This window comes from Callorhinus ursinus, unplaced genomic scaffold (assembly GCF_003265705.2).
Source record: "Callorhinus ursinus isolate GAN/ISIS: 27379988/994484 unplaced genomic scaffold, GSC_fseal_2.0 scaffold3, whole genome shotgun sequence".
NCBI lineage: Eukaryota > Metazoa > Chordata > Mammalia > Carnivora > Otariidae > Callorhinus > Callorhinus ursinus.
The window spans coordinates 13,364,670-13,433,064 of NW_027397065.1; the positions used below are offsets into that span (position 1 = coordinate 13,364,670).

General features: G+C 39.2%; 1 protein-coding gene and 1 long non-coding RNA gene across 4 annotated transcripts in view; one reads left to right on the forward strand and one right to left on the reverse strand.

Annotated features, from left to right (window-relative positions):
• LOC112819832 (uncharacterized) overlaps nucleotides 1-8,591 on the forward strand; it is a 25,952-nt gene extending 17,361 nt beyond the window's left edge. Inside the window, exon 4 of the long non-coding RNA XR_003206984.2 lies at nucleotides 8,288-8,591. This is a non-coding gene — a long non-coding RNA (uncharacterized lncRNA). The remainder of the gene's footprint in view (nucleotides 1-8,287) is intronic.
• A 7,309-nt stretch (nucleotides 8,592-15,900) lies between these two features.
• Nucleotides 15,901-57,699, reverse strand: PCSK1 (proprotein convertase subtilisin/kexin type 1). Of its 3 annotated transcripts, none has more exons than XM_025866601.2 (14): nucleotides 57,301-57,699; nucleotides 54,380-54,484; nucleotides 51,001-51,111; nucleotides 48,438-48,584; nucleotides 47,044-47,120; nucleotides 41,678-41,766; nucleotides 38,598-38,770; nucleotides 37,309-37,521; nucleotides 34,711-34,811; nucleotides 26,551-26,784; nucleotides 23,922-24,079; nucleotides 22,115-22,248; nucleotides 20,214-20,375; nucleotides 15,901-18,549 (listed from the first exon to the last, which is right to left on the reverse strand). In XM_025866601.2, exons 1-14 carry the CDS (start codon nucleotides 57,478-57,480, stop codon nucleotides 18,172-18,174), a joined length of 2,262 nt encoding a protein of 753 aa, XP_025722386.1. In that variant the 5' UTR covers nucleotides 57,481-57,699; the 3' UTR covers nucleotides 15,901-18,171. The 3 variants fall into 3 exon arrangements, with proteins under 3 accessions (XP_025722386.1, XP_073744482.1, XP_073744484.1); XM_073888381.1 differs by lacking the exon at nucleotides 57,301-57,699 and adding an exon at nucleotides 55,728-55,764; XM_073888383.1 differs by lacking the exon at nucleotides 37,309-37,521.
• Nucleotides 57,700-68,395: the final 10,696 nt, after the last annotated feature.

The window sequence follows — 68,395 nt, forward strand, 5'->3', positions numbered from 1 at the left end:
ACAAGCAGAAACAAAATCCTTAAACACAACAGGATATATAATTTAGACAGAGGTAAAAGGTACTTTATATGCTAATACTAAGGCATTATACTTGGCTGCCTTTGTCATCACTGATATAAATTCCTCTCACTTTCTGATTTTTTTGTCAAGAAATTGCCCTTGATTAAGTGTCTTTTTTAATTTTAGTTTCAGTGCACACTAAAGAAAGTACCTTCTGCATCATCCTCTTAGAAAATTAGCTCTTGGATGTCTTACAGATGTATATTCAACCCAATGAAATAGAACTTCCCTGATTTCCTGACAATCTATGTCTCTACCCAGCTTTTGGGAAACAAGAATGGAGCCACTAGGTGATGCTTCCTGTCAGCTCACAGTTAGGCTCAGTTCCTCACATCTCTGAAATCCCACTTTCAGCCCATCCTTCTCTTTGTTCTTTCTGATCAGTCTAAGCTGAACTGCAGCAGTTTTTTGCTTACTGGCTTTGGCATTTCATTTTGAATTTATTTAGTGAAATGTCCAGGCTTAGCTAGAAAGGAAATTATTTGCTAATTGGTGCATGAACCCCCATCCCCCCCGCCCCGCCTCGGTTTGAGCTAATCTTCCACTTTCTATGCTTTCTGTCTCCTGAAAAAGCCCTTAACATCTGCTTAAATTCAGGCATGCGTATCTTTCCACTGTAATACTTTGCATTTGGCAGGCAGGATTGTCTTACAAGGAAAACTGAGCACTCTGACAGCTGATTACGTTACATGCCTTTTAAAATTTTGCTCCAAAAAGAGCACTGGATGACAGTGATGATGACCTATGAAAAGCAATTAAGGCTTCGGGATCATTTCTACTTGAGAGCTGGGAATGAGATGGCAGAGAACACCAAGGAACTGTTTATAATGGGTAATAGGCTCTTTAAGTAAGGCGCAGTGTAGGACAGGAAATATCTCGGGTTCTGTAACAAAGAGTTGATTTTCTCTGCCAAAACAGGTAGACAAATGCAATAGAACTCTCTAACTTAATCTTCTCTTTTTGTCCAAAAATATTCCACAGAGAGTATAGCTATTTGTCTTTTTCAGGAACAGCAGATTTTTCTCTTAGTAAGGTAGAGGGCTTTTAGAAAATTGTTTAATACACTGGAAGATTTGTAGCCCTGTGGACATTTCCAAAGGGAATAAGAACAGCTACTCCTTTTGAAGACAGACTTGTGAGTAACTTCACATTTAAGAAAGGAATTGTAATATTTAAAAGCATAACAGGAGTGGGTTTGTCATCTCTGAGGCTGGCGGTACTGGCCATGGCACATGTGATATCATACTGGTGGAATCTGAGTTGTTGGAGTCTTGTCGTTCTTTGACTCAGTGGAGGAAGTACTCGAGAGATTCTTTTCCTATTTTGGTGGTGGGAAGAAGCCTGAATATGAAATTTCAATCTATCAGGATGCCAGAGACCATTGGCCTTGCCTGCTATCTTCTTGAACTGGTTGTTTTTGCTTAAAAGCATGGCTATTTTGCCTATTCTGAGTACGGGTAGTAGGATTTGCTGTTCAATTTAGCAAATGAAGTTGATATAAAACTTCAGTAAAACTTTAGTAAAAACACTAAGATGGGACACCTCATGTAGAGAACCCATCATGCTCTGCTCAAAATTGGATGCTTGCCAGCTATTCAAATATACTTGGTGGGAAAAAAAAAAAAAAAGATGAGTTTCCATGGTACCAAAGCAATGTCTGCTGGAACCATATGTTTTCCAATCCAAATGCAGGGTTTTTTGGATTCAGAATGTTCTCCCCCTATATTTATCTGATTTTTGCTGATATTACAAGTGAGAAAACAGTAGGAAATATTTAGGACCAGATCTATTTCCAGAAAACAAGCCAGGCCTTTAGAAAAGGGTATCTTAGAAAAACTTTTATATGCCTATGGATATGGATATTGAATCTATTCTGGAACTTTTGACATAGAGAAGGTATAATGGGAAGCATCGTGGACTGAAAGAACTTCTGATTTGCCCTTTCCAAGTGAGGAGAAATGGGAATGCTATACCATGAGAACACTGTCCCAAGCCTTCTTTGTGACTTATCATATTATCTACTTCAATCTGAGTAATCCTTGTGTCAGTGAGTACAATAGGCCCCTATGGCTGCTCAACATCTTTTGAAAACACTCTTAGGTCTTGATAGCTTCCACATCTTGAGTCTTGCTTTGTCATGATATGCAAAAGATTGCATCAGAATCCCTTAAGGTACAAAAGCATATGACCTGGATTACCCCATTTGGATGCTACCCAGACAAGATATGGATGAGGAAGGCAGCAGTGTTAGGATATGGTCACACACAGATCCATTTCCTGCTAGAGGGCAGAGGGCTTCCAGGTCTTCTGGGTTTAAGTAGTGGCATGTCTAGCACCTAGTACCAGGTGTGCTCAGTGCCTGTTGTTTTCACTTGGACATTTCCCTACAGTGGATGGGCATGGTTCTTGTGTATTTTATTACTAGCTATTTAGCAGTTTAAGTCTAGCTCTCTGGTGGTCCTTGAGATTCTGATGAAGTTCCTAATATGCATTGATATATCCTCTTTTGCTTAAATTAGTTAGAAATTATCCTGTGATTTGCAACTAAAGACTCCTGACCAGAATAATGGAAACAAAACATGGTAATAGAGAAGTAGTTTAACTTCAGCTACAATAGATGAGCATTGGAAATGGAAGATTTGCAGTGTCCATAGAATAAAAGAATCTGATAGATTTCAGAGGTCTTCAAATTTGGAAGGTTTTTTTTTTTTGTTTTTGATAAAATATGGAATTCTCCCCCCTTCACTTTCTCCACAGTGGTAAAAAGAAAGGCAATGGGGAAAAATTCTTGAGTATCTTTAAGAGCTTGTAAAATAGCAGGAAGAAAATAAAAATTGTTTCCATATCATCATCTGGGATAACTTATTATTGGCTCCTTCCGCCCCCAGTTTTACTGAGATATAATCGACATATAAAATTGTTTAAGTTTGGGGCACCTGGGTGGCTCAGTCGGTTAAGTGGTTGCCTTTGGCTCAGGTCATAATCCCAGGGTCCTGGGATCAAGCCCCGCATCGGGCTCCCTGCTCGGCGGGGAGCCTGCTTCTCCCTCTCCCTGTGCCTGCCTCTCTGCCTACTTGCTCTCTCTCTCTATCTCTCTGCCAAATAAATAAATAAAATCTTAAAAAAATTGTTTAAGTTTAAGGTGTACAATGTGATGGTTTGATAGATGTACATATTGAAAAATGATTACCATGATAGGGTTATTTAACACATCCATCACCTCACATAGTTATATTTGTCTGTGTGCATGTGCACATGCTCATGTGTTGAGAACTTCTAATATCTACTCTTAGCGGTTTTTAAGTATAGAAATACAGTATTATTTACTGTAGTCATCATGTTGTACATTAGATCCCCAGAACTTATTGTCTTATAACTGGAAGTTTGTATCCCTAGACCACCTTAATGTCCCCCCTCACTGGCCCCCTGCCTCTGACTTCACTTAGCACAATGCCTCAAAGTTCATCCAAATCCTCTCAAATGGCAGAATTTCCTTGTTATTCCTTGTCTTGACATGTTTCTCATTTTCACTGAAAATTTCATGAAAATGACCTTTGCCATCCATATTGCTACCAACATTCTCTACAGGATTATTTATGTATCTAGAAAGATGATAGCTTTTCTTTCAGGTATTCTCTTTCTGATATCTCACCAGAATCACCCTCAATGGCCATATTTCAAACATGCACCTCAAAACTCTTCCAGCTTCTACCCAGTACCCAGTTCCACATCTACTTCTCCATTTTTAGGTCTTTGTTACAGTAGCACCCCCACTTATAGCAATTCCTGTCTTAGTTGGGGTTGCTACAGCAAAGAACCATTGGGTGGCTCATGACAATGAAAATTTATTTCTGACAATTCTTGAGAATGAAAGTCTGAGATGAGGGTGTCAATATGGTTGGGTTCAGTGAGAGCCCTCTTCTGGATTGCAGAATTCTCCTTGTATCTTCACATAGTGGAAAAGGGGTTAGGGAGCTATCTGGGGTCTCTTTTAGAAGGGCACTAATCCCATTCATGATGGCTCCACTCTCATGACCTAATCACCTCTGAAAGCCCATGCCTTCTAATGCTATCACACTGGGGCTTAGGATTTCAGCATGTGAATTTTGGTGACACAGAAACATTCAATCCATTGTACCATCATTGAAATAGAATATTCAGATGATAACCATAACTCCAAATGTTATGGCTTGTTTATATTGTTGATGTGCCATCACTTAGATATCATGATAATTGAAGAATGATCAAGAATCACAGTTTAGTAGAGGGATGCCAGAAATCTTGTTGACATAAAATATTTGGCTACTTGGACTTCCTAGGTATCCTAATCTGAAAGTGAAGTTAAATAATGGATTAAGTCCATATATTTGTGTAAAATGCAAACTGTGTTTGAATGAGTCCACACCATTAGAAATCTAAGAATAATTAAGAGGGCAGGTGATTTTAATGATAAAGATTTTTCTGCATTCTGTGTTTTTAAGGAGGGAACATTTATAAATATTCCATGATTTTATATTTGTCAAGTGGATCTATTAAAATGTCAAGATCAAAAAAAAAATGACAGAATTTCCTTCTTTTTTAGCTGAATAATCCTGGCTGAATATATGTATATCATCTTTTCTTTATCCATTCATCTGTCAGTGGATATTTATGTTGTTTCCCTGTCTTCATTTTTATAAATAATGCTGCAGGGAACATGAGGGTACATCCTCAAGACAGTGATTTCATTTTGTTCAAATATATACCCAGAAGTGGAATTGATGGATTATATGATAGTTCTATTTTTAATTTTTTAATGGAAACTCCATACTATTTTCCATAGTAGCTACACCAATTTACATTCTCACTAATAGTGTACAAGGATTCTTTTCTCCACATTTTCACCAACACTTGTCATTTCTTGTCTTTTTGGTAATACCCATTCTAACAGGTGTGAGGTGATATATCATAGTAGTTTTGATTTGCATTTCACAGATGATTAATGATATTGAGCACCTTATCATATACCTGTTGGCAATTTATATGTCTTCTTTGGAAAAATGTCTATTCAGTTTCTTTCTCCATTTTTCATTCAGATATTTGGTTCTTCGCTATTGAGTTGTATGAGTTTCTTATATATATTAGATATTAAACCCTTAGCAGGTATGTGATTTGCAAATATCTTCTACCATTCTTTAGGTTGTCTTTCCATTTTGTTGATCATTTATTTTGCTGTGCAAAAGCTTTTTAGTTTAATGTAGTCCCACTTGTTGATTTATACTCTTACTGCTTGTGCTTTTGGTGTCCTATCCTAAAAATCATTGTCAAGACCAATGTCAGAAAGCTTCTTACTTAGGTTTTTTTTTTCCCCAGGAGTTTTATGGTTTCAGAGCTTAGATTTAAGTCTTTAATTCATTTCAAACTAATTTTTGTGAGTGGTATGAGTGCACTTTTGTCCTTTTGCATGTGAATACCCAGTTTTCCCAAAAACATTTATTGAAGAGACTGTGTTGTCCCCATTGAGTATTCTTGGCCTCCAACAGTATAAGTTGACTCTATATTTGTGGGTTTATTCCTGAGCTCTGAATTCTATTCTACTGGTCTGTGTACCTGTTTTATGCTAGTACTATACTGTTTGGATTACTATGGCTTTGTAGTATAGTTTCAAACCAGGAAGTGTGATGCGTTTAGCTTTGTTTCTGCCAATATTTCAACAAAATACTGGCAAACCAAACTCAGTAGTACATTAAAAAGATCACACACCATGATCAAGTGAGATTTATCCCTGGGATGCAAGGATGGTTAAATATATGTAAATCAATAAATATGGTATATCTCATTAATAGGCTGAAAGATCAAAAGAACAAAATTATATGATCTCAATAGATGCAGAAAAAGCTTTTACCAAAATTCAACATCCTTTCATGAAAAAAAAATTCAACAAATTGAGTATAGAGGGACTGTACCTCAACATAAGAAAGACCGACTGTAAAAAGCCCACAGCTAACAGCATACTCAATGGTGAAAGGTTGAAAGCTTTCCCTTTAGGATCAGAAACAAGGCAAGGGTGCCCACTCTCACTACTTCTTTTCAGCATAGTGGTGGAAATTCTAGGAGTCCTCTCAAAGTTTAGTCTGTAGATACATGGCAGTCCCAAAACTCTTGACAAACTTTAAGGGTGTCTGCAAAGCCACAACTGTTTTCATAATAATCCTTATATTAGTTGCCTTTTTCACTTTGTTAACATTTGCACTGATGGTCAACACAATAGATTCAAGGCAGTGGCACCAAACTGTACTAATAGTCATTGTATGCTTCACCATCAAACATTCATAGTTTAAAAACAAAACAAAAAGAAAAACAATGGCACTCAAGAATACTCCGGTGAAGCACTAAAATACTGACCCTTGAATATGTACCTTTTTAATAATTCAGTTGACAAAATGGTAAATCTATATAAAGCACTTTGCTATATACCAAATTATCACGTTGTCATGAAGACAAGATTTGTGCAATTGTTTGAGATGCAAGTTGAACTGCTGGGTTTTTTGTTTTGATTTGTTTTATTCTCATAGCATACTATTTTTACTAGAAAAAAATGACCAACAGGCAAAATGTGGTTACTCTGACTTGGATATGTGGCAGAAATTTTCTTGCACATGGTTAAAGGGAGCCTGTCCTTTCAAAAAAAACAGTTGGCAGAATTTGTTGCTAACGATAAAATTTAAACTTTCAGAGGAAATTAAAATTTTAGAAAACTTGTATCTACCATAATGTACATGCTTGACAAATTCTTTATACTTGAAGACTTGTCTGAGATTGGTGATGATATTAACTAGTGTGCTTTTAAAAAAAAGTATCATAGTGTGATGAAATGTGTCAACATGTGGAATATCTGCATTACTCATTGATTCAATGTTTCCCAAATAACACTGCATGGTTTATTGAATTATGCATGGGTAAAAATGCTATTCAATGTTCAAGATAGACCATTAGATTTTAGTATAAGAGAATATAAAAGGTTTATTGATATGATTTCAGAGTCTTCATCATATCTACTCTTTAAGAAACTACTTGTTGAGTCTTGCTGTGGTATCAAGAAGGAATATCTACAACTATACTTCTTCCTTTTTCAGTTATGTCTTTGCAAGGTTACATTTTCTTCACATACTTCAATCAAAACATTTTGTAGCAGATTGAATGCTGAAGTAGATAACAAAGTCTAATTTTCTTTTATTAAACCAGACATGAAAGAGATTTGCAAAAATATAAAATAATGCCATTCTTATAACTTTTTGTTTTGGAAATAGTTATTTTTCATAAAAATGTTATTTACATTAATTTGTAATGTGTTTATTATTGTAACTTAAAAATTAATAAATAGATTTTCTCACTTTCTAATTTTACCAATAGATATAATGCATATCAACAAAAACTCTTTGGAATGCTTAATAATGAATGTACAGGGGACTTGATTTCAAAAAAACCTTAAGAACCACTACCCTAATAAATTATTCCTGGGGAATTTTACATGTGAATACCATGAGGCTATACCAAGCAAGTTAATATATTCAGCTGTGGATTAGGATGACCTCCTGATTTCAATGTTAAATTGGGTGTAATGACCAATAACAATTAAATAAATAATTGATTAAGAGAAGTCAAAAAGAAAACCAAAGCTTTAAAAGTCTGTTTAATATTTCATTCATGTGCACAGATGACTCCTGGATTTGGTTACTGACTTGTGACAGTGAATGGGTCTTGGCCTCCTAGGGAGGCTGTTTGCTTTGCCATTCACACACTTTTTTGATTTCAGATACTCATCGTCTGTCAGATTTCCTTGTGATTAATGCATCTGACATATGACTTGTGTCTTTGTCTATCTTTTATTATGTGATTTCATCAGGATTCTTTGAAATCAGTATGGAGAGTGATCAGCAGACTATAATTTGGTTTTAAGTGCATTTCCTTATCAAAATACATGGAATTATGTGGCATTCTTATGTCATCAGTTGAAGAACTGAATCCTATCATGTAAAGTTAGATAAAACACAGTCTAACATAGTTACATCTATTATTACCTAATGTAGAACATAAAAACAAAAGAGATAAAAAGTTGTACAAGATCTTGATAAGCATCTGGATGAAAATAGAGAAAGAAAAGAAAGATATCTTCCTGCTGATTTTATGATGTCAGTGTTTGTTTCTGTGAGCTTTAAATTTCTCTTCTCATTTTCTTTCTCCCTAGGACTCTGGATTCTCAGCTAGAGTTTAACATAACTGAAGGGTGCTATCAATATAGTGAAGTTACCTGTGCTTAAATGCGTCTTCACCATTTACTTGATCTTGATCAAGTGACTTTAGCTGTTTGTGCTCTATTTCCCTTTCTATAAAATGAGGATAATAAGTGGATCTATTTCACTGAATGAAGATTAAGCGAAACAATGCATGAACCATGCTCAGTATTCTGCCTGCCACTTATTGAGTCCTCCGTGAATATCAGCTATGATTCTTCTCTACTTTTACTCACTGGCAATTTCATTTCAACTGTACATTAAATGGATGGGAAAATAAAGAACTCAATTAGATAATTCAACAATTGCGTGTTAAACTATTATGTACCAGGCATTTGTGCTAGTAGTGCTCAGGATATAAAGATGGATAAAAACATGTCCATGAGGGTGGAGGCTATGTCCATGTAGCACATTACTCTATTTCTAGTCTTTCTCAGAGTGCCTGACATATGGTAGATATTTAACAAGTATGTGCCAATAAGCAAACAACCAACCTTATGAAGTAAGTGTAATTACTCTCACCATTTTACGGATGAATAAGCTGAGACTTGGAAAGGGAGAATCATCCAGTGTCACCAGGCAGTAAGTCACAGAATCAGAACTGAAACCACCTCTGTGCAATTCACCTTGGAGCCAGTACCTATGCTCCATCTCTAGGAAGTGAATGCTAACACTAGCTTCCATGCTGCTTGAGAAGTATGGATTTGGTTCCTTAGTTCCTAATTTTCAAAGCATACCATTGCCCTGCAGATAAACCAAATGCTCATAAAACAGTCCCTAAGTATTTGAGTATCCACCTTCTTAAGACACCTTGAGGATAGAGAAGTTAACATGAGAGATGTTAGTGGAATTTACATTCCAACCAAAGAGACAGATGCTGAACAATGAGATATGCGATCACCCTTGTGATGAATCCTCTATAGAAGCATATGTCAGAGGTTCTGACTTAATCTGGCACATTGGGCAGGAAGGCTTCCCCAATGAAGGGATTTTTAAATTGAGCTCCGAAGGGCAAGTAGAAAAAAAATTAACTAGAAAGGAAGTGGAGAAAGAGCATTTCTTGCAGAGTAACATGTCTCCAAGACTCCTTTGGGGCATTGCAATAAAAGAAAAAAGGCCAGTGTGCTATACCCAAGGAGTGTGTTAGACAGTAAGATGACATGAAGCTATAGAGAGAGGTTACGGCTACAACTTCCAGGACTTCCAAACCAGGTCAATGTTGGTCTTTTCCTAAGTGCAGTGGGTTTTAGAGATGAATGATGTGATAAGATACACAATTTAGAAACATCACAATATGAAAGGAGACCAGTGAGAACTTTGTTGAAAGAAGATGGTAGGGTGGACCAGGATAGTGGCTTTAGAGATGGAGACAAGTGGGTAAAGATAGAGTCTATGGACTTGGTGACTTAGATCTGAAAGATGAGCAGGAGACAGATCCAGGTTTTATGAGACCCGAAGCTTGTGGAATTAGGGAGCTCCTCTAGAAATAGATTTACTATATAAGGGGAGGTTTCTAGCTAGCTGGCAAGATCCAGGACAATGTATGCAGATGCACTGAGGTCTAGATGAAGAAGGAGAGGCTTCCTCATCCACATTCCTTTTTACAAATGGGCAATACTTTGTCCAGAATCCTTCCCAGCATTCACTCTCCAAGTGTAGGAGATCAAGTAGAAAAATAGATAACTGCTTTCTAATTTGGAGACTCTCTGATTATGGGGGGAGAAAACAGTTTAGGTAAGTTCATTATCTGCAAGTCAAGAAGGCCATCCATACCTATGCACTGCTAACAGGATATAATTATTGTCCAACAAGATACTTTTGAAATACTAATTTATGCTCAGACACAGAGATAAACTAAGTTGTCCTCAACAAAATTGGGACAGTGACCCCTCTATATGTTATGGACACAAGTGACTGGTAGTTTCCCCCTTCTCTCCTCCCACATTTCAACAGTCTTCCTTCAAGAAGATGAGTTCCAGCTGTCCCTCAGTTACCAGTTGATGGGCTCTGACTCATTTCTTGCCAACAGTTGGCACCTGTTTTCTGTCAGCTGACTGGCACTGCAGCATTTTGCACTGAGGGGAGGAGAAGGCATGAGCTGTGAGCTCTCAGAAATGATCAGGCATGTGGGGATCATAAGCCTTACTTCTGATAGAACCCAGAATCCAACTGGGAAATTATTAACTGGAGAAAGCCAGAGATCATGTCTACCCAAGTGAGCTAACAGTGGTCCTGGAAGAAGATCCAGGAAAAAGTGATTCTGTCTGGAGAAATGCATCCACATCTTGGAGAGTTACAATGGACTCTAGTATATTAAAAGGATTTCTGAAAAATAGTGAAGAAATATGAAAATCTTCGTTTTTAATTCAGGACTTTACAAACGTACATGACCAGGAAATCCTTTTTCTACACACACACACACACACACACACACACACACTCACACATACATGCACACAGACCCCACTGATCAATATGCTACAGAACACAGTTTGGGGAAACAAAGGGCAAATTAGCATCAACGTAGGAAGGCCAAGGAATGGGAAGGGAAATAAAAGGCCCTAACATAGTAGAAAACTCTGGGAGTTTGTGCCTAGACTGTAATATCCTAATTCTCAATATGGTTTGGCAGCTCTGGGTCTGCACTACACATAAATTCATATGAGGTTGATTTTTGATGCAAACGATGCCTGAGCTGTTGGGCTGACCTGCTGCTCCCCTAAGAGAAGAACTTTGGTTTATTTCAAGATAGATAGGTCAAGGAGTGATGACTGACAAGGACAACTCCTGTATCACTTTTAAATTTATTGGGGTTTCTAAAATTGGAAGTAAAGAAGCAATATAAAATCTAGTTGTTTCTGGAAGCATGAGATTGCCTATTAAGGCATCAGTTCAAACAGTTTAGATATAAAGTTAAAAACAGATTAACACAGTGAAAAGATGGGGTCAGAGAGACTAGTTTGAAAATCTTGGCTTATCCATGTGACTTTGGGCAGGTGACTTAACCTCTCAATCTCAGTTTCTATATCTGTAAGAGCACTTCACTTGCAGAATAATGCAAACATTAGAAATAGTAGGTCTTTTTTTAAATTTTTTATTGTTATGTTAATCACCATACATTACATCATTAGTTTTTGATATAGTGTTCCATGATTCATTGTTTGTGGAAAAATAGTAGATCTTATTCTCATGAATTAACTCATCCTTGTGAAAATATACAATATATATGTTTAATATATTATAGTAATGATGTAATAAAAGTTATTTCTATTATTTCAAATAGCAGAAAAGAGTTGATAGTGTAAGATGTACAGTGCTCATTTGATTTATCATAATATAAATATCTTTTAAAATGTTACATCACCTTTGTCTTGCTAACATAAGGTATACAACCTGGATTCTGGAATAACTGCCCAGTTAAAATCTCGTCTCTACCACTGAGTATCTGTGTGACCTTGAACAAACCACATTACTTCTCATTGCCTCAACTTTCTTTTATACAATTCAGGGACAATAACACTATTTACCTCCTATTTGTTTTATAATCTTTAAGAGAATTCGGTTAGAAAATGTACTGTGCTGTGAATATAGTTAAGAACTCATTACTTTTCATTGTTTTTAATATCAGTACTTCTCAATGCTGGATAAAATGTTTATATTTGAAAACTGATACTCCAACTCATTACACAAGAAAAAGATTGAAAATAAGACAAAATTAAACAAATGACTTCCTTTTCTTGATACCTCCTTGCTCTTTACTTTTCAGCTCTGGCTTTTCCTGGCCTAGGGTAACTGCTCTTTTAGTGCCAACTGTCACTCTGAGCACTCTCTTGTCATTGCAGTCACTCTACATTGCTACTATTAAATGGATTCCAGTGTGACCTTAGGAGAAGTTTCGCATTGGAATGACAGTTGCCCAAGCAACACCATCTTGACCAGTGATGGTATTCCTGCCTTTTTCACTGATGCCAATATTTTCTTTTGTATTGAATTTGTAGATAAGAGCTACAAATTCGAATCTGTTTGGCTCAAAGTCCATTTTCTTTTCACGACACTACAATAATAAGAGCAGCAGTCTCACTAATAATAAAAACTAACATTTATTGAACTTTTACTAGGTCCAGGAGCTGCACTAAATTATTTATCTGCACTGTCTTATTCAATCCTAATAGCAAACCTCTAAGTGGTAGACTTCTTTGCTATAGATGAGGAAATAAGGCCCAGTGAGATGAAGTAACCTGTTCAACGGCACACAACTGGGAGATGAGAGAGCCAGGATTCAGATTCACTTGTGGCTGGCTCTAGAGCCCACACCTCTAGCCACTTTGTGTTGGTGTTACATTTTCAGACTTTTGGGGGGGCCTTTAATGATTAGAACAATATCATTTACATCAATCAATTGATAAGCTTAAGGCTGATGGCCTTTTGGTTTCTGTAAGTAAATAGAACATCATTAGCCAAGTGGCAGCAGATTCAGGACCATTCATTCATGTTTAGTAGATGCTAGTGAGGAATGATCAGAGCCACAGAGTGAATGTTCAGATAAACAAGGTGGGCTTGATCCACCTGTTAGAACTCTGTTGGAAAAGATAAGATCTCACCAGTGGGTTTTCTTCATTCTGGTTCTCTCTGGTAAGATAACTTGAAATAGTCCAACATTTCTCTTTCACTTCAAGTCCCTTAAAAATTTTGGTTCAAAATTTGTACTATCCAAAAAGTGCTACATCTTCCAAAACAAACTGGCACACTACTGTGGAACACCCAAGTGACACCTGCTATAAACTGAAAATTGTGCATGAAGTAGGGAGAGTGCTAGACCCTCTCCAAGAATGAGTTTTGGGCTGGACCCTGGTGGTGTCTGGATAAGAAGTGATGATGTGGGGCATCTGAGTGGCTCAGTTGCTTAAATGTCTGCCTTCAGCTCAGGTCATGATCCCAGCATCCTGGGATCGAGCCCTACGTCGGGCTCCCAGCTCAGGGTGGAGTCTGCTTCTCCCTCTCCCTCTGTCCCCCGGCTCGTGCTCTCTCTGTCTCATAAATAAATAAAATCTTTTTAAAAAAAGAAAACAGGGAAGTGATTTCTGCTTCCCTCAGACATGCCATGAGTAATAACTATAGTCAATTCCTTGTCATACATTGATGATAGAGTAACGCTTTCATAATATCTATATATAGCAATATTCAGGCAATGCAGACTATACAAATACACAGACTGCAAGCCAAAACCCAGGTGAGGAAAAATAACTTCATTTTTTTTATAAGAGATCTTTGTTTCTATTAAGTATTGCCTTTCTAATAAGTAGTGTAAACTTGATCTGAGCCAATCAAGGTTTTTTTCCTTGCCCTAAGGTTGCATCTAAATTCTGTGAGAGAATAATGGAAGCATCAAGACATTGGATGGTGTAGGAATGGGGGAGTAAGGAGAGCACAGGTGTTGGTTCTGAATTACCTTCTACCAATGCCATTATCAGTTGAAACATCAGTTCTAGTCTTTGGGAGGTCCTGGGCTGATAAGTGTCACTTCATGCAAGTCTCAGGTATGTGTGAGTCACTTCTCTCTACTATTATCTCCCAAATAAATTACCCGTACAAAAGTCATTCATTATCTTAGCTCTGATTTCAGGATGAACTAAGCTAAGGCATACCTTTTAAAAATGAAAATTTCAAAGTTTGGGCAAGGTCTTTGTTTAGTTATGGGATCAGCATTCAGAGGTGTATGATTTAATGTTAGCTCTTTTTTGTGTGTGTGCTCTAGACTCAGGAAGGCACAATTTGAAAGAGAGGGATGGTATTGGTAATAGAATGAACAAATGGAACTTTTATTGGATTAGTCCATTTTGTTGGCTCAGTAAGGCTGCATGACAAACTACCTCAAGACTCAAGTATTTATTTTCATTCTCCTAAGTTGCCATAGTGACAAGTTCAACTTATTTAGGCAGCCCTCATCTGGACCGCTCTGTTGCGTGCGGTGAATTGGCTGGATTTGGTTGATAATGTGGGTCTGCTCCATATACTTTTGTTCTGGAAACAGGCTGTCGGGGCAGTAATTCCCTGGGGCATATACTCCTCTCATAGCACTAGAACACTGGAAAGCAACAGCCAAGCCAAACTGTGCAAGCACATCGAAGGTCTTTGCTTGCATCACGTCCATTGGCCAAAACAAATCACAGGGTCAAGCTCAACCTAGATGGCCCAGGAAACTACACTCTGTCTGCGGGGGCTGTGTGGGGTCGAGTAAATCATTATCATCATCATATGTATTAGTACTATAGCCTTGAAAAATTAGGAGGCAGTTAGGGAAACCTTACTCTTCTTCCTTATGGATTTGAAATTGTATTTAAGAATTAACATTTATCTTAGTATATATTTGGATTTGTACTTGCAGCCTGCACATGGCTAATGTAAAAGTTACCTCATGGGCATTCAGAAGAAAATAGCTATCTTCAGCCCTCGTAGTGGGGAGACTTTGAAGATGGCTGGATTTCAAGGACTAAAGCCAGATAGAACCATTCTTCTGGAATTCTTGAAAAATCATTTAGTTTGAGTATTTATGATTTGGGAGAAAGGAATGGAGTCTGGGGAAAAACCAACCCCCCTGGGAGGAAGAGGTCAGATTCTGAAGTAGCAGGGTGGACATTCTAGTGATGGAGATTTGAAGCAAGAGAGGAATGTGGGCCTGAGGATGGGAGATCAAAGTTGGAAGTTGGAAATTTCTAATGAAGTGACCTCCAGGGAGAGTTGAATGTTGAGGTACTGTATCTGGCCTTTAAATAAGTCATTTTTGAGGAATTGTTGCAAGTCCTTTCTCTCACACATAGTCAGTCCCTTTAGTTTTCGTTTTTCTTTTTTTCCTCAACACTTCAGTGAAGGCTCAGTCATACAAGTTTGAATGTTCTGAAAAAAGTAAAAGACTGAGCTATGAAGGAAAATGAAACATGCTTATTAAAGTAAATTCTTAAATTGCCTTTGAGAAAGCCCATTTTTCTCAAAAGGAATTAACATCTTAATATAAACTTTCAACTTTTCTTTTTTTACAGTTCATTTGGGAAACACAGTAAGAGGAGATCTTTGTTGGAAACATGAACTTTTTTCCTTTTTGACTTAGTGAGAAACCATTTATTCTTCTGATGTATAAGCATATTTTTACATATTCTGGTTAATACATCAAGTGTATAATGTGGGAGTTCCCTTAAAGATGCTAAGACCACACATGTTAAACTCAGCTACACATTGTATTAGGCTATTAGACAAATTTCACTTTTAATATCACAACACATATACATATTATACTTTTTTTTTCACTGACAGAGGAACATGCCTTTCAAAAATATTTTATTGGATGAAACTTTCTTATTCTCAGGAAATTTTTGGTTCTTTAATATAATTTATTATGCCTTTTAAAATTCTGATAAAAGCATCGGTACATTATAAATACCTGTAAAGAAAATAGAGTTTAAAATTCTGAGGGAAATATTATATGTTTCCTCTTTTACATTTTCACAAAAATCCACACAGGCACTAAGAAAGACTGACAAAAATATTTTATGCCTGAACAATATACTCCAGGTTGGAAACATTCAAACATGACTTTATTTAAATATTAAAGCTTCTCTAGAGTGAACCTTTGGCTACAGTCCAATGAGTTGGTTGGGGTTTCAACCAGGAATAGATAGTTAGAAGGTTAAAAAAGAAAGCTTCATACAGTGAGCATGAGAGTAGGAAAGGGGAAACGATGAGTTTTTGTTTATTACCATTCATTGGCCTCTCTGGGCCTTAGCTTTGTTTTTTAGTTGACAACTTATCTAATAAATCTCTGATCCTTTTTGGCTTTAATAGTTTTTTGATGTGCTGCAGTTTTCAAAATTCTGTCCAACACTCTGTATCAAACAACATGTGGAACTTCTAAGGATAGAGTGACACTACAGTTGTTTTAGGAGAACATCCTCGAAGCATCCTGGGGATTGCTCTGCAAATACTTCACTTGTGCACAAATACAAATTGTAGGCTAGGAGGTGAAACTTGGTCTTACCCACCACACTTCAAGCCATAGCAAGTTGACAGACTCTAGTGTTCTCTTTCTGGTCTAGTTCATGTGTGGTTTTCTTCCCAACTTTAGGGAAGAATTACAAACAGCAAACGCAATGGGAGAATGCCGACATTGTAGATGACTGGAACCTTTGTGAGCGCCTAGAAATTGGGAAGCTAGGGGTTAGCAGTTAATGAATTCAGTATAAATGGCATCAAGGGGAGGCGAGATGAAACAAATATATCAAGCTAGATTTCAGAGGTACTTTCCGGGGTCTCAAATACCATATTTCCCCACCTATAAATTAACTGGATCATGGCAAGTTCTCATAGTTATTGGTTATACATATCCTACCTGAAAGAAGTAGATGTTTGTTTGTTTGTTTGTTTGTTTCCTGAATGCATTTACACTTCGTGTTGTTTCGTGCAGCAGTGGCAAAAAATGAAATTCTTGTTGGGTGCTGACCGGTAAGGTAGCCACTGTGAGCAACATGGAGCAGGACACCTTGGGGACCTTGCACTCAAATCTAGCTGGGCAGATTTCAATGCTATTCAACATTAGCCAGCTGTTGCCAGGAGGGAAAATGGGTCTGAGAATCAAGTTTGATGTGAAATTTCATATTTTCAGTAATCACTCATATTTTTAAATCATTTGACATGCCGAACAAAATCTGCCTGAGGGACAAATGGGGCCTGTGGACTGCCAGTTTGTGTCCTCTTGAGTTGAATCCTGGAAGCAATTGGGTAAATATTTGAATGCTATCAGTTGTAACATTGGGAAAGAGCTGTTAGTGGTAAGGAATGAACACTTAGTTTTAAAGATCCAGAAAAACCTATTCGAATGAATACAATTTAAAACAACAAAATCTTCCCTTGGCTCTCTCCATCATAAATATTTTCCTGTTTACATTGGTTCTCTGTGTCATGAGTGGTTTCCTGTTAGTATCGTTGAGAAAATATGACTAGGAATTTGCCAAGTCCCAAGTATAAGTTTTATTCTAAGAAAGTAATATGAATTAGTTCTCTCAGTATTCAGCTTGTGGCTGAGAAAGGAAATAGGTAACAAAAAACCTCCATAAGGGGAAAGGGAGGAAGACCAAAGCACACACAAGTCCCTGTCACCTTCAGAGTCACAGTAGGCCTCTACACAGCACACCAAGCCAAGAAAAATGGTCTAAAACTGCTCGTACCATGTAACACAGATTTGGAGGACTGTTTCTGGATCTCAATGACTCAGCTTCTCCCCAAAATGACCAAATGGCCACTCCCTGAATGAGCAGTACTAGGGGGTAGAAAAGCCAAGGGTATGGGTCTAACTGAAACTCTTTCATTAGAAACTTTCCAACGCTGTTGGGCTTCACAACTCAAAGAACCACGTGGCAAAGACAGGAGACAAGTTATAGGAGCAGTTTTCTTTGCTCTCAATCTTTGCAGATTACTTCTTCAAATGAATCTCTGACCCAGGGGATGCCTTTTCTTTTGAGAAATGAAATGGGAGGGTTCAAGGAAGCATTCTAGTGTGGCGTGAGGACCACAAGCGAAATGAACTGTGGCTCCAGAAAGAACAAAACATTTCACTTGTGCATGCAGGGAAGATGTGTTTTGAAGGAGTCATGATCAATTCAGGAAGTGGAATTTTCGACCTGAGCTCATCCCTTTCACATGTCTAGTTTGGGGAGCAAAAGCAAAAGTACCACAAAAGGATATTATAAGCATAAGAACCAACGGCCAAAACAACCACTTCAGACACAGGCAAAAATCTAAGGGGAAGGAGGAAGCATGAATATTTCCAACTCAGGACCACACACTGATGTCAATTTTCTTCCCTCAGAATGTCCACCAATGCCTGCAGCAGCCGGTCATCTCTGTGCTTGTAAGGTTTCGTGTTATAGAAAACATCAACATAGTCGTTATATAGACTGTCCTCAGAGTCTTTAAGCTGGGAAGGCTTGTTCAGCTTTTCCAGGGCTTCATAGAAATTTTCATAAGGGATATGGAGCTTTGCACTTGGAGACTTCTTTGGTGATTGCTTTGGGGATGAGTTTTTGCTGAAAGCACTTTGTAGGAGTCTCAGCATGGCCTCGGATGGGGCTGCCTTCACCAGCTCATCCCTTCTGCTCCCTGAACTGCTGCCACTGGGGCTTTTTGATGTGAGGGGGCTCTTTTTCAGGTTCTCTTGTGTGGGCTGCTCCTAAAACACAGAATGCCACCGGCAAAAGAAAGAAGATTCCTCTTTAGAGCCAAGCAAGCCAGATGCATTCCATGCCCACTGCCTACTCCTTGGGAGACTGTTGGAGAAGCAGAGAGAGCGTGAGGCCTAAGAAACATCCTAACTCGGGGTTCGGTCCTCATTTTTATACTTACTGATGTACCCCTGACACCTGTTTTATCTCCCTGAACTTCGCCTATAAAATGGGGACAAGAATACTTTCATGTCTGGTGGTTTTGAAGACTGAATGAGATGATGTATGTATTGCTCTCCTTCACTTGTCCACCTGCTATAGTAGAATTCATTTTAGGGAATTTAATAAATTTGAATTCTATAATTTAAGTTGATAAATTTTGGATGAAAGAAAAAAAATTAAAAATAATACAGCTTCATCTTATGAAAAGTAAATAGCTGACCTTTCCCACTCCCTTTCCTCCCTGCCCATGTTTTGGGAGGAAGCTGATATTAAAATATTTAATAAGTCACACAGAAGGCACTAACCATGCTTCATGTGCAAGAAGTTTCCTGGAGGCCCCTTCTTCTGTCAGGAGCTACCCTTTCAACCTCTGAGTTTTAAAAAGAGGTCTTGGGAGAGACGAGGGTGATGAACCGGGTAGGGCAGAACTGGAGATAGTGGAGAAGCAGCTCTTTGTCAACCATCGTGGAAGTATTCAACATTTTCACAACTACCAGGTCTTATTAATAGCCCTTAAGGAATCTTGGAGGGAGAAATACTCATCAAGTCAACTTGCCTCTGGGATAGTGAAGAGAGGCCCTTGGGTGGGGCCCCCGGTGGGGGGGAAGCTACTTTGCAGAATATAAATGGATCCAGAATCTGAGCTGAGGACTTCACACAGCTAGTTTAGAAGTTTCTTAAATAAATTTTATGTCTTTGTGTCTTCCAAAATACCCGTCACTGAGTCAGATGTCAGGAAAGCTCATTCTGGGAATTCTGATAACCTACCTCCTACATCTGAGGCACTGTGTTAGATGCTGGGGGATTAAGAGATAAAGAAAATGGGGTGCCTGCCCACTGTCTGATAAGGGAGAAGCCCATAATCTCAGTGGGCTGAGACACAGGAATGGGAATGACTGACTAGATATCCTATGAAATTTTCTCAGAGAAATTGTGATTCAGTAGCTTCCCTCAGAGCTGCCAAGAAAGGTCCGTTAAGGAATTAGTAAACAGAAGCTTACAGGACTTGGTCACTTGAGCCTTGGTTTTCTTTCTGGAAAATGAACATACTAATGCCTGTCTTCTCTAGGTTACAGGGATCATTGATTAAATGAGACAATGTAAAAAAAAACACTTAAAAACTAAGTATAATACAGATGTTGGGCATGTGTGATCGTGCATAAAGAGAGCTGGCTTTACAATTTGTTATGTCATAAATGGAGAAAAGTCATGTTAGAGAATTTCATAATTTTGAATTTAGTAATTTAAGTTTCTAAATGCTGGACAAAAGAATGAACTTAAAAATATTAGACTTTTACGGAAAATAGTTTAGCACTCCCTTCCCTTTCCTCCCCACTCATGCTTGACTCGCTCCCTGCTTGAAAGTTAGATCTAGCTCCCCTCACTACATTTTGACTATGGTTCAAAGAAAGAGTGTGCCAAGAACACTCAAGAACAGAGCCACACGGACCTGCCCTGGATCCACCATTTTCTCCACCCCTCTTCTGTCATTCTGAACGGTGTTGTAGGATGTGTACACACGAGGCTGTTTCATGTGTTCTGGCTGAGAAGAGGTCCCATGCAAAATCAGCTTCCAGTTGACAATTCTTCCTTCATTTTGCATTCTTCCAGACTAATGAATAAGCATACACATAATTTTAGGGTGTGTTCTAAGAAACATCAAACTCTGTAGGAATAACTATAAAATCTAATTTAAAAATTCAGCACATTGCATGGGTAGAGCACTATGTACAAAGAAGCAAGTCACTGGATTCACTGTTGCCATGAAAATGGCAGTTTACAGGTTTAAGGATTTAAAGCCTGATTATTTGCTTCATTTGATTAAAAAAGCAAAACTCTTTATATGAATGTTCTATTCTGTTCTTGGAAAGTTGACTGTACCTTCTATAAATAGAATGATATTTAATAATTATCAACTTGTAGAAACATTCCAATGGGGGAAAAAAGCCTCTACAGAGTCCTGTGAATAGCCTTCAATATTAACCAGCCCTTGAAAGCTGTATATTTATGGGCAGAGTAATAATTTTCAGACACTCAACAATTATGCTAAAAATAATATGCTGAAATGTAAAATATCTAAAAAAAAAAAAATCCAGAAATGTAGAGTCAGATTTTACAGACTTGATATAAAGTAGTCTCATCTTGATAAACAGATTTTCTTAGTTTTCTTAAAAATTGAGTTGGGGTGCCTGGGAGGCACAGTCAGTTAAGCATCTGACTCTTGGTTTTGGCTTAGGTCATGATCTCAGGATGGTGAGATGGAGCCCCGCAATGGGCTCCGTGCTCAGTGAGGAGTCTGCTTGAGATTCTGTCTTCCTCTCCCTCTGTACCCCCCTACTCCTGCTCGCTCATTCTGTCTAAAATAAATAAATAAACCTTAAAAACGTTGAGTTAAAGAACAGAGGTCAAGTTCAAGAATAGGACCACTTCCTAAGAACATTTTCTTGCTCTCCTTAGGGAAGCAGGAATTTTACAGATTCTGGTTCTAAATCACAATTTTAGCAGTCTTTAGGAGAAAGCTATTCTCAAATTAAAAAGGGAACAATGACTATAGAACTTGTATTAATTTAATGGAAATCTTCAGGAATTTAAAATAAATTCTTTTTAAATAGTTATATAGACTTTGAAATCTGGTGCTGATACTTGTAACATTTCTATCTTGGGAAGACCCAGAGTCCTATTCATTTATGTGCTTAGCCTGTAGAAAATGCTGGAGAAATGATCAAAAGTAGATAATTCAGATGTTTTTGGTTTTTTGTTCAGACAATCCTTACTCTATTTTTGTCACTGTGAGTTACAATTTTAGAAAGATACCAAAGAGTATTAGTAAACAGAGTGAAAGAGAAATGAGAAATGCTTTTCAGTTTGTTTCATAACAAACAAAACAAGACAAATAAGTCATATTAAATAACACATCTTGTCTAACAAGTAAACAGCCACCGCAATAAATATTCGTAAGAGTTTCTTCATGTGACCCCAGCAGAATGTAGTAGCAAAGCTGCTGTAACATTTAACTATCTTTGTGAGTACAGGTGATTCTGGTGGCTGAGCAGGTCCTGTGGCTGGCTGCATTCTGACATTGGAACACTTGGATTTGTTACACTGTAACATTATTAACCAATGTATCTTCTTTTCTTTCTTATAGTATGGCTTATTTATTTATTTAATCAATCAATTCAACCAATCTATAAAGCCAAGTGGGCAGAGATTGAAACACTATACCTTTTCCTTACTTTACTAGGGGGTGACCAGAGTTCCTTAGGGCCTTGATTAATGATGATACCAACCTTAAAGTACTTCAAACTGTTTAAAAGTGAGCCTGTGGTTGTCCATCTTTTCATTTATACTTACCATGTCTGTAATTCGCAAAGTCCAGGTGCCTATGGGATTCTCTCCCCACGTGTGAACAGACATGAAGTCCCAATTCTTAAAGCCATTAGGAGATGTATCCCGTTCTCTTTCAGCCAACAGTACAGTGCTGGTCCCTATTTTCATGCAACAAACATCAGTTAATGAATGTCCTAACGACTCTGAGAATAGGATATACTCTAGCATCTGCTAATTGAAAATGAAAAATGGGAGAGATTAGCCCTCCTAATTTTCCCTTTTTGTATAAGACCAAGATAGAGACATTCATTAAAAAAATGTTTTTATCCATAACAATTAGCATATTGCCTGGCATATAGTTAATTCTCAATAAATATTTTGGCAAAATATTGAATGAATTTATTGATTAAGTTTTATCTGAATAAGAAGAGCTCATAGAAATACATTTATAAACTATAGAGTCAAAGACCTTTAGTGGAACTAGCATTTTTAAATTTAAGAGGAAGTCTTGAAAATTTAACTGGTGCCTGAGCCTATAATTCAGTGTAGACCTAAAAAAATAAAGCTATATCAATTTAGTAATCTCTTGTCATATAGAAACTAGTAGTAGTTGTTAACTCTCAATTTTCAAATTCAAGCTCTCTCTATATCTAAGTGAAATGGTCAAGTTAACGCTAGGGCCACCAATGAGAAGACATTCCACCCATACTTCAGGCCAACTCCAATATATCTAGAAAGCATAACTCCAAAATTAAGAGTCAAGTCCAAACCTCTAGGAAGTTTATATCCTCGAAGGAGATGATAAAGAGAGCTCATCCTTCCTCATACATAGCCTATAGCAATAAAATTTAGTCAGGTGAACCCTACTAAAACATGAAAGAGGATTAGGAAGCATTTCCTGGTTGGATTATAGTTTATGGTTCATAAGCTCTTCCCCATCCATGATCTAATCTGAGTTAGTACTTTCTCAGGAAAGGGCAATTGCCTGTATATAGTATCATATGGCCTTTATGATGTCATCATGGAATATTTGTTAGTTTTCTCAGTCCTCTTTCATGGATCAGAATTCCTAATTTTTCAGTTGATTCCTAGGAGGTATCTGATATATCTGTCAGTGTTATTAATTAACTATCAGAGTAACTTTCACTAATGTGTTACCTAAGAGAAATGAATGATAGATCAGTGGTCTGGGAAAATGAAAACATTTTGAAAATGTGTAACTCCAGAAAGGTTTATTAATTGATATTATTTGAATAGACCTCATTCTCTGCTTATCAAAGGACCAGTGGGAATGAGGGGGCAGAGTTCTGATGCCAAGAAAAATGAAAAATAAGCATATTTTTTTAAGTCCTGAAAAACATCTACTGGGAAACTCAGTAGTATAAATAAAAAGAAAATCATTGATTTAAAAATCATTCAATAGAAGTCAAGCAGAGAAAGTCAATTATCATATGGTTTCACTTATTTGTGGAACATAAGGAATAGCGTGGAGGACATTAGGAGAAGGAAGGGAGAAATGAAGGGGGAGAATCGGAGGGAGAGATGAACCATGAGAGACTATGGACTCCGAGAAACAAATTAAGGGTTTTAGAGGGGAGGGCGGTGGGGGGATGGGTTAGCCCGGTGATGGGTATTAAGGAGGGCATGTATTGCATGGAGCACTGGGTGGTATATGAAAACAATGGATCATGGAACACTACATCAAAAACTAATGATGTACTGTATGGTGACTAACATAATAAAATAAAATAAAATAAAATAAAAATCATTCAATATACTCTTAAAAATTTAAACAAATGATTTAAACTTGAGAAGTTTTTAAAAAGCTTACCAGCAGCAGAAGTGAGTGTAACATGAAGGTCTCCTCTTCGGGAATATTCAATCGTTGCTTCAAACTGCACATGTTCCAGGGACTTGAGGGCATTGTCTTGTCCTTCACAAGCTCTTGTTGGAATTTCAATGATAACTTCTCCATTACCTTTCAGGGCTCTAAATACATTTTTAAAAATCACTGAATAAAGTACATCTTTTCTTCTTTGCATTTTAGGCAAATATGTACACATTAGTCTTGACTAGATACTCAACTAAGCTTGTTGTCTCTCCCTGTTAATGAGTAGAATCCAATTCAGAAGTAGCTATAAATAAATTTTAAAGTATAAAAAAATGTAAGGTTCTCACAGAAATACAAAAAAAAATTCTACAATTTTTATGGATCACAGAAGACTACTAATAGCCAAAACAACCCTGAAAAAGAAGAACAAAGCTGAAGGCATTACACTTCCTCATTTGAAAATATATTTCAAAACTACAGTAATCAAAACAGTATGGTACTGGCATAAAGACAGACATACAAACCAATGTAACAGAAGCTCTATAAACTTAGAATTATACTCATGCATATATGGTCAACTAATCTTCAAGGATGCCAAGAATACTCAATGGGGAAAGAAGAGTCTCTTCAGCAAAGGGTGTTGGGAAAACTGGATATCCACATGCAAAATAATGAAATCAGATGCATATCTAATGCCATACACAAAAATCAACTCAAAATGGAGTAAAGACTTAAACATAAGACCTGAAATTGTAAGTCTAGAAGAAAACATAGGGGAGAAGCTTCATGACATTGGTCTTGGCAGTGATTTCATGGTTAAGACGCCAAAAGCACAGGCAATGAAAACAAGTGGGAACACGTCAAGGTAAAAATCTTCTGCATAGCAAAGGAAACCATTAACCAAATGAAAAGGCAACCTACAAAACAGGAGAAAATATTGGAAATGATGTATCTGATAAAGGGTTAATTTATAAAGTATATAAGGAACTCCTCAGCTCAATAGCAAAAAAAATAAAATAAAATAAAAAAATAACCTGACTAAAAAATGAGCCAAGTACTTAAAGAGACATTTCTCTAAAAAAGACATACCAATGGCCGATAGGTATATGAAAAAATTTTCAACTTCACTAATCATCAGGAAAATGCAAATCCAAACACCTGTCAGGATGGCTGTCACCAAAAAAAGCAAAAGACAACAAGTGTTGGAGAAGATGTGGAGAAATTGGAACCCTTGAACAATTGGTGGGAATGCAAAGTAGTATAGCCACTATTGAAAACAGTATAGAGGCTTCTCAAAAAATTAAAAGAGAACTACCATATGATTCAGCAATACCACCTCTGGATATTTATCCAAAATAATTAAAAACAGGATCTTGAAGAGATCTCATGTTCATTGCAGCACTATTCACAATGCCAAGATGTGGAAGTAACCTAAATGTCTATCAACAGATGAAAGGATAAAGAAAATGTGGTATATACACACAATGGAATATTAGCTTTAAAAAAAGGATATTCTTCAATGTACAATAATATGGATAAACCTTGAAGACATTATGCTAGGTGAAATAAACAGGCCACAGAGAGAGAAATACTGCATAATTCCACTTACGTGAGGTATCTAATATAGTCAAATTCATAGATTCAAAAAGTGGAATTGTGGTTGCATGGGAGTAGGGGAAGGGGAAAATGGAGAGTTACTAATCAATGGGCATGAAGTTTCAGTTAAGATGAATACGTTCTAGAGATCAGCTATACAACAACTGTACTTAGAATCAACAATAATGTGTTGTACACTTAAAAATTAAAGAGGGTAGATCTCATGTTAAGTGTTCTTACCACAATAAGATAAAATAGAAAAGAAAATGGTAAGGAGCACAGATACAAGAATACAATGCTTTTTGCTGTGGAATTGAATTCAGCCAGGTTTGCCTTGGGCCCATCAAAAAGTAGTCCATTATTACTCCAATTGACCCTCTTAAGAAATGATACTATCTCCATAATGAATGTTCCCCAGGGCTCCCACCCTCAGATATTTTGTGTGAGTGGGTCTTTAGTAAAATCATGGTTGCCTTGATAGAATCAACAAAACAATTATTCCAGATTCTGCTTCTTTGGCCAGATCTGGTAGGCTGGATATAGTCTCTGTAAAAGCAGTATGATAGAGGATCCTTCACAAAAGAGAAATCATGAATCACACAGTACTGTGGCATGAAGTGAGGCTCTTATGGAAATAGGTTTTGGATAATACTGGTTGACAAGTACTACCTTTAATCAATTCTAAGATGCATTTTTTGAAAAAATTACCATAACATCTTTGAATTTGGGATTAATCTTACAACTGATCATTGGTTAATAGTTTGACAGTGATTTTTCTTAGTAATATATAAAACAATGATACATCTTGAACTGAATATAGATAGGCCAGGAAATGGAAAATGGAAATATGCCAACATGATTTGCAGATTTCCCATCTCTCATTGATTCCCATGGACCCACAGGGAACTATGGCAAATGCTATTTCCATCTACTTCAGAAGAGTAGGTGAGAAAAAAATTAGGCAGAGTGACAAACGTTATAATCAAATATTGCCATGGGCACACATTTCTTTAAAATTCCTGAAGACACTTACCTTGGCTCAAAGTCATTGTCCTTTACCACACACTCTTTCTTCTCAGGCACACTGGTCCAGGTCCTGGGATCAGCCAAATCCACCAGAGCTTTGGCATTTAGCAACCCAAATCCAAATCGACTATTCACCATCAAGCCTGCTCCATTCTTTTTCCACCCAGGGTTATTGGCCAGTGGGTCATACTCAGAGGTCCAGACAACCAAGTGTTGCATGTCTCGCCAGGTGAGATTTGGACTGGAGGAGAAGTGACCCAGAATATTTTTCAGGGACAAAATTATGTTTACTTGTGCAAGTAAGTGTTAAAAACAAGCATCTTCTATTTGTAGATAATGAAGTGCCTTTTGCAAGTATACTTACATAATTCTGGTATGTATTTCTTTTGGAATGTCTTTTCATTCAGAATTTAAAATACAGTACTGAAAACTTCTCCCATCTAAGTTAAGCTCCTACTATGAGTAAAATTTGGTCTTCAATAGAGTAGAAATGTGAGATTTGGTCCCTGATTTTAATTACTTAAATTTAAGTGGAACAAAAATTTTAAATGACAACACTTCCTTTATGTCTTCAGTCTTCTGCTGTCTATTAACAGCCTTGGCACTTTCAACATTATGTACCCTGATGAGGCCTTGAATTTTTCTTAGGGAGAGTCAGATTTTAAGGACACAGTCTGGTTACCTATCCTTAAATACTTTTGCCTCTTTTCCTTATATATCAAAATTAAGAGTATCCTTATCTTGATGAGCACTGAGTAGTACATAGAACTGTCGAATCACTATATTTCACACCTGAAACTCATATAACATGGTATGTTAACTATACTGGAATTAAAATTTAAGACAAACAAATTGTCAAGAAACTCTTAGCTGCTTGAGATCACTCTTGCAAGGTACTATGCTGAATACTTTAAGGATATCAAAGGAGGTGGTTCCTGTCTTTAGGAAGATTACAATCCAGCAAAGGAACTTAAGTCTTTGTATAACTCTAATGTATCTACTGAATGCAGGATTCATGGAGTCATGTATTACAGGAATTAGAGGAGGAAGAGCTCTGGGGATGGAAGATCTGGGAAAGCTTTGCTGGAAGGAAGTGTTCTGTCTGAATTTTGAAGATAGGGTAGAATGTCAGGGAGTGGAGAGATGGAAAAGGGATGGGGCACGAGAACAAAACCTACAAGGCGGAAAGTGCAGGCTGTGTCCAGAGTACAGTGAGTAGTCTGGTTGGTGGGAGCAGGGAAGAGTTGATAGAGTACTGAGCCCGATAGTGAAGACCTTGCATGCCAGGAAAAGGAGCTTATACTTTATTCCCTGGGCAATGGGGAATCAAGGATTTTTGAGCAAGGACATGGTATAATCAGAAGTTTTGGTAAGATTAATTTATCTGCATTGTAAGATACATCAGACATATTTGGGAATGTTGGGTCCATTAAAATGAAGATGCAGCCTTCCCAGATCACTCTATTTAAAATTTCAGTTCTCCTCACAAACTACTGAGCTCCCTTATCCTGGTTCTTTTCTTCTTTTATGGTACTTATCACCTTCTAACACACTGTGCAACTCATCTGTTTTGTATTTTATTAATGTCTGTCTCCCTTGCTAGAAACAGCTGTAAGAAGGGCTGGGATTCTTATCTATCTGATTCTCTAATGTGTACCATTCAGAAGAATGCCAGGCCTAGGGTATATGCTGAATGAAACATTGGTTGGTTGAATGATTGAGAGTGCCTAAGTGTTAGGTGGCCCCAATAATTTTAAAAACTTATTGCTATTAGTCATTAGATTCTTCCAAGATCACAAGTTTTTCCTTAGCTTTGAGACCTGTGTTGTTTCTATCAAGCCAATCAAGTGTTATTTAACATATAAATACCCAAGTGTGTAGTCTTTAGGTTTTCCATCTTAGCACTAAGTTGTGTAACAACCATCAGGGGAATTTGGCTCAATTTGCTATCTTTCCCCAGAGCCCAAAATGTACTGGTTAATCAATCCCCTGGTGACAAGAAAGAGGCAGCATACCTCCTTAAACATTGAGGAGTCTGGTTCTTGGTTAAAATCCCACATGTGATTTTCAGATCTCTTTAGAGGCATGACAAAGGCTCTACCTGGCAGGCTTTATGGGAAAACTGCCCTCCCCACACCAGCCTGGATGCACAGCCCATGCATTGTGGTCTCTGGAAGGAGTTGTCATCAAGGACTTAGGCCCCTTACCCAGTCAAGCTCTTCCCATGTTTATATGCCCACCCTTTGTGCCTTCATTCCTAGGTCTCCTTATCTGAGGTGGGGGGTAGAGGTCTTCTCTACGTGTCTCCCTCTGCCCAAGGCCTCCTTATGGGGGAGGGAGGAGGAAACCTTGAAGACACTTTTACCCACTCTGACTCAGTACCCAGTGCCTTCTTTCCAGCCTTCACTCTTGCCCCACCCCCACCCTAGAGTCAATAAGACTAGCAGGGCCTTAGGTTGGGGTTCCCTCAACAGCGACATGACCCCCATGTCTACTGCTACTTCACCTCCTCCTCAACTGGTGCACTCTTCCAGGGGGGAAAATGGAACAGGGGAGTCAGCATTTTCTCTGATTTTTGACTCTTGCTTAAAACATTGTAGTAAACAATTAAAGGCTTAACTCTTTGATTTCTGATTTATTGCTTTAATAGGCTATTCTGATACCTGGCAGCTTAGTTCTCTCTCTCTTTCCTCTCAGCTCCTGATAAACATAACAATTAACTCTGGGGAATGACTGATGGAGTGCATAGAGACTATAGGTCAGTGATTCTTATAGGTCCCAGACCACTTGCATCACAATTACCTGTTACACTTGTAAAGAGTGAAAATTCCTAAATCCCACCCTAAATGTATTATATCAAAATATCTATGGGTGGGACATGATTTTTATATTTATATGTCAAAAAACTGTCCAGCCAATTCTATGTCAAAGCTAAAATAATAGAAGTAGGAAGAAAGCATACAGGCATATAACCAATTCAGACAATTAGAAGTTATTTCAAATCATGAGGTCAGAATAGGGAGTAACAGAAAGCACATCAAAGCATTTCCTGCCAAAGACCTATGTGATCTTCAGCAAGTCACTTCATTTCCCTGGGCCTGAGGTGACTCCTCTGTAAGACTAGAGGGTTGAGCATGATCATCTTCAGAATTCTTTACAATTCAGACCTCCTATCTGTCCAATATCATAAATACTTCATTTAGATTGTGTTTCCATGTTGGCCAACCCACATTAAGGAATAATTAACTAGCTTAGCAGATGTGGCTATTTTCTCAATGCAGAAACAAATTCTGTTCTATGAAGCATCTTATTAAAATTCTTGCTTCCTTCCAGTTTTTTTAAAGGAAGTTTTAGGTAAAAGCCTCTTATCAATGTGGTCAATGGGAAACACATCAATTTCCCATTTGGACCATCAGTGAGAGCAGGTGTGTATATGGAAGTTGGGAAGAGGAAGTGTACTAGCGAGGTATTAAGGAAGGCAGGGTTATAATAATCAAACACAAAGCATAGACTTTCTATAGCAGAACATTTACTGTATATTTAGTTGCAGGTTTTATTATTTTTATTTTCTTTTACCTATTCTTTGCAAAATATTCAAGGGAGCTTCGCTGTCATGCAATTAGGAAAATTAAGCTTGTTTTCCTAACAGAGTTATTCTTCATTTGTGTGATTGCATTTCAGAAATGAAAAGGAGCTGCTAACAATAGTGCATCTCATTCCTGACAGCCTTCCTTTGTTAATTAGTTCTCAACAGCATCCACAATAATTAAATTTTTTAAAACTGCATTAGGTTGCTAATCAAGGATATGTTTATAGAAAATAAGGGTTATGGAATTAAACATTGAAATTAAGCATTGCTTCTCATTAGTGTAGATAAAGTAATCTGGAGACAAAATTCTAATGTGAAAAATCTTGCTACGTGGTTCAGCCTCTAAACACATGTAAGTACGCCTAGATATTAAAGATTTTCTAACCTGGGGACTTTCCAACATTGCACAATTCTGAGTCAAGGATTTCTTTCATGTGCTTTATCCAAAGGTTTTATGTAGCATTGAAATCCTATTTCCCTTCCTCTAGCCTTTCATGAAAACAGAAGATTGGCTCATCTGTATGTTTAATACCTCCATGGGTATAAAGGGACTCAGTGTTTTACTTCAGAATTTTTGTTCTCTATTAAAAATTATTCTGATTCCTTTGCTCTCTCTTCAGAAGACTGGGGTTATTGCCTGCTATCTTTCTTAGGTACACTGACTGCTTAACAATAATGGTGTCAGAGGCATTAGTCCAAGGAATTCCTGTCTCTCATTGTATATATCTATAAATATATATATAATACACCTATTCAGTACCTTATCGAGCATCTTTACAACCACAGCTGCATGAGATTATAGGAAAACTTCTTTACAGCAGTTTCTCGAAATTTGTGAAGGTACATTAAAACTGGCTGGGATACTTGTTAAAAATGGGCATTCCTAGGCCACACACGATACTTAGGAATCTGAGTGGCTGGCATTAGGATTTAGGAGTCTGTCTACTAATTAAACTCCTTAGGTGATTGATTATGCTGGTGTTCAAGAAACACTCCTCCAGGAAGGGAAAGTACTCCTCTACACATATTTGAGCCAGGAGCCATTCTTTCTCCTTCCTTCTCCTCTTCCCACATTCCCCGGCATTCCAGCTATGTCTTCTTTAATGGAGCATAATAAGTAATCTGCTTGTGACAAGGAACCATTTATGAGAAACTCAGGAGCACGTGAGTTATGGCGGTCCTTGATCAGCATCAGTCTTCTTAACGCCCCTTTCTTTGAGGGGATGGCAGACTGCCATTGAGCATCTCCCCTCCCTTGCAGGGCTGTGGGAGGTGGTGTGGGACAGTAGTTCATGGCTCGGGTTTGAGGTGGCCTGAACTTGCACCTCTTTGCGGGCTCTTGGTTACATTCCTCAACCTCTTTAAGCCTCAGTTTCTTCTTTTATAGAATGCAACTAATAATTTCTTTTTCACAAGGCTGTTGTAAGGGTTTGAATTAGTATTGCACACAAAGAGGTTAGTGCAGTGTCCAGCCCGTAGGAAGAACCTGACAAATCCTAATGTTATTATTCTTGATAAATTTAGCCCACCGTTGTTCTTCAGTATCCATAGTTGTTCCTTGAGCAGCACTTGGTTAAATTTTTTCTCCCAATCTTGTTTATCTAGGGGCACTTCTAGAAATACTGGCATTCAGAATTTCTGAAATAATCATCTCTGTATAGATAATTGAATAGGGTTCAGAAAACCATCTATTTGAGAACGGACACTTCAAGAATTTCCCTGTACTTTGGCATGAAGTATATGAAATGTAAGCTAGATTATTTCTATCTTACTAATGATTGAATACAAAAGAAAGGAATTAAATTCTTATTATATGCACCAGGGAGATCATGGATTCTTAATCTCTCTTAAATCATGAACAGTGTGAGAATCTGATGGACCCTACAAACCATTCCTTCAGAAAAATGTCATATACACACAAACAATTCTGCATCTAGTTTCAAAGTTCATGAACTGCTGGAAACTCATCCATGTTATTTCAGAGCAATCCATGAAGCTCCTGCTTTAAAACAAACCTATTAAAAATTAACTGAAGTTAATGAGGCTAGATGATTCTTAGATCGTGTTCTCCTTGCACAGAAAAAAGTTTGAATTTTAGAAATCAGAGGTTACAATTTTAAATTTTTCGGTTCTTACATGAAATTAATATTATATCTGTTCAGTGAGATGGGTGTTTCTATTATACTGGTCACTAGACAAGGATGGCTTAGGCCTGGCCAGTTACATTTACATGCATCTGATAGGTGTTGGGTAGAGAAGACTTGAAATTTTAAGGATTTTTTTTTAATAGCTCCTTGGAATTAACAGCTTATATCCTCCAATCATAAATATCCTAAGACTATTTTACCACCTGTGTGAAACTGCTTGCCTTCATTGAAACTTCTTTTCTTCTACTCTGGACTTTTCACCACCAAACTCAACAATTCATGTTGGATGATCTTTATTTGCTGATACCTTCAATTTCAAATCAGAGAATCTTATAAAGGAAAGAGGTTTGAAAAAAATGGTATGATCCAACTCCTCCATTTTCTAGATGGTCAATTAAGCCCTCAATTGGAGATTAACTTGCCTAAGGTCACATAGCTAGTGATATGCCTAGAACTTGAAGCCATGGGTTCCTTGCACTTTTGAGTGCTTAGATTATTTTTCCTTGAATCCAAATTCAAGGATCTGCTGACGCCATTTTCCCTTGTGTTCATAGACTCTGCCCCCTGTCCATTCCCTTCCTGTTACAAATAAACTCACATTCTGAATTTAGCTCTTCTGCTGGGCCCCAGAACTTCCAGTGTCCCTGTTTCCGACTGAGCCCCTGTATTTGCTCTTCCCTTACCAGACATCTTCCCAGCCCCTCCAAGTAGGTGAATTCTTGGTACAAACCTTGCTAGGCCTGTCTTTCTTAGCCACTGTGGCCATCTCATAGCTGAGGTACCAGGACAAAACTACAACTCCACAAGTGGCCCCAGGGCTCTTGAATCTACATTGGACTCTCCAGAACAAAGACTTAGCAACTTCGGGGTTTTTCCAGCTATGGCAGCGGCTAAGGTATTCTACTTTTCAGCTATTATGAACCTTGTCTACTGAATATGACGTGAGGAGAATGCTTTGTTCTCTCTCTAGAGAATATAAATATTCTTCTAGGATAACCTTCTTATTAGGAAGGATAATAGTAACTTACAAATTTAACCAATTCCTCTATCATGCAACCAGAGCATCTGACTTGATGTTTAAAGTGTTCTCACCACCAGAAAGCAGAAACAAGGACAAATAAAAAGCTGTGGGTACACAGTGTACAGCAGTTAGATATTTTTTCCTCTGTATTAAGAGGTGGACTACTGGGTAACCAATATGAGGAACGAAATACTGTTAAATATACTGTTAAATCCCTTTTTAACATCACACACTAAAATTCCAGGGGAATTTAAACTTAAATATGGTAAAGGAACCATAATAAAAGGCATATAAATAAATGTTTATCGAATTTGGGGTTGTAAATATTTTTCTGAGCATGAAAGCAAAGGAAAATGGCTTAAAGAAAAGGACGGACAAATATATCTGTATACATACTAACTTCATTGCAATAAAAATTACTTATAAATAAAATTAAAACGTAAATGTCAAACTAACCAAGCATTAATAGCTTCTTGAAACTAAGGCCATAAAACAAAATCACGGTCATAAACGAGCAATCACAGATGACAAATGGCCAAAGAATATAAGATACTGAGCTTCATTGCTAGTGAAATGAAAGCATATAAAGTTGAAATACCATTTTCCCCTACCAAAATAGCAAACATTTAAAAGATGATAAAAGTAACGTTGGTAAGGGAACTGGCGCTTTTACACATACAGAGTTGGTGGGAAAATAAAATGATACAATCTTTCTGAACAGTAACTTGTCAATGTGTACCAAAATCATTAAAACATGCCACACCCTTTGACCCAGAAATTCTAATCAGGGGTGTTTGTCCTGAGGAAATTACCAATATTTATGGATGAAAGAGGGTATCTAAACATAACTCAATGACTTTAATGTAATTTGCATTTATATAATGGGATACTACAAAAAGATAAAAATTCTGTTTTTACTTCTCATGTCCTCTGAGATGTTAGATCAGCTCTAGGACTGGGCTTATATAATCTGAAAAAAAAAAAAAAAAGGAAGTTCTATGAGCTTGTTGTTCCCAACACTACCCACAGGAAGTTATCTGCACAAAGTCTTTCCTGGTGGGAAGAAACAGAAGTGAAAAGACCTTGCAGCTGAGTGTGAGGGAAATTGGGAGGAAAGCATGAATTTGTAAAGGTCAAGGAACATTGATTTAGCCATGAGAATGTGCTCTTAAAAGATTATAGGGTAGATTTAAAAAAATTACAATTATGTGTATGCGGAGGTCCCAATTTTGTAAGATGTGTGTGTGTTAAATCTACAATGAGAGGTTAACAGGAAGAGAGCTTATTTTTATGATTATTTTTTATAGTTTCCTAAGTTTTCTATTGTAACCATAATTCAGAAAACAAGATGTGTTGTTAATAAGAAGAAGGAGAGGCAGCAAAGGTGATTACAAGTTTCCTGGACCTTACTTTGCTTCCAGCGCTAGAGCGAAGATGCCAGCAGCCAGGGGTGCCGAGGCCGAGGTGCCCGTGTGGGTCTCTGTGCAGTCGTTGTGCAGGTCAGCACTTGTCTGGGTAGCATCCGGAGGGAAAGAAATGTGGGAGAACATGTGAGGAGGGTGCCCCTGGCCCTGGGGGTTAACCCTACCTAGGGCCGCATATGCTATGATCAGGAAACTCAGCTGATTCGCTTCCCTACTTCCTCCTCTAAACCACAGGCGGATGTTTGCCATCTGCTGATATTTTAGTTCATGCTCCTCTATATGCAACTTGTCTATAATTCTGGCATCAGGCTGCCTTTTCTGGGGATGCAGTACTCCCACTATGAATATTTTCTCTTCCGAGTTTCCCAAACGAAACGCTGTCTGTGAAGAAGGGACAGTTTCAAAATCACTGTGAATCATGCTGGCCCATTAATCATCAGGTCCATTGTGTGTGGTCTGGCATATTTAGAAATTCTGCCTCATGCAAAATTCCCTTTTGCCTTCAGAATTGACATTTGACTGTCTCTTCGGCACAAGGATGCAAAACCATCTGATTTGGGCCACTTGAGCTACTTGCCCAAAATGTGCACAAAGTGTGTAGTTTGCGCTCACTGTTGACATAATTTGATGGCCCTGAGTTAGCATATTTGCACTTTGGTGAAAATGGTGTTTTTCAACCAAAGAGTGTGCTAGACTCTGATCTGTTTTCAAATTGTAAAACTGCTACTCAGTAGATGTGTCCCATGGGCATGTCACTTGGTTTCCCCATCTGTAGAATGAGGTTGACATTTCCTGACTCCTATTCTGAGGTCGAAATGAGATCCTGTCTGTGAAAGCATTCTTACACAATATTACTGCATGTAAGGAATTACCCGGGCTAATGTTAGCTTAATGAAGAGGTTGCCAAGACTGAAGGGAAGAAACCAAAAAGACTTCCGATCAGGCTGCCTTAAGGACCACAGTGGTGCTGGTTGAGCAAGTCACCAGGCCAAAGGATTACTAACAAGACACCCACCTGGGCTCCCACATTATCATTTTCAGCTAGAGATTTCAATGTGTGGGAGGGAGGTGTAAAAAAATAATTTGTTCTATTATCACCTCCTTTGGCTTCCCACTTGGAGTCGCTGAATTTCGCAAGTTATGGTGGCACTGCTCCTTAGAGGGCTGAGGAAGCAAGGCTGCCCTTTTTCCCTACTGACGCACGTAAGCCCCCAGAGCTGACTGAGCTGAGGATGGGGTTTGCGTAAGACAAAGGCTATGTTATTGCCAGTGTCTCAAATAGAATCCACCAGCTGTCGCTCCTCTGGCTGATGTACCTAAGAAGAGATCTTTACGAAGATGGAAACTTCCTCGGGCTTCAGAGTGCAGTAGCTCAGCTGAGGGCCAGTCTGTGCAATGCTGACCGAAATGCCTACCAGGCCATTTTTAGCCTGCAAAGCAGGCTAAAGCAAAGCAACTTTAGACACCCCCAGGGGCTCTGAAAACAAGGGGGACACATGTCTGATACACCTCTTTCAAAGGCTAGCAACTACTCCTGTCGTAAACAATTCCTGGAGAGAACATCACCATCTATTATTTGAGTAATTGAATATAAGGGCATGAGAAGGGGGCCAGTGCTTTTAAGTTGAGCCTAGGGTTTTACTGTCTAAACTAGAGTGAGTTGCAGAAATGGGCAGAGTTCCAGAATAGTGATCCTGTATGAAAAAAGAGTACTGACAATTTTCTTTGAGATGCCATTCAGAGGAATTTTATACACATTCCGATGTCTAATTATTATGGGGTTCACCCACACTCTCATTGAATCATGACCTATTATTCCACTGAGATTACAATCTACAGGCTTTAGCCGGTTGTTCTTTCTATATCAGGAGTTAAGTTTGGGGCCATACATTTTAGAATTAGAAGTCCCTCTCCTTGTTCTCAGAGCTGCCGGATGGCCCTTCATCACTGTGCCCTTGAAGGGAAATCCAATAATTGCCCTTGGCAGTCTGACTCATAGAAGTGAAGGCACAGCCAAGTGTGGGCTAGAGATGCTCTCTGAGCATATAACCTTCCCGAGCTGTTTATTCAGATGCTGAGAAGTTCATCTTGGGGGAAATTTAGACTGTTATTTTCCTGCAGGTCATCCATTCTTAGGAGATGTGGCTAGTGTGTGCTCTGTATTTTTATCATCCGCTAAAGGGCAAGTCAGACAATGTCCCTGCTATTAAAGGATCACCAAGTACAAGGGTGGGAAAGCCGCTGCAACCCTGAAATCTCCTTTAAGGCTCTTTTCAGGGAGGCGTCACACAAGCAGAAAAATCATTTGGATTCTTGGCTGTATGTAATGACAACTTAGTGGCTTCTCAGGGCTGAGTTTAAAAATGACAGAGAGGCAACATCGTCTTGGCAGAGGCGTCATTATCCTTGAGAGAGAAAACTTCCCACTAGATGCCAGCCTTTCGGGTGAGTACAGTGCGAGTCTCTCCAACTGAGTCCTCAAACTTAAGCAAATCAATTTGACCAGAGGTACCGCCCAAAGGGTCTTGTTGAACGCAAGCCGCGCTCTCCTACCTAAGCAGAGGAGCCAGACAAAACAACGTACGATTCGCTGGTCGGTGTAATCGCCGCTGCTGTACGAGGTGGCCAGGGTGGAGGAGCACTTCTCAGCGTACCAGGGGGACAGGCCTTGCTGTGAGGCGCTGCTGATGGAGATGGTGTAGATGCTGTCCGTGTAGCCGTCACAGTCACAGTTATCGCCCTGACGCCCCCCGTTCCCAGAAGCCCACACGAAGATGGAGCCCTTTCCTTGTCTCCCCTAAAGGAAAAGCCAGACTAGATCACATCTGTCATTGGTTGGGATCACTGGAACACCCCGGTGAAACCCCCCACAAATACATGCATGAGGTTCTCAGAGAGAGTTATTTGGAGTCTGTTTCAACTCTAGATCCTCCAGCCTCCCTATGGGAAGCCTCAGGAGACTGCATATGAGAAGTCCCTGGGCTGTGACTCTGCCAGTCTTCCCTCCCCTCGGCCCTCCCTGGCATGGGTCTGAGTGAGTGCTTTTCATTCTTTTCCTTACTGTGCAGGTCCATACTCTGGCCTTTAGCACTCACTCATATTTTTGCACTCTTCCCTTGGCTTATGTCGCCGTGTTTGAATCTTTGAACTTCCTCTCTTTCTTCCTGCTTGCATCTTCTGGCTGACTGATTGACAAAATCAGGCATTATTCAGATCTGTTTTGCAGCTGCATTAAAAGGGCCTCTTCAATTGAATGCAACTCGTCAAGGCTACTCTTTCTATGACTTCTCAATCTGTGCTCTCCAAAGTTTCTACTTTTGTTTGATCCTGTGCAGAACGAGGCCTTAGAATCCTGCTAAGAATGCAGTAAACAGAGCAACACCAGCAAGGCACAAGTCCGCACCGGGCACGTACAAAATGAGTAGTAGCACATAGGTATACTTAAGGATGCGTTTCCAGAGAGTTGAAAGAAGTCTGGGTAGTAGTGTCCCTAGTGTAAACATCCAAAAGCAGCAGGAAAATGAGAAAGGACATATCCAGAGTATTTCTTAATTTTATTTATTTATTTTCTGATTTACTTACTTGTGTTTTTTAATTTTTAAAAATTTTATTTCCAGAGTATTTTTTTAAAGTAAATATTCTAAGAGCATAAAGAATCTCTGTTGAATGTCAGACCCAAATGGGGAAAACTCTCTTAACCCTTAACTTCTGTCCCTCCGAAGAATGATTTGGCTCTCTAAACGCATTTCAAAGTGTAGGCAACGACAAGAAATTCAAAGCCATTTCTTTCCATATAAGCTGAGTGCTCTTCCCTTTCCTTCATATCCAAATGGTCAGGTTTCATTTCAGGCGGGTCTGTGTTAAGCATCTTACCTGCTTGACACCATATTCAAAAGCCTTCTGGGCCAGTCGGCCAGGCCCCTCCACAGTTTTCCCGTCATCATTAGGGCCCCAGCTGGCACTGTAAATATCCACATGTCCGGGATTGAATCCAATTGAACTGGCTTCAATAGCATCAGTCACAATGCCATCCAGCATTCTTATGCCTGAGCAGTAAATCACACAAGAAGCAAGTAAGTGGATGTCAGTGTGTACATGCAGAATGGTATTATGCTCTTAATATTCATTTTATTTTTATTTTTTTAATAGTCATTTTATAGAAGACTCGAAAGAGTTAAAAACAGGGTAACCACTGGAGGTCTCAAGTGCCTGTGATCAGGCTGCTATGAGCACAGAAGGAAGATACAAGTCACTGCCTCCATAAGCTTTGGTACCTGCCCTCTAGAGATAACTATATGCACTAAGCAGGGACCATGATCTTTACTGATTACAAAATGTCTCCCCTCCCCTCGCTACCCCAATAACCTGAAAATGACAGGACAGCTTTTGGAAAGAGGTATTCAAACAGCCCTCCCTTGACCTGTCTGTTCATGACTGTACCACAAACGACTGTCGCCCAGCCTGTGCCCTACGAAGGATTCTGTATGGGACACTGTGTAGCTTGAAAAGATCTACCCACAATAGGAAACTAACAAATAGGGAAAGAATGCTTGTTTCTGAGCACTGATTAAAAGTAACCCAGAGGCCATTCTTTTATGTGTTTGCTGAGAAACATTTTCAAGGAACATGCTTCCTTTTCTTCCAAATAATCTCAAGGATGAAATCATTGCCATGGATTTTGCTCCTGAGGGGGAATCATTTTTCATTAGGAGAAGGCAGACGTGGTAGCTCTTTGTCCTTTCTAACAGGCTGTCACCTGTCATCAGACTCATGTGTTCAAGAGCCAGGAAGGCAAAAGCAATTTAGACAGATACAGGCAACTACCGGGTTATTCCTGGCTTCAGGCTGATCATGTAGTAGAGTGTACAGCCTTACATTTGCTTGCTATTATTTACTATGGAGCATAGGTAAAAGAACATGCAATTAACATAATTAGCAGAAGTCATATTGATTAAAACAAAACTGGTTAAAAATTTATTTTGGAAGAAAGAAAAAATCCCAGCTCTACTTCCTAGCTGTGTGATCTTGGGCAAGCCACTTAACCTCTTGTGCCTCAGTTTCTTCAATTTTTAAAATGGGGATAATAGCGGCTGATGTGCCTTGAGGATATACTATATGCAGCTACCATGCTGAGGCCTTAAACATATGGATTCCTCTATCTTTAGGACAACCATTTGAGATGGGTGCCATGATTTTTCCCTTTTTACAGGTGGACTATAAGTCCAGAGAGGGACAATGACTTGCTCAGGGTCACACAACTTGAAACTGGGGAGGTGGGACTTGAATCCCAGAAATTTGGCACCCATATCCAACCTGTTAACTTACAGAGTACACCACCTATAATGTGTTGTAGAGTCAGTGGTGCCTAATAAGTGAAAAGTATTATTTAAAAATGCATTTGGGGCTAGACCGTCAAAGGGTGGAATAATGAAAAAAATCTCAGTAGACTTGGAATCAGAAGTCTTGTGTTTTAGTTTTGCACTGTCACAAACTAGCTATTACCTTGAGAATCTTCCTTCTGATTGCTCCTCTATAAAGTGAAGGGATCAGAAGATTGTCTCACAAACTATAGCTAGATAGTTCATCATGACTTAAAAAGGGAAGTTTTTCTCTAGGTGATTACCTGATTTGTGCTCTGCCTTCATTTTTTAAAAGTTAACACAGCACTTAAAAAAAGGGGGGGGACACACAGAATTTTGACAATGCTGGTATCAGAGGGATCAGGAGTGTCACAAAATGTAACAGTGTGCTGAATTAGGGAGAGATTGATTATATGTGCCACAATGCGTGTTCATTTGATTTCTTAAAAGGAAGTCATCATCAAATTCAAGGTATACTTATGCAGAGTTTAAAGGAGCTTTACTGTCATTGGCATGTTCTACAGATGATCTTTTCTATTGTAGCTTGGAAAACAAACTAAGCTCAGAGTTGTTAGCATAACTGTGAAAGCCCAAGGTAGGGACAGTGAAAAGCGGAGAGACAATGATTATATTCTCTGTGAGCCCCTGCTGGTCCACCGTCCACCCATCCTCACAGGAACGTGGACTGCATCATTGGGTTCTCTTGCCTTCCCACTGGCATCAGTCAGCAGGAAGATGGCAGCAGGAGGCTGGGGGATGAGGGGAGAGCAAGATACTCATTCCCTGGGCTCCTCCTTGCCTAGAAGAAGCCCTGTTGCTGCATTCAGGGCCACAGCTCCTGTCCAGTGGTTCTCTCCTATGGCCCCAACTTTCTCCAGTTGCCACTGACCTCTCCTTCCCCTTGGTCCTTTAGGCCCAAAGGTGATTAACATCTGTCTTCACTTGTTGTTCCTTATTGGTTTCCCTTTACTCTTTTTTTTTTAAGTTTTTATTTTAATTCCAGTTAGTTAACATACAGTGTCATATTAGTTTCAGGTGTACCCTATAGTGATAATTTCCCTTAAGTCTTGTAAATAGTTCCTCTATTAAATTGCCCCAATGGAACTTAGTATGTTTCCCCACAAAGACACAGACTCTGAATCTGTGCTGTCAAAGATAACCTTTGGCTTCTTCATGTAACCAGTATGTATTCTCTTATTTTCTTAAGACAGTTATTTGCTATGAAATGAAGAATGACAGAATTGAGAGGCAGGGAAATTCTTTGCCTAAATTTACCTCCTCCTTCTGTTCCCTTAGCAAGCACTCGATAACAAACCCTTGTAAATTAGCACACAGAGAAAATTAGCTTTGGTTCAAAAGCTTTTCAACATTTCCATTTTTCTCCCCACAAAGATGTGTAGGCTATATTCAGCTATCATTTTTTAGGAATCCAGACCTATTGATTTGTTTGCAAATCACACTTAAATCCTGAAGCATATTTTACATGGAATTCATTTCTTCCTCTGGTTGTTGAAAGCCCCCTTTCCCCCCTTATTTACACCAGGTGATGCAAGACTCAAAGTTCACAACTCTAGGAGCAACCCTCTGCTTTACCTCCAACTTTGGAATTGTATGCAACTCCGACCCCACACTTGTGATTATTTGCTTGCATGGCAATTTCTCCTGCACATCTGGTCCCATGTCTGAAGATTAAAAATAGGAATTATAAAACATAAATGAGGGCAAGCTGTCATTTGCACATGAATCCTTGGTATGTGGCCACGCCAACTTTTTGTCAGCCTTGTTGCCAGTTCCCTGCCCATCAGTATTAGATGAAGTGTAGGTGTCAGATGATACAGGTACCGGAGCCAAAGTATGTGATTCACCTTCCAGCTTCTGCCACTGACTAGTGGTGTGACGTTGGGTAAGTTATCTGTCCTCAACGGTTTTGTGGCAACATATGAGATATTGCATGTAGGGCACTTAGAGTGGCGGCTGGTATCATGATAGAACTCGGGAAGTGTTAGCTGTGGATACTGTCATGAGCAGCTCTGACACTTTCTGAAGCCGTTTCAAAGAAATGACGTCTGCTCCATATATGTTTTGGTGAAGTTGCTCCTCACTCCCTGTCTGGTGACTTCCTTGGATTAGGTTATCCTAGACCAATCCTAGTAGGATAAGTAGAACAGAATTCTCTCAAGCCCTCTTGCCCTCCTCTAACCATCCTCCACCAAACTAAAGCAACTGAGGGTTTGCTGGTACCAAGGAGAGTTTGAGATTTTAGCTGGTTAATTGGGAAACCAGGGTCGTCCTGCAACTCTGACTGGGGCCAGAAGCCTGAACAAGACTGGTTTTGCCATCAGGCAAAGAGGGTAATTTATGATTTCAGAGTATCTGGAGGGAAAAGTCCATCTCAAACAGAGCAGAGTCCACCATTCAAGCATCAATTCTGAAAATCTGAGGATAATAATCTTTTCCCACCCTCACCCCCCCCAACCTTAGGAGGGTCAATAAGTCAAGAGAACTTTAATGTGAATTTATTTCATGATTTCATTCCATTGTGGAAGCCCCTGAGAGCCGTGGAGAGGCTGTTGGTGTTTTGGAGGAGCTGACATAGGAAAGAGGGGAAGAGTTAGTTCTGAGCAACACTGTCAGCCACCTAGTTTTAGACATCACTACACTAGACATCTATTAATTTAGCCCAGCAGGGAATATACAAATGCTAAATTGACTATCCAAAATGATTCCTTTTCACTTCTCTCTCTCTCTTTTTTTTTTCCTGAAGTACCAAAGATGATTTCTTGGTCACCTTTTACTAAAGGATGTTTCTGTTTTTTCATGTTAATACTGGAGAGGAATCCTAAGTCAGAACAATATAATTATCTTTAATTCAAAGTCTTTCCTAATGCAGCAGACATCTGCTGCTTCTTTTTTTCCTCCTAGCATTTTCTCCTCTAGGGAGGTAGCTTTTCCTCATTCCTTGTGAGTCTATCATGAGCCTCTTCTTCCCAGACAGCTTTCAAGGATTGTTGCATATTCTGGGGAAGAGAATTCTATTCTTTTTCTGGAATCTACAGCTTTAAGTTCCATGGGCCATGTGGATCTTGCTGCCAGGCAAGACTTTTTTTTTTTTTTTTTTTTTTTTTTTTTTTGAGAATGAAGCTAATTGGAGGCAAGTAGTTAAGAGATGGAGACGGTGATTGGGGTCCTAATCCTAAGAGTATATTATTTGAGCTCCTGGATCTTGGAATGCCTGAAGCTAGACCATCCCTTGGGTAATTTTTTTTTTAATCCCCATTTTACTTCATCTTTGAATTAGGATTCTCTCACTTGCAACCGAAGCTGCCCTGACCAACACACCCATTCTCTGAGAATTGTGTGCACATCGAACACGTAGAGAGAACCTTATGCTTCCTTGATGGATTAACTCTCTTTGCTTTTGTAGAAGGAGAAACTGAGTTGTCCCGCTCTGGAAACTGTGTTCCCAGAAGTCACCACCACCTGTATTTCCATGTACACAGGACAGGAGATAGGGCCAGGATAGCAGAATCTCCAGCTTGAGCCAATAGAATCAAACTGTTGGCAGACTTTCCCAGCACAGCACCTCTGTCCTAAGAATGATGCAATGTGACACTGCCTATGATTTCTCTCTCTTTACATATTGAAAATTATTTTCTTGAAAGGTACAGTAGGATCATGGTACAAAAAAGATTGATATTTTTTCCCTCCTCTTAACCGTCACTTCCCACCTCCACACCTTGAGAAAAACGGAAGGCTTTATCAAAGTGGTACTATGTCATTCTTTGTAGACCTGCAGCTTTTTTTCTTTCCTTAAATTAATCTCTGAGATAAAAGAACCCTTTATTATCTTAGAACAATGGTAGTAACTGGCATTTAAACAAATTGATTTTTTAAAAATTTTTCCACAAGATAGTTTAAAGACTACTATTATCCTAGTTAAAATACCCCTGCCACACATGTTATTTAATAGAAAGATAATCTGTAATCGGTATTGAAATTCTGAATATAGATTCATGCCAGCTTAATAGTAAGAGTTACCTGCTCTTTTGAGATTTTATTATTTAGTGATTCCTCTTTTGATTTGCAGAGGACAATTCAAATGCAGCTCCTATTAATCTCATTTACATGGTAATAACAAACAACACAGAAGCAACATAGATAGTTTGGGGAGATAATGCCCTTGGAATTGGGAGATAATAGTCTCTAACTGCTATAAAGTCCAAGACAAAATGGAGCCATTCATTTTCTAAACCTAAGGGATTTATTTCTGACAACATGCTAGAAGGGCAACACTATTTTTTATTATACCTTTTGATAAATGATAGAGATGCTACCTTTTTGGTTGACAGTCAAGAGGACCCTGAGAGGTAGTTACTTATTGTGTAATTTTCAAACAGCAGATTCTGTATTGGCTCAGAAAATTGACTTGTCTCTGTCTCTGCTCCTCTCAGATGGTATTATTCTTGTCATGTTGATTTTTACCGTAAGTCGACCTATCTTAGTTGCTAAATGTGAAGCCTTGATGATGATGATGCTCATCATCATAGCAAATACATTGCAGACACTATACAAGCCAATTACATATATAAACTCATTTAATCCCCATAATAACCCAACGAAGTAGCTACTGTTATTATTCTTTTTTAATAGATGATAAAACTGAGGCACAAAAGCAGTTAAATAATTTGTGCAAGGTCACCCAGCTGTTAAGTGGCAGAGCTAATATTTAATCTAAATCTAGCTGCAAAGCTTATACTCTTAGCTGTTTGGCTGTGTCACGTTAACTCTACACTATGTGGGAGGTCCATGGCAGGCTATGCTCTGGAAACTCAGAGTTTTCAGGCACAAAATAAGTACCATTATATAGGCTACTTCTTTGAAGGCTTTGGAGCTCTGTGAATTGGGGAAAATGTGGCTACTGAATTGGCTATCCAGTCTTATGAATGCTGGATAGAAGACTCCTCCTTTTGGGGGGAACAAAAAGGGAAATCTGAGTCCCCTCTTCTCATGAGTAGAGAACCTCTAGAGAATATCATTTTACCAAGTATTTGGCTATCAAGCAGCCACTACACAATTTATCATCCACATTGCATCCTGGGGCCCCACCTAGAGGACACTGCCTAGGAAGAAGGCTAGCACCTCCAGCTAACAGTCTCCTCAGCTGCACTCATATGGCTGAGAGCAGATTTCTCTTTTGGTCTTGACCAAGGAGGTGGAATAAGAGTTGTCATTTTTACTTTATTCTAACTTCTTAGAATAAAGTGCACCTTTTGTCCAAGAACTTATTGCCCATTTCCTTAGGAAGTTCCGTTTAGGAGGGTAGAGAGCAAGTGCATTATCATCCATTTTAAGAGACAAAATGAAAAATAGAGGCAGAGAGAGTTAAGTGATTTCTTCAAGGTCACCTTCTATACTGATAACTGGCAAAGCCATGACTACCAGCCAGGATAACATTACAAGGTCATGCTCCAAAAGAGCACATAGTCCTCCTGGCCCTGCACTGCCTTGACTTAGAAATATGACTGAAGATTTGTCTGGGGCTCCTGTCATAAGTTCCTGAGATATCTAACTTTCCTCCAAGTGTACCCCCTGGTGGTTCTCGTTGTACTGTTACTGGAATATTCTAACTTCTAGGCATTGTTTGTAGTTAACCCCTTTAAGAAATAAGCCCTAGAAGTAAATGGTACTGAAAGAGGCAGTATCTTGGAACCATCCCCAAGCCTCCCCTTCTCCCCAAGGAGGAAATATACACCCAGAGGTTGAGGCTAAGTGCATGAGCCTCAGCTCTCTTCCTGGTGTTTGTTGGCCTTCTGGAGAGGGGACCTGTCCAAAGAAACAACTTTAGGTCAGCATTACTGCACCAGCCACATAGGAATTCTGAGTGAGAATAAGAGAGAAAGGAAGAGGGAAAGAGGGAAAAAGAGGGCAAGAGAGGGAGAATTCAATTGACCCAAGTTGGGTAATAGTCCAAGAGAGAAAAAGCCACACAGAGAGAAAATTAACCCCTTTATGTAGAATCTTTCCATTCCAATCGTAGCAACAAGGCCTCATTTTGCCTTTGCTTTGATCTATTTTGGCGCAAGTCTCTTCTGGGTGGAGCAAATGAAGAAGAAAGTACGGAAGTCTTCTTGAGGTTATGAGAGATGTTGCAAAAGAAGACTTCTGACATGGGTATGGACACTTGAGGCCATGTGGCTAGAGGGTGAAGTTTCTTTGCAGCTAGGAAAAAAGGTTAAGAAGTCTCTTGGCTCTGGCTCTTTATTTGGCCTCTTGCTTTGTCAGTTCTGGCTCTTGGCCTCCCTCATCACATTGTGGTTGCTAGGGAGAATTATTTTAGGAGTCAGAAGATACTCTTTTTCTCTTCCCTTTAGCTTTACAATACCCAGCAGAAACTCTGGGAGAGACTACGGACTCATCCAATGCCCCCAGAAAATGTGATGGATTTGAGGGCCAGGCCTCAGAGTACATCTCTGTTGCCTGGTAACTGGCCATACTTTGCTGAGGGAACTGGTGAGCATGGTTGTGGCCGCCAAAAGAAGTCATGGGGATTTGTTATCTTTGTCCTCTCTTTTTATTTCCACAACAAACATCAAATATGTTGCTAATAGGAAAGGATTCATAGACAAATTGGGGTTGGAGAAGATGGTCTGGAGGATTTTACTCTTTATAACCCAAATATTCTTTCTAAAGCTATAACTATTCAGTACCATTTGAAGTACCAATGAAGCATTTCATAACATAGAAAGAAAGCTTAATTAAAATATGACCCCATAAGCCAAAAGAAATACAGAAATAGAAGCACTGGTTTCTGCTTTAAAAGCAACAAAATATTGTGGTGTGGATGGTGTGCATGAAAACTTTTCTGAGAGCTGAAATGTGGATCATATTTATAGTGTAATTTTCTCAAATAAGATAAAAGCATTTTAAAGTACATATCCCCCCCATCCACATTTACTCACTTGTTCTCATTTGTGGGATCATAACGGGGAAATGGATCATGGTCATTATCGTTAAAATCATAACTAGCCTCTGGATCCTAAAGAGACAATAGAAATAACCCTGTAGCATCATTAAAAAAAAAAAGTAGCACTTCCCAAGCCTTCTGCCCCTACCCCCTCCAACCTGGCTGATAGCTCAGAAGTCTGCATTTCAGAGTTCCTGGCCCAGTGGCTGATCATTTATTATACCCATAAACCAGGCATAAATGATGTACCTAGGAAAGTGAGCAAGCATCCAATTCTCAGTAAATGTTACCAAACCTATATCTCTTGGAAGCTCATAGGATATTGGAACCAGAAGGAATCAGAGTTTACTTAGTTCGACCACCTCATTTTTTAAATGAGAAAACTGAGACCCAGAGAGGCTGAATGACTTAACTAAGCTCTAGAGCTAGTTAGCTACACTTGGACACTCATCTCTCACGGTTATGGGTGCAAATAAGTGACTGTGGGGTGGGGCTCAAGTCCACAGTGATCTCCTTCAGCCTTCCCCAGTTACACAAAATAAACATGTAATTTAATTAAAGAGAGTGTGCTTGAAATTGGAAGACAAGCTTCTAGGTCCCACCTCCTTTTCCAAACAGATTGTTATACTTACACATCTCCCACATAGGAGTTTTGTTACCAGTATGGTCTCTTCTCTACATTTTCCATATCTTTCAATAACTCCTACTTTCTACTAATCTTTTTATCTCTCCTTTTTCTTCCCTTATCTTTTGCTCTTTAGCTGGAGAATTTTGAAGGAATGGAAAAGATGACAGAAAGACAAGGGACGATCATAAAGATGAAACACTGATCTTAAGGCCTAAGATATCACGTAGTACTTAATAGACAATTAAGTAGTTTTCATCTACTTCTTTTCCATTCATAATAAACATTTCTTTTCTCAGCTTGCCATTTTTTACACTATGTGTGTACATTTGAATTTGCATGGAAGGACTCTCATTCAAATAATTTCACAATGTCAGAGATATTCACTTATAAAGGATGTGAAGAAGAAGACTGTGAAAATGAGCTCAGGCATTATTCTTGATTTGATTGCTTTAATGCCGCCAAATACTGAGTGATGTAGAGTCTGAATGGCTTTTAATAATTTAGCTGGTATAGGTGCCTCCCCCCTTCCTCAACACACATGCTTTTGTAAAATCCTTGGCTCCACTGAATTCTTTCAGTGCCCACTGATACAAAAAAAGTTCTTATGTGCTGGCAGGAGGGTAAGAGAAAGAGCAAAACCGTGGCCCATAATTCCTGGGGCCAACATCAGAGCAGTCTTCCACTTGAGAAAAGGAAAGCCTTAACAATGTGTCTTTGTAGACATCTCCCTAAGTTGTAGTCATGGGAGGGCCCAGACTCACATAATTTTCATAGATGTCTGTGTGATTCCACTCCAAGCCATCGTCCAGTACTGTGATAACAACTCCTTTGCCTGTGATGCCTTTTTGCCAAACAGGTATCACATGGAGATCCAGCTTGGGCAGGACTGCAGTCATTCTAGTATCTTGCTGGTAAAGAAAAACAAAGAATTGGTAAACTCATGATTTACTAGCTGCAAAATGAGAACTGAATCTCAAGTCTGGAGACCCATCTCCCCCCGCCCATCTCCCACCCCCCCAGGGTCACTCTACTTTTTAGAAGGAGGTGAAATAAACAACAAAGTTGATGGTAGAGCCAAGTGAATCATCGGAGTGCTATTCTTTTCCCAGTTGTTCTGATAGAAAATCACCTGAAACAATGAATCGCTCTGTGCCCCTTCTCACTGAGCTTCACGGCTTCTAAGAAGAAGTTTATCCCCAAGTTTCATTCATTTATAATGACACACTCAAGCTTTTTATCTACCAGAGTTTTATTTGGTGTTGCATATTCCCATCTCTCCCAAATCCTGAGCTGCCCTTGCCACACTGAACCTACTTTATATTGTCTGGTTCATAGTCATTCATGAATGTTTTAATAACTTTTCAAAAAGCAGAACCTGGAATGTCTAGGAGGCTGCCATCTCACCAAGACTTGCAATTTAATTGCCTATTTCCAAGTATGAGTGATGTATTTTTTTTTTCAAGTATCAGTGATTTAGAGAGGAAGTATCTATGAGAGGAGATTTGGAGTTTTGCTTTTCAGATAGATTTTCTGATAGTTACAGTGTGTGGGACTATAAGTGAGAAGAGCTGGACAGCAAGGGAATAGAGAGATGAGCACATTTCCAAGCATTTGAGGGAGATGCTTTAGAAAAGTACCAGGTTTCTGGTGAAAGGGACAGTAAGAAATTTATAAATAATAACAGCCAAAAGTATCAGTGAATGAATTTCCCCTGGCTGATTCTTCTCAGAAAGAAGTAGGAGAAAACTTTTTTTTTTTTTAAGGATGTCTTCATCCACTTTAGAGAGAGCAAGCCCATGCAAGTGAGGGGAGGTGCAGAGGGAGAGAATCTCCAAGCAGACTCTCCGCTGGGCACAGAGTCCTACATAGGGCTGATCTCACAACCTGTAAGATCTTGACCTGAGCTGAATCCAAAAGTTGGACACTCAACCAACAGAGCCACCAAAGTGCCCCAGTAGGGGAAACCTCTTAAAAGAACTTACAAGGCCAACATGAAGCTAAATCACAGGAGGTTGGAACTACACATAGATTTTTGGCCAAAGCTAGAGAAGATCTCTATGTCAGTTGCAAGAACAATCACACAGTGTGGTGGTTAAGAGTATGACCTCTGGAGCCATGAATTATGGCCCTACCACTGGTAACCAGATGACTTTGGCAAGTTACTAAACTTGCCCATGTCTTTGTCTCTTCATCTGCTAAATGGGTATAATCATTGTATCTACAATATGATGTGAAAACTAAATGAGTTCATTCATGTCAAACACTTAGAATAGTATTTGACATACAGTCAATGCACAAATGTTAATGAGTCTCTTCTACTGCAATGAACAAGTATTGCCTAGGTTAAGAGAATGTCAGGAGGAATCGATCCCTTTTCCCATCCTTTATGCAACAAAGACGTCTAAGCCTTAGCTTATGGTTGTCATGAAAACTTATCTTTTATAGTATTCTCAACAAGAAAACACTTCTATCAACATGTATTACTGCCATAGAGCCTTAATATTAGAATGGAAGGGAGAACACTCTGCAGGCAAGAAGGGGCACTTAAAATTTCTCTACTCAGGGGGCTCTGGGTGGCTCAGTCAGTTAAGCATCTGCCTTCAGCTCAAGTTCAAGTCATGATCTCAGGGTCCTGGGATCGAGCCCCGTCTCAGGCTCCCTGCTCAGCAAGGAGTCTGCTTCTCCCTCTCCCTCTGACCCTCCTCCCCTCTTGTGCTCTCTCTCTCTCTCTCTCTCTCTCTCAAATAAATAAATAAATAAATAATCTTTTAAAAAAATTTCTCTACTCAACACCCACATACCAATGAGGATTTGGTATCCCTAAAAGTAAAACAGTTTGCAAGTCTAGACATCTGCTTGTAGATGTCTTTTGTCTCTCCTTGTGTTTCTTCCTTTAGTTTGGTTTAGAAATTCTCACTTTTAGCGTGTAAGAATTGCCACTCAGGGCTGTATATACTGCATCACGTTCACTGTGCCTTTTGGAGATTTAAAGGTTCTCAAGAATAACTGACCAAATGTGATTTTTGCCATGATTACTGTTTTGGAACTCTTAACTTGCAAGACATGATTCTTCTGCATTTGCTCCAGATAAGCTTAAGAGAAGAAAGTAACAATCCTTCTTCTCATAGAGGCTAAACATCTGTGTTTCAGACACTTTCACCTAGTAAAACAGGAGATCCAGATCATGGAAGATACCATCAGCCCTAATCTCCAGGTAACATAGCCCTCTACTGAATTATCTATCATTTAAGAAACAAAATCTATTTTGCAGATGTAACAAAGTAAATAGCCCACGTCCTATACAGTCCTTCTGTAAATACTTACCAAGTACCACTGCTGATTCCACATTGGATCATTGAAGAGATTTAGTGCTGAGTCTCTTAAAACTGAACGTTTACTTCTCTCTTTTTCATACTGTTGTTCAGCCCATATTACCTACAAGGAGTTTTATAGCAAGAAAATCAGCAGTCAGATAGTCACCTCTGTGTAACCATCTTCCCTCTAACTAGCTCCAGTACCCTCCCCATCAGAGTTGAGGCAGTTCAAAAATGTTTTCATTTGATTGCAGATCAAACTGGCAGCTCAGTGAGAAGAATGCATTGCCCACTGGGGAAATGAACATTTCCTCTATTACAGTAAACTGTACCTTTAGGGGGAAGGGAAGGGATCAGTGAAGTGATGATTCCCTCAAATTATTTACACTATGATTCCAGTGGAGGTAAAAGTTCAGCCTACTTTAATCAGCAAGTGGACCATAATACTGATTTTTTATTGCGGTCTGAGGGTTTTGTAGCAGAAAATTTGTCCATTTTCATGTAATGAGTCGACAAGCGAAGAGATTCCAGAGACTGCTGTTGTGGTGCTCTTACAGCTTAATTTCTCTTTCTTTACACACAAAAGGTAGAAACTGCAAATGTTCTGCCAGACAAGAAAGGTGCTGTGTCTTTGCAAATCTGAAACTCTGGCTCCCCTGTGCTTCAAGCTCCTGCTTAAGAGTATTTAATATGAGAAACAGATCCAGGGTGATGAATGAGTATTACTGACCATGCACACTTACCATTAATTTAGTCTCATGTATTATGCAAAGAGATCTGACAATACAAAAATTACCTTTCCCACATTTGTGGCATAATCCTATTATACTTGAGACCCTGAGAGGGTGAGGGACTGCCTTGTGGTTATATTCATTATGTAATAATACCATGCTCTTATTTCACTGAGCAACATGACTGTTTCTTACCTAAAACATATTCTCTCTGTTGTACACATGATGACAGTCCAGTGTCTGGTGGGATGTTGTTAATGTGAGAATACTCATGAGTCAGATCCAAAAATAAAAACTAAAAAATAATTTGTTGCTAAAGGATAAATCCATCCACTAAGACTGTCCTGAATTTTCAATTAGAAAATCTATGGCAAACCTATTATAAATATTGGGAGGGACTTGAAAGCTAGACATTAGTTGCTATAATTTATTTTTAAAGAGCCTGTAGGTTCAAGCTTAATTGTTTTGGCTTAAAATACCTCAATGCTTGTAATATACAACCTGTCATCTGAGTTGGTCTTTGGAAGCTGGCTGCTAGGGAACAAGTACTAATCTTTGATAGAGAGAGTCACTTACAGTTGGAGATTTTATTAACAGACTTGTAAAGATAGCCTATTGCAGCATTTCAGAAGGCTATTTTGAAAGAATATTATCCCCCATCAAAAAAAAAGAGCAATAAAATGAAAATCAAAAGAAATTTTTTAAAAAGGGAACATAAGAAGAGGCAGTCTGCCATCTGATCAGATAAACATTCAATTGTTGGAAACTGTTATGATTAATGTCATTAACTCCAAATCCCATATTAAGCTCTATAAGACCAGACCAAATGAATAGAGGAAATTAGTGGTATCTTTCTTTTGTGTATGTAATAGGTATCATGTACTTAAATGTAAATAATCCTTTTGATTTGGGAAGAGCATTAAAGATCATCTAGTCCAACTTTCCACTGCTAGCTTCTATGGGTTCTAGGATTTTTTCTAAAATAAATGAATCTGGGGATAACTTTTCATAAGATTATATGGATTCTTTTTTTTATGAAGTTATGTTGGAGATTAAATTCTTAGCCTTTCTTCATTATCACTTGAGATTTTTGCTCCAAAATCATCTATTAAAGAAATATCTGAAAATAGAACTGGGTCATTAGTTCACTTTAGTGAGATACTTGTAGTAATAATAACAGGTATTTCTCCACTCTGTCCAATTTTCTTCTGTGAAGATGAGAAGGGAGGTCAGTTTGACTTCCTTGTGCATTAGTGTCAGGCATGCATTTAGGCAGACAAGGAAATCTCTTGCTTTGCTCAAGGACTAAGCTTAGCCAGAGTCTTGGAAGTTGTCCTACTTTTCACAGCCCATACAATGAGTCATCTGCTTTGGGATGGCAAAAGGAAGATTTCACTGGACAAGAAACTTTTCAAGTAATCTTGAGCCTCTGATTTGGTCTCACACATCTAGCCACTAACCTGAGTAAAAGCTAGCTATGGGTGCCTAGGAGCCGTGGTTCGCTGTCCATGGTCCTGATATAGCGTTCTTTGCCTAGGTGTGGTGCCTGATAACCCAGGCCCAGTCATTCTCTACCCTGATAATTTGCCTTTTTATTCTTCCTTTTAAAATTCTATCAGTTTAAGAACAAAACAAATAGCAAATTATTTCACAGGGTTTATAAATTCCATGTACTTTCAATAGTTTTATCACCTTTCTGTCACTTATATTTTCTTTCTAGCAAGTTGAAAGGGTGTATCCTATCTCTCACAAAGCTTCCATAATTCTCTGGAGTGTCCTAGGCAACAGAAATCATGATAACAGAAAACAGGCCAGCCAGGATAAATTTCTACCAGTATGGCACATTCTTGAGAAAAGGCAACATTGTGTATGCAAATTTCAATACTCCCAATATAGTCACCATTTCTATTGATATGTTTGCTGATCTTGAAAACAGACTCCAAAAATCAATAGGTACACTAGATATACATTCAAATTGTCCTCACACTATTTACCTATATTCATTCTAGACATTTCCTGCTCTTGCCTAATCATTGAATATGTATACAAACCAGGGTAAAAAGAGATCTAATGCTTTCAGTGAAACAATACAATACTTATGGAAACATTTGGCTCATAAAGACATGGAATTAAAGCTCACTCATTAGCACTAGTTCCCCATATAACCAAACCACACAGAAATGGTAAAATGTGTTTTCAGTTATGCTGAAATTTATTAAAATCAATGTTCATATGTTAAATTTCTTTGGCATCCTCACATTGGACATTAAAGTGCTCATAAATAATAGGCATATAATAAAAGGTTGTTAATTGATTGTATTGGCAAATATTTTTATTAGAGCTGCAATTTAATTTTCAATATTCATTTTCATGTTCTTTGTCTCGATTTGTGAGCTAATATTTTAAACATATATTTTTACATAATATATAAAATTTATTTAACTTGGTCTATCCAGTCCAATCCAGTTATTATTATGTGCCTTGTGGTTATATTCCTATAGAATTATAACCCTATAGAAATAACAAGAAACACTACAGACAGATAATTGTGACCACAATAAAAAATAATCACATTTGCAAAGTGTTTTTTGCTCTTGTTGGAAATCATAAAGCAGATAAGTCAGGTTATTAGTTTGAAGACAAATGCACAACACTTACACGGTCATCATCAGATAATCTCTTAGTAATATGAAGGGCACTCCTTCGAGACCTTCGGGGATGGTTTTTATGTTTGAATAAGTAGTGATTTTCAAGTGATCCAATCTATAAAGGAAAAAATATTAAAAATCCACTTTATCCAAAATAAGTACATATGGGTTAGATTGAAACCCATGCAACTTAGAGACAGGCAATTTTTATTAAGCCCATTCTTTATGAGGAAGACACTGATAGAAGCCTTCGCTCTCTTGTCACTGTGTTAAGTAAGTTGAGCTTACATTATTATCACTTGGGCTCACTGTATACTTGGGGGCTAGTGATATCTCTTTTTCACAGATTTCAGGGGAACTAAATTTGTTTCTGTGTGACAATATTGTGTAGGTAGACAATTCTTTAAAAAAAAAATCCCACTTTATCCTGTCAGAGAAGAATAGTTTGTGGAAAGCTAGCAAACCCTTTGGGTACTCTATATGGTCAGGGTTACATTCAGCTAAAATGATTTGTCATTGTTATAAAATATAGCCATTGAAGCTATAGTGATAATTGTTATCAGCTACTAGTAGAGAACATTTGACTTTCCACTAATTCAAGGCGCTCCATACATGGAGCTGGGGAGAGGGAAAAGTAGCCCTAAGAAAAGATCATCAAGGTTTAGCTCTTCCTCTGTCAACTGGTTTTGCTTCTGGTCACCTCTCTAATTCTGTCTTTATCCTGAGGCCTTCAGGAGCTCAGGGTAGCTAAATTACTGCAAACAAAGGGAAAAATAAACAATCAAAGCACTATCAATCTTTTACAAAGAATAATTATTTTAAAAATGCTTGTTAGTAATGCCATTTTAGCTGGAAATGGCTAGAGAAAATATAGCACATGCAAATCATATGTAAATACAGATTTCCCCCCCACTATTTCTTAAAGTTTCTTGTGACCATTCCTTCCTTTCTTTGAAGATCCTACCAAGAATACTGATTTATTATTTTTTGGTTTGGGATTTGTGATTTTGAAAGCAATTCCCATAATGAATGGTCCAGGTTTGGAAATATGTCTGGGGCTAACAGGTGAGAAAAGAAAAAAGGGGTATTTTTGCTCTCTTATCCAATCTCTTTCCACACAGTTACCAGTGCTATTTAGCTGCCCAAAGGATATAGGATTAATTCCCCAGTTATTCCCTCCTTAGGACACACGAGATTTCCATGATGCCCACAGGAGCTACCATTGCAATTCCACCTACTGCTCACACTCTCCTCAGATCCCAACAATTCCTTGCAGTTTCTTCTAAGCTGCTTTCTTTGTATCTTCCTTGTTTCCTACCATCTGTTTTCTATGCCTTGAGTGCCTTCTACAATCTCACCATGTTCTCCTGGCAAACTTGACTCTTCTTCCTAACCCTCGGCAAATGTTTCCTCCCCTGGGCTGTCTTTTTTTCACTCCTCAATTCATGTCCCTCTTCAATCCCTCAATCAACAAATATTGAGAATCCAGGTGCAATTTCTATTACAGCAATTACATGCAATTCCAATTGTTTGTTACTAAACCAGTCTCCTCTAGATTCTTGATTCCTTGAAAGTTGCTTTTCCTCCCATTATTCCTCAGCCCCTAACACGGAGCCTGGCACAGAACAAAATCTGGGCAAAAGCAAAAAGTCTTGTTCGGCTCCTGGGACACGGAGAAGTCAATCTGCGTATTGTCTTTTCTGCTGGGCATTTTAAAGACAATTTGGCTGGTAAAGTTGGGGAATGAAGCCTCTGGCAAGGAGAGGTGTATTCCCCAGCGGATTCGATCTATGGAATCGCCAACGCCCACGGCGATTACTCATCCGTGACTTCAGCGGCATCTCTACAACCACCTCCAGAAAAAACGCGCCAAAATGTTTTACAACTCCCTCCTCCCCCGCTTTGAGGCACAGTTCCAAGGCAAGGGGCGAGGGCTTGATTCTGAGCCAAGGAAAAGGAAAGCTTAGATTAGAAATCACACCCCCTGGGGTTCCCCCCCCCCCGGGGAATCGCACACCTAACCTGTCACTCTAGTATTGCCTTAACGCCCTTACCCTCCCCCCAGCTATCTATTAAACCAGCTCTCCCTTGGACAGGCAAGTTTTTATCACAAGCTGAAACCCTCGGGGAAGCTATTAGGCATTTGGCTGAATAACAAGAAGGAAAGAAAACCTTTCCCCACAGTCATTTCGGCAGCTTGACCCTTCAGGGGGACTGACCCAGCAAAGTTGTGAAGCTCAGACTTTGCAAGTTCCCGGTGAAGACCCGAACCTCCCAGTAGAGGCGAGGGGAGTTGGTCCCGTGTCTTTCACCCACCTCTTCTCCCGGCCCCTCCCCAGGCCACTCCTCGGGCCCCCAGCCTCTGGGTCGTGAGTCCGGGCCTCTGGCGCTCTTCCAATGCCCTGGGCGTGCCCGAAAGGCCGCGGGCGAACATCACCAAGCCTATTTGACCCCTTGCATCAGGATTTAGATCTGATGCTGCCATATTGAAAAAAAAAAAAAAAAAAAAAAAGGAAACAGCCGGCTCCTGACGCAGAGACCAGCTGAGTCCCAGGGGACAGAGCGCAATGCCTCTCCCGGGGGCGCTTGGTTGGTAAGAGCCTGCGTGCATCTCAAGTTCGGCGAACAAGCGTGGAGGGATTTTTCTCCCAAACCACGCGGGAATGGATTTAAATGCCAAAGCGGACGACAGCAAGAATAAGCTTTACCCAGCTGCAGCGGCTTCGTTCTGCCTGGCTGCTTCCAGCCCAAACAATAAATAATGCAAGCCTTCTTTCTCCAAGCGCGCCAGGGGCGAGAGCTGCAGAAGCTTCTGCTCTTTGCCACGGGGCTCAGGAGAGTGCGACCTGGGGCTTCCACTTGGGAGATCGCGCGTCAGTCCCGCCAGTCCCCGTGGGCCCCAGAAAGTTTCTGGAAAGTGCAAACTCTTACCTGACCCAAAAGGTCATAGCCCAGCTCCTTCGCTATGGCCGAAGCTGCCTCCGGTCCCCCGGGGATCTCCGCCGCCCATTCATTTACAAACTGCCTCTTCGCTTTTACACTGTTCAGTGCACACCAAGCGCAAAAGAGAGCGAAAGCAGTACACTGCAGAGTCCAGGCTCTTCGCTCCATGGCTCACACACTCGCTTGCACACAAGTCGGAAGGAGATGGGGGAAAGAAGCAAGAAAAGAAGCAAGAAAGGAGAAAAGCCAGAAACACTAGCCCTTTTCACCCTCGGACTCTGGACCACTTCTCGCTCCCGGTGGCTCTGCTAAGAGATAGGAGGCGCGCGAGGAGAGGCTGGGCGGTGGCGAGCGCTCTTTGGTCTCCTGGCTGAGTGGAGCCCCAGCCCTTCCAAGCCGGAATGGAAATGAGTGTTTACACGTCAAATCGACGAAAGCCATCTCTTGACGTCAGATCTACCTGGACTAAGATCTGGATGGTATTCCCGGCGGGGTGGAGAAGCGGCTAAAATAAGCAGAGAAGGATTAAGGAAAGGAAGGAACCGTTTGCTGGGATCAGTTAAGTCGGCTCCCTGACTGACTGTAAATTCTGTAGCCATGAGAAACACCTTCACTTCTCAAAGAGAAGTGTCCCTATTTGAATATTACTACCAAGAACCAAAGGCTGGAAGTTACAGTACACTGTGATTCCTCCTGTCCGTTTTCTTTACATTTACTTAATTATCTCATGGGTTGGGGGGCAGGGAGGGGGGTGAACTCTTATAATAGCCCTGTGGATATCAGCCCCTGCTGTGAAGAACAGGGGTCTTAAGTCTGAAATTGGACAGAGACGGGTAGAGCAGAGAGGAGGGAAGCTTCTATTGCCCAGATTCTGATCTAAATTGCCTAAGAAAATAAGCACGTCTGGAAGACATTGTTAAAGCAATACTTTTAAAAATGTATTTTTAACTAACATTGAAACCACCTAAAAAAAAAAAACCCAGTTTAGTTCCTCCTCTCCTCACTTTCTCAACTTAGTAAAACGATATCTAAAATTCTATTCTAGTTATTGCAAAGCCTAGTATCACCCCCCCCTTTACTGTGCTCATCTGAAAATGATTAATCACATGATTTTTAAAAGAAAATTATTTTCTTTAACCATCAACAAGGGTGTCTAGGGACACAAACCCTGTTGTGTTAACTCAGGGAGAGAAAGAGCGGGTTTCATTAACTCTGAACTTTTGATTTTTTCTTCAGTAGAGCTCCTCACTTTGGTTTTGAGCTGAAGCTGTGTCATTACTTTTCCATAAAATGCACAGTGTCACTCTGTGGAAGAACGTTTTTTTCGTGGGAAGAGAACTAGCAAAAGTCTAAATGGCCCCCCGCACCTCCCACCCACCCCCACACAGACCCCGAAAATGGATTCAGTCTACCTTGGCTGACTGAACCTATCTCAAGCCTCAGGGGTTGAACCAGGTTGGAAAAGCCCCAGTGCGTACTATTCAGCACTAAAGAATGGACAGCGCCACACGCGGCTGTGGCCAGAGCGGCCCTTCGGTTTGAGCCTCAGAAACTGCTGTCTTTTTGCAACTAGCCAGAACCAAGCTGTTTCTTATCTGATCTGTGTCTTTCCCCTCTTTTAAATAGAAAAAAATAGGAAATTGACTGCAGGGGGGAACTGTGGTTAGGTTCCTGATCGTGACTACTTGCATCGAGCATGTTGGACGCATCCCAAAAGTGAAATTGTGGAGGCTTAAAAGTCTTGTCTGTGAAAGGTCTTTCTTCTTTTTCCCTTTTCCTTCCTTCTTCCTTCCTTCCTTCCTTCCCTTTTCTTTTTTTAAAAGCTTCCAACCACCGGGGGGCGCAGCCTATTACAGAGAAAGAAGAAGAAGGATAAGATTGGAAAGAAGGCATATGAGATTGAGGAGAAAGGAAGTGAGAGATATTCTCTACAGGAAGCAAATAAGACTCGGTGGAGGATGAGACTGAGTAGTGATAATTCTTCCTTTGCTTTCATTTTTGCAGAAATGTAGACTAGATTGATAATTTCTTTAAAAATAAAGCTTAACAAAAACAAATGTCAATGTTAATAAGCCAAGTGATCCAGTTGAGTGTATAATAATACTGTGTAACTCTCACATGAGATGGTGTTGAATGGGCTGAGATTAATAGCTCTTCTGTCTGCTCTGTAAATTCACATGTGTGAGTGTTGATGGCTGGGTGAGCTTTCTTTTTTTCCCTTTCATGTCTCAGCCCAAGTTTTGGCCTCAAGCTCTCTAGGGTATTTCATTCTCACAGCAGACAGATGCTAACTGTGTGCTAGCAAGGCAAAAGAAACTCACGGCACATATTTAATAAAGGTAGGTATGGCTACAGCAGGAATATATTTACCCCTTTCTTACTATTGTTCAAGTAAATCAGTTTGGCAGAGCATTGGCAATGAGTGTCACATTAATGGGGCATTTGTGTTAAATTGAGCACTGTACAAACGAAGAGTAAACATTTGATTGATATGCCTAATAGGGTAAACTAAATTCTCACAGCAAAAGCAGAATATTCCCATCCAAACTGTATAAATACTCTCAGTAATTTGTTTTGAAATTGCCTCAATTTATCTTATGGACCTTATTTGCCACAATTTCTGGGATGCAGAAGAAGTGAATGTTTGCCAAAGCTAAAGATGCAAATAGGTATAGAATTCATCTTTGTCGTATCAAGGGCTAGCCCTATTCTGCTTTGTGCATCATAGTAATAACCTCCCGGCCCATCAGTGTTGTATTTTATACCATGAATTAAAAGAGCCATTTATCACCTTTAAGTTGGTTTGAATAGCATTAGATTCATCTGATTAATTTATATAAAAACAGGATAATTCAGAAACTGAAGGAAACTGTGTTTCTATTATGAATTATCCAGTGAGTGTTATGCCTTTCATGACCTCCCCAACTGCCGAGTGATAAAGTTAATCATTTATTACGTTTTCTTGGAGAGAAATAAAACCAAGGCTAGTATAAGCAGGAAGTAAGAATATACTCAGAGATCTATAATCACCATATCTTTTTAGTATTAGAAAACAAAAATTTTAAAAACTTTTGTTACTATGAAATAAAATACGTACACTAAAGGGCACAAAACAATGTGTGCCATGATTTGTCACAAAGTGAACACTGTGTAACCATTCAGGTCAAGGAAAAGAACATTGCTAACCCTTCAGAACAATATCCCAATGTTTTCAAGTTGCATAGGAGGAGTAAGGAAGTAATTTAGGCTTAACAATTTTAGTTGTTATGTATATGTACTTGTTTTCCTTTGAGTAACAGTAACTATATATTAACACTAGCTTGTAATTAATTAGTCTGTGATTTAAGTAGAAGATGCTTGGTAAAAGAACATATTATAGAAGCAAATCTACCTATTGCAGTGTTTCCCAACATAGAAAATAGCAATATTTGTATGGCAAACGAGTAAACTAAGGGAAATTTGGGGCCATATGTACGGAATTCTGTAGAGAGATTCATTACATTATCTTCCCTATGATAGAATTTTGATAAGAAAATAAAATAGATTTTTTAAAGAAAGATATAAAATTAAATGTAGATAACCTTAAATTTAGAAATATGAATATACTTTCATCAATATAACTTTTTGTCTCAGTTTTTGTGTTTGAAAGCTTATATATCATTCTAATCAAAACATTTTAACAATGATGTTTTCAAATTTATTTATAGCTGCTGTCAACAAAAAAAATTATATTTGCACAAGTAGAGAATAAAAATTTTGAAACAACTTTTACAACCATTAAAATTTTTTCAACATTTGATTTTAAATATAGCAATTCTTTTGTTTATTTCCTTTCCAAATTTACCATTAGAATTTCATGGGGATGCTATATATTTAAAATTTACCTAGATTTTATATGTCAAGTATTACAAAATAATACTGAAATTCTAAATTAGAAAATACATGTCCTTTAGAGATGTTATCATGCATCTACATTGCCACAAATGGGTAAAAGTATTTAATGTAGGGGAAGATACACCTACCAGGAGCTCCTGGCTTTCTTTCTCATTATCTGTTCTTCTATGGCCAAATTTTGGTAGGCATGCTATGCTAATTAAGCATGTAGAACAAGAATTCCTTCAGCAAATCCACAGATCCCTTTCTCATGATGCAAAGGGACATGCTTGCAGCAAGCTGCTGAAGTAGGTATCAAGGTGCTAGACACTCAGCTAGGTTGAGCCCACTACCCTGAGGCCAGACCAATGAGTAATAATCATGATTGCCTAAATGCCAATCTAGTTGGGTCTTTCTCTTAGGAGCCCAGGATAAAGCTATTTGCATGGCCTTCCCAATGGTTGAGAAGACAAATATCTTGAAGGACGTCTATAATTCCATTTGGAAAGCTCTGATCTACAGAAAAGGAAGTAAGAGAAAAATAAAGCAAAGTGTGTACATGGAAAGACTTTGAGGTGGATGAATAATTACGAAGGACTTTGGTTGAATAAACTAGACAGAGTTTTGACTTCAATATAGAATTGAATTATTAAAATTGAAGAAATACATGCTATTAATTCCAAATATTAAAAATTATTGGTGTTTCTAGTGAAAGTAGATAATTAAATGTAGTCATGTGCAAGTATTTATCAACAATCTTTCTTTAGAACAGTTATTTTTTTATTTTTTATTTTTTTTAAGATTTTATTTATTTGACAGAGAGAGACACAGTGAGAGAGGGAACACAAGCAGAGGGAGTGGGAGAAGGAGAAGCAGGCTCCCTGCTGAGCAAGGAGCCCGATGAGGGGCTCGATCCCAGGATCACGACCTGAGCCAAAGGCAGACGCTCAACCGACTGAGCCACCCAGGCATCCCTAGAGCAGTTCTTTTAAAACATGCATTCACTGACTGAGTTTTGGAGTACTCCTGCTTCCATTTCCAAGCATGCTCCTGCTTCCTTTATGCTCTCAAACACTGACATTTTTATAAGGAAAGTCCAAGATATAACTGCTTTCTAGGTTCCTGAAGTGCATTTTTCGATGAGAATTGTAGACTCTCAGTAGTGAGAAGTGATCTTAAAAGTATCTAGTTCCTTGGTTCTCAGAGTGTGGTCCACATACCAGCATGATAGGCATTACTTTGGAGCTTGTTAGAAATTCAGTCTCTCAGCCCCCATCCCAGAACTACTGAATCAGAATTTGCATTTTTGATAAGTCCCTGGTGATTCATATGCAATTAAAGTCTGAGAAGCATTGATCTAGTTAAGTCTCCCACCCGCCCCAATATATGACATTCCTTGGGAATATTCCTGTCAAGAGTGAGGTAATTCATGGTCTCCCAAAACAGTCCTTTCTTTAGTTTGAATTGGCTCAAGTGGTTACAGAGTCCTTCCTTATAATGGCATAAATCTTCCCTCATTATCTACTTCCAGTCAAGCATGCTAATTTTGCCCTGTAGCACCACACGGATAAGTCTCAATCTCTTTTATATATGACAGCTCTTCAGACTTTGAAGACAGATTATTATGTCTTGCCTAACATTTTCCTACCCTAGTTTAAACACCCTCAGTCTTTTTAATGATTTTTGAATCCTGGTTGGTCTTTTCTGGACAGGATCTCTTTGTATATACTTTTTGAAATATGGCGTGTGAAATGTAATGTAGTACTATTGGCTAAATCCATGCCAATTAGGGCAAGAATCTCACTTCTTTTTGGGAACTATCCTTCTGCCACTCTAGCCTAAAATTGAGTTAGCTTTATTTTTTTCTTATTGAACTTGACTAGGATCTTTATTCATAGTCACATGTACTGCTAAGTCACATTTTCACCCAAACTTGTACATTTTTTGTGTTTTTGTTATCTGTGTGTATGGAGGCAGGGGTCTAAGTGTAAGACTCATTTCAGCCTCTCACGATATCTTGAATCTTGATTTCATCATCCAGTTATTCTCTCCTGGCTTTATGCTATATACAGATATAGTCAGTTTTCCACTGGTGTCTTCATTCAGGCTATTAATAAAAAGATTTGCAAAGCTAGGACAGAAGATAGAGCCACCAGAAACTTCCCTACAAGTTAACTGACTTAATAATTATTAGGCATTAGAAGCAGTTACTAATTTACCTAATTAATTTATTAAAAGGATAGCAGAAAGACCTTGTCACATGACATGGTGAAGTCCAGATACATAGTGACTATAGCACTAATTCTCACTGGCATTAGTATGACTTGCTCTATGTCATGCTAGGTGCCAGTGATCAATATTTATTTTGTGAGTAATAGAAACCAAAATTTTAATAATTTGTTCTGAAATTAATGGTAGTCCACTGATCTAGTTCATGGAATTTTCCTTCTTTTTATTCTTGAAACTGAGAATTTTTGACCACCTCTAGTCTTTCAGTACTGATCCGTGTTCTGCTTTCTAATATTCGTCAGTGATCTCTGACACTGAGTTCAGGTGCCTCCCTTTTAGAATGAATTTATTCTTGAATTGAAATTTACCCATATTACCTGCCTCCTCCTCCTGAATCAGCCCCAAGTAGTAGTAGTATAACAGTATCACCTGATACATATAACATTTTCATCTATCAAAACAAAAGTCATCTTGTAGGAATCAAAATTATTTTGGTTTAAAAAGACAAAGAGGTGTATCCTAACTGAAACTGGCTTCAGCAGGAAAAAAGAAATTTATTGGTTTGTGTAATTGAAGCATGAAAAAAGAGTTGGTCAAGGACAGTGTACCCAGAGACTTAAATAGCATTAGCGAGTATCTCTCTCTCTTTCCTTCTTCCATTCTCTCTCTCTCCCTCACTTCTCAGGTTCTACATCTTTGTAGCTCTCATTTCTCAGTCTCTCCCACAGGGTGAATACGTGACTGTTGGCGCTTCTGGGATCAAGAGCTTTCCAGTTGATAATACAAGGAGAAAAAGAGGACCTCTTTTCCATGCTCAATATGAAAGTCCCCGAGAAAAACTCAAGGTGCTAGGCTTGACCGATATGTTCACCCTGGACCAATCACTGTAGCCAGGAAGTGTTACTATTGTGATTGGCCAGATGTAGGCCATGAGGCCAACCTTGTTTTTGAACGTGGGAGGACTGTATTACTTTCACTAGGATTTACAGCCACATCGTGTGTTTTCTGTAAGAAAAGAGCAATTCCCCCAAGGAAGGAAGTCCCTATAATAATGGAAGGAAGAGTGTTTTGGAACACAAACAACAATCACCATGCCCTTCGGCAGGCAGAAAGTATGTAAAGAATAGGCATTGACAATCCTCATTTTTCCATCCTGAATATTATTCCTCCTATAGTTCATGCACTTAAACATCATTCAGAATTTAAAAGTAAATATCAATGTTGAATTAATTTAGATAATATCTAATTTAAAGTTATTTAAAGTGGACTTAAGGGTAGGGTTATGAAAAAAAGCTAATTTCTTTTTCTTTCGTTTAAGTTGAAATAATTTTAGATTCACAAAAAGTTGCAAAAATAGTACCCAGAGCACCTACATATCCTTCATTCAGTTTTCTCGAAGGTTTACATCTTACCTGTGGTACGGTGTTAAACACATTTCAAGTTTCCTCATGACTGGATTGGAGTTCAACACACTTTTTAGCAAGAAGTAGTGTTATTCTCACTGCCTTGCATCAGGAGGCATAGCTATCCACATGTCTAATTACTCGTGAGGCTGGTTCTGATTGCTTGGTCAAGGTGGCATTGGCCAGGCTATTCTCCACTGTGAAATTACTATTTGAGAAAGAATATTTCGGTGCAAAAACAATTGTTGAACAGATGATGAGAAGAGCCACAGTATATTAATAATATCTAAATTTGTATTTTTTAGATAAAATGAAAGTAATTTCACTTGCATAGATATTTGTGTTTATGACCCTAACTAGTTATTATTCTGCATGTCAGGAGATTGCTTCTCGGTCTTGCTGATTGTATTTCTTGCTCGTCATATCTGGGATCAGATTGACCCACCCTTTTAACCACAATTAGAGACAATTGTTTGAGGCCTGCTTTTCCTTGCGGGTTTACAATAGCTTCAGTGCAATCCTTCAAGGATTGCCATTTATCAAACGATAAGCAGATTAATTCCAACATTCACATTCACAGGAGGGAGATGAGAGGCAAAGGGAAAGTTAGGTTCAGTCCATTGTTGCATGTCCCTCAGCAGCCTTGCTAGAAAGAAAGCCTAAAGAAGACCAGTCTGATGGGGGTGGGGGGACTCAGCAGCCTCCTACTCTAGCACAGGCAACTCAGTTCTCAGCTGCTTATCTCTGGTCTCCTCTCCTGGGCCTCTTTGACCACCACCTACTGGAAAGAGAAAACAAACCCATGAAAGCAGAATCAGTCCACAGCACATTATTTTAAAAATTCTAAATTGGTTTCTGACAAACTCAAGAGATGTTTCATAAAAACCTGGAAAATAGAAGTTTGAATTCCCTTACAACAACAGGAATCCCCATCCTTCTCTCACACAAGGAGACCAAGTATCAATTTCTGCAGTTCTGTTTACCCTCCACTTTTTTTTTCTTATGGTCGAGTTCAGGTATTCTTAACTCTATCAAAAGTGGGAAAACAAAACACAGCAGGGGGAACCAAGTGTTTGAAGACAAGATTCTCTTAAGCCTGACTTACTCCATTCAGTTATGGTATCTGCCTGTCTCCTCTGAATATATGTGTCTGCAACCCTTTCCCCAGAGCTACCCGCAGACTCTTTCCTTTACTGCTCAGACTTGGCCCTGCTGTATCCTTATCATAGCAGGAAAGAGGCAAAGATCAGTGGGTCGAATATCTTAAGCAAACATGAATTAGCCGGGTCTGGGTTGTTACATCCCAGGGAGAAACTAACAGGGGGCCAAGAGTTCATTCCCAGGCCCTGAATTTAGGAAAGAAATGAGCTTATGGGTGGGGGTGTGTGAAGGATTTTAGCAAGGCAAAGAGGTCAATTTAAGGCTATTTACATTCTTCTGACTCTGCACTCCAGATTTATCAGGGATCCAGGGAGGGGCCACACCTACACGTGGGGGAATGTGGTGTTTTGGCGGTGGGAAAGCTGGGGGCAAAATGGGTGTGAGAAAATGTTTTGTGGGGTATCGTGGCTGGCGATCCACTTTCTGTTCTCCTTATGCCCTGTTGCTGGACACAGCAGAAGCAGTGGCCTTAATTTTATTTGCAAGGTTAGTTGAGAGTTCACTGGAAAACTGGCATCATTTGACAAACTGGGCCCAAACTCTTGATGGACACAATTTCAAAAAGCAGTAAGCAGAAATGAGAGCAGACCCCAGAGCCAGATTGCCTGGGTTTGAATCCCAGTTCTGCCACTTAGCAGCTGGGGATGTTTGGATGTGTTTTTGACCCTTCTTTGCTTTAGTTCCCTCCTTTATAAAATGGGGCTACAATAGAAACTTTCTTGATGCAGTTATTATATATAACATACCTACAACATTTTCCAGTGCAAATAAATAAGTTATTTTTACTGAGAAAATAGCAGCCTGAAAACACCTGTTTGTTATAAAAGTGGTTTTCAAATGGAGAGGAGTTTGTGGGGTTGCGCTGGCACAGTGCATAGGGAGATGATTTCAGAGCTGAAGCCTGCCTAGCTCACCTCTCATATCCCCCTCCTCTTTTCCTACTCACTAGTTTCCAGCATGCTCCTCTTCCTCTTTTATTTCTTTCTGTCATAGTCTTGCATAGTCTCGGTTTTTCTCATAAGCCTGCTGCGAGAAGCAGGATAGCTTTGATGAGCTCCAGCTCACTGAAATGCAGAAGAGGGAAGTGATTTCCCCACAGCTCACACAGCCACCTGTGGGTAGCAGATCCTTCCTCTTTGAACATTTGGCATTTGATTTCATGGGGGAAGAGAAACAGTGACAGAATTCAAGGTAATGGGAAGACCTAGAGAGTTGCTCCTTCTAAACACGTTCTGTAAAAATGGCACCTTAAACAAAATAGGATACTATGTTGACTCAGTGTTGTCAAGTACGCTGGAAAGGAATTGTGTGAAAGCATGAGTCAGTGTGTCCAACGGTCACCATTAAGAGCGGCCGTCAGACCTCAAGGCACACAAAGAAAATAGACGAAGGGGGCACCTTTTTAAAAAAAAATTTACCCCTTCACCTTGTCCTTCTGGTATTAGAACCAGCCTGTGATTCTCTCTGTGTGATTGAATAGTCACACAGTTCCCTCATTTTTACTTCCTAACTTCGTGTGGGAAGGGTTAGATCTGGCTCACACGAGCCGTGGTTACAGGAATATAACGACAATCGACATTTATATGGTCCTTTACACTTTTCACAAAGATTTCACAGCTACCCCCTTCTCACTCCATCATTATTCCCATTCTCATTTCACAGAAATACCCCAAGTCGCAGACAGGGAGGCCAAGAGTTTGCCTAATTCATCGGACAGAGCTAAAGCTAACAACGCAGGTCTGCAGGGCTTCTCTGCCCATTTGCACGGAATAGTTGGCGGTGCCACAGTTTGAGCAGTGGAGGGCGAGGCTTCTGCCCCTTACTCCCGTTGGTAATTAGCATAACTTACTTACCCTGAAGCTTCAGCCGCCTCCTCTGTGCGGCTGGGAAGATATTACCGAGAACCGCTTCTGAGACCTGAGGGTGACCACCTCCTGTCAGTCACTTAGGACGGGGTTCAGCACAGGGCACGTGCTCAGGCTAACCGTTGTGATTACTGGTCTGTCTTCTCTTGTCACTTTACTGGCTTCACATCAAAGAGAACTGCCCATGGTCTGAGATTAATCCCAGAAGCACTGTGTCCCTGGATTTATGTTATCTCAAAATATGATTGCCCTTTGTTGCTTTGGAAGGCTGGAAGCTTAAAAAAATAAATGGGTTATATTGGATAGCATCCCTGGCATTAGTAGGCAGCCTATAGTCAGCCAATAATTTTCAGCTTGTAATGCATAAAACTCACCCGGGGAGCTTGTTGAAAATGAACATTCCTAAGCATCCCTCTTTCCATCATGATTTGGGGATAGTGTGGGGCCTAGGAATCTGCAGACTTCAGCAAATACCCTGAGAGATCCTGAGAAACATGTGAAAGGCCCTTACCGGGAGTCGGCCCAGCTCCCCACTCCTTCGCCCCCCCCCCC

What these genes read in the sequence shown, in the direction of transcription:
- PCSK1 (XM_025866601.2), bottom strand. Translation starts at nt 57,480, where the DNA reads ATGGAGCGAAGAGCCTGGACTCTGCAGTGTACTGCTTTCGCTCTCTTT. An exon ending in GATCCCACAAATGAGAACAA is followed by an intron (nt 41,767 to 47,043) that starts GTGAGTAAATGT and finishes TTTAATCTTCAG; the next exon opens with ACATGGGACCAGATGTGCAG. An exon ending in ATACAATTCCAAAGTTGGAG is followed by an intron (nt 38,771 to 41,677) that starts GTAAAGCAGAGG and finishes TTTACTGCTCAG; the next exon opens with GCATAAGAATGCTGGATGGC.